General features: G+C 38.2%; 2 protein-coding genes and 1 non-coding gene across 3 annotated transcripts; 2 read left to right on the top strand and 1 right to left on the bottom strand.

Moving 5' to 3' along the window:
• Window positions 1-23,483: 23,483 nt before the first annotated feature.
• On the bottom strand, window positions 23,484-25,687 carry LOC114381585. Its single transcript, XM_028340851.1, has 3 exons — window positions 24,216-25,687; window positions 23,600-23,826; window positions 23,484-23,521 (listed from the first exon to the last, which is right to left on the bottom strand). Exons 1-3 carry the CDS (start codon window positions 25,685-25,687, stop codon window positions 23,484-23,486), a joined length of 1,737 nt encoding a protein of 578 aa, XP_028196652.1.
• Window positions 25,688-45,929: 20,242 nt separating this feature from the next.
• Window positions 45,930-48,016, top strand: LOC114382149 (transcription factor MYB41-like). The gene is made up of 3 exons (XM_028341384.1): window positions 45,930-46,114; window positions 46,240-46,369; window positions 46,841-48,016. The coding sequence occupies exons 1-3, from the start codon at window positions 45,982-45,984 to the stop codon at window positions 47,556-47,558; spliced, it is 981 nt and encodes a 326-aa protein (XP_028197185.1). The 5' UTR covers window positions 45,930-45,981; the 3' UTR covers window positions 47,559-48,016.
• A 12,675-nt stretch (window positions 48,017-60,691) lies between these two features.
• On the top strand, window positions 60,692-60,798 carry LOC114382861. The gene has a single exon (XR_003660320.1). It is a non-coding gene; the product is annotated as a small nucleolar RNA R71 (small nucleolar RNA).
• Window positions 60,799-72,089: the final 11,291 nt, after the last annotated feature.

Raw genomic sequence — 72,089 nt, 5'->3', positions numbered from 1 at the left:
GAGATTCACGGGCTTCTCGGCTATTGTCAGCATATGATAGACTTAATGGCCCACATAATTAGAAATCGTTAGGAAACTTGTATGGTCTCTCAGACCTTGACTAGATATGACTTCCTTTTTGAAATAAAATGAGTTGGTCCCATGTTTCTACTCCAAAAACTTGTGCAAATCAAATCACTCCTACGTTTCATCTCTAGCATGCATTTTCTTTCTTTACCCACTCCTCACGTTTGGTTTTTTAGGGAAAAACACCATAACTAAACGCGCCGCAAGGGATCCCTATCGCACCAGATCCAAATCTAGAACGATGGGTGATCAAGAGGAGACGCAGGAACAGATGAAAGCCGACATGTCGGCTCTGAAAGAACAAATGGCCTCCATGATGGAGGCCATGTTAAGTATGAAGCAGCTCATAGAGAAGAACGCGGCCACCGCCGCCGCTGTCAGTTCGGCTGCCGAAGCAGACCCGACTCTCTTGGCAACTACGCACCATCCTCCCTCAAACATAGTAGGACGGGGAAGGGACACACTGGGGCACGATGGCAGCCCTCACCTGGGATACAACCGAGCGGCTTACCCTTATGGATTGCCGCCCAACTATTCACCACCCGTCTTGCAAGAAGATGCGGGCCACATTGCTTCTCCCGTCCATGAAAGAGAGCCTCCTCAGCAGCCCGACGAAGTCCACAAAGACCCTCAAGATTATGCTCGAAGGGATGTCGAGTTCTATCCCCCGATCCCCGAAGGGCCGGCACCAGGCACGTTGCCTCAACCCAACATCGCAGCATCACCAATAGTTTTGTCCACGGAAGGGCCGCCCCCAGCAACTGAAGAAAGGAGGAAGCTCGATCTCCTTGAGGAAAGATTGAGGGCTGTGGAAGGATTTGGGGACTATCCGTTCGCAGACATGACGGATCTTTGCTTAGTACCCGATGTTGTTATTCCCCCGAAGTTCAAAGTGCCGGACTTCGACAAGTATAAAGGGACGACTTGTCCCAAAAACCATCTCAAAATGTACTGCCGTAAGATGGGCGCCCACTCTAAAGATGAAAAGCTGTTGATACACTTCTTTCAGATAGCTTGGCCGGAGCTGCGGTAGTGTGGTACACTAATTTGGAAGCTTCCCGTATCCGTACTTGGAAGGATCTGATTACCGCCTTCCTAAGGCAGTATCAGTACAATTCTGATATGGCTCCTGACCGTACTCAACTGCAGAATATGTTCAAGAAAGAGGGTGAAACCTTTAAAGAATATGCGCAGCGATGGAGGGATTTGGCGGCACAAGTAGCTCCTCCCATGGTTGAGAGAGAGATGATCACCATGATGGTAGACACTCTGCCAGTGTTCTACTATGAGAAGCTAGTAGGTTACATGCCGTCCAGCTTTGCGGATCTGGTGTTTGCCGGGGAAAGAATCGAGGTAGGATTGAAAAGAGGAAAGTTTGATTACGTTTCCTCCACAAACGCGAATGCCAAAAGAATCGGGGCAACAGGGGCAAAAAGGAAGGAGGGAGATGCCCATGCCGTCTCTTCAACACCCGCGTGGGTCAAACCCCAGCAAACACCTCATGGTACCCATCAGTACGCGCAACATCACCCAAGCTTCTCGGCTCATACTGGGAATGCCTCTAGTTCAACACCCGTGCAGCCTAAGGCACCCACCCAGAGGGAAGCTCCCCAAGTTCCAACTCCGAACACGACTCGACCGGCCGGTAATTCCAACACGACAAGGAACTTCCCTCCGAGGCCATTTCCGGAATTCACCCCACTCCCAATGACGTACGAAGATCTTCTCCATCCCTCATCGCCAATCATTTGGCCGTGGTAACTCCCGAAGGGTCCTCGAACCCCCTTTCCCGAAGTGGTATGACCCTAACGCAACTTGCAAGTACCATGGGGGTGTCCCGGGGCATTCCGTCGAAAAATGCTTGGCCCTTAAATACAAGGTCCAACATTTAATGGATGCTGGATGGCTGACTTTCCAAGAGGATCGGCCCAATGTGAGAACCAACCCGCTCGCCAATCATGGAGGGGGAGCGGTTAATGCAGTTGAATCCGATAGGCCGCACAGGTCTAAACCTTTAAGGGATGTGGCAACCCCTAGGAGGTTTATCTTTGAGGCCCTACAAAAAGGAGGTGTGATTCCCCATAGTGGGTGTAAGGAGGATTCCTGTCTGCTACACTCCGGCGAGATGCATGACATGGAGACGTGTTTGGAAGTAGAGGAATTGTTACAGCGGATGATAGATCAAGGTCGACTGGAGTCGGCATTGAAGGAAAAGAAGAGCAGCATATATGCATGCAATCTACGGAGGGGAGCGGTTTGTGAAGCCCAAACCCTTGGTGATATACTTCACTAAAAGCGCAGCTTCGCAAAAGCCCGGACACCCCTTAATAGCCAAACCTGTTCCTTTCCCGTACCAAAATAGTCACGCGGTCCCGTGGAGATATACACCTCCGGGGAGAAGGAAGAAGAAGCCACTGACGTCAGCTCGCTGTCAGCTAAAGTAACAAATATCACGGGACTGAGTGGTGTGACCCGTAGTGGTCGTGTGTTCGCACCTCCGGACCTACCAGTCCAACCGCGACGTCAAGGGAAAAGGAAAAGTGGTGGAGGAACAAGATGGCGAAGCACCCCACGCTTCGAATAAAGATATTCCAGCAAAGGGCCCCCGGAGAAAAAGGATGGTAGAAAGGAGGTGTCGCTAGAGGAAGCCAGCGAGTTCCTTCGGATAATTCAGCAGAGCGAATTCAAGGTTATCGAACAGCTCAACAAAACCCCGGCTAGGGTCTCGCTGTTGGAGTTACTTATGAGCTCCGAGCCTCATCGGGCTCTGCTAGTAAAAGTGCTGAACGAGGCTCACGTGGCCCAAGATATCTCGGTAGAAGGTTTCGGAGGGCTGGTCAACAATATTACTGCCAACAACTATCTTGCCTTCGCCGAAGAAGAAATCCCCGCCGAGGGGAGAGGGCATAATAAGGCTTTACACGTATCAGTCAAGTGTATGGACCATATCGTAGCCAAGGTGCTCATCGATAATGGTTCCAGTTTAAACGTGATGCCTAAGAGCACTTTGGAGAAGTTACCATTCATGCTTCCCACTTAAAACCAAGTTCAATGGTGGTTCGGGCCTTCGACGGCACTCGCCGAGAGGTTAGGGGAGAGATCGATCTCCCAGTACAAATAGGCCCTCACACCTGTCAAGTCACCTTCCAAATAATGGATATTAACCCCCCTTACAGCTGCTGTTGGGGCGCCCGTGGATCCACTCAGTGGGAGTTGTGCCTTCTACACTCCACCAAAAGCTGAAATTCGTAGTGGAGGGGCACTTGGTCATCGTGTCAGGCGAGGAAGATATCTTGGTAAGCTGCCCATCCTCCATGCCTTATGTGGAAGCCGCAGAAGAATCGTTAGAAACTGCTTTCCAGTCTTTTGAGGTGGTCAGCATTTCCTCCGTGGACTCCCTCTTTGGGCAGCCTTGTCTGTCCGATGCAGCGGTAATGATGGCCCGAGTTATGTTGGGGAACGGTTATGAACCCGGGATGGGTTTAGGCAAAGACAACGGCGGCATAACTAGCCTGATAAATACCCAAGGAAATCGTGGGAAGTATGGTTTAGGCTATAAGCCCACTCAGGCGGACATGAAAAGAAGCATCGCGGGAAGGAAGAACAGTGGTCAAAGCTCGCGTTGGAGACAAGAAAGTGAAGGAAGCCCGCCCTGCCACATAAGTAGAAGCTTTATAAGTGCGGGTCTGGGAGACAAAGGTCAAGTGTTCGCGATATGCGAAGATGATGTTCCGAGTACTTTGGATTTAGTACGACCATGCCCTCCTGATTTCCAGCTGGGAAATTGGCGAGTGGAGGAACGCCCCGGCATTTACGCAACGAGCATAATGTAAACCTTTACGGTTTTAAAAGCTCTATTGTTGGGCCTAGGCTTTAGAGTTTTTCCTTTTGTTAAGGCTTTGTGTCTTTTGTTTTTGAATTTATAATACAAGGATATTTCTTCATCTGTTCCTGGTCTCTACCCATTCTCATTCATTTGCATGTTTACTTCTTTTTCTGAAACGGCAGATCCGATGACGAGTCCCCCGAAGGTACTAATACCTGGGACCCGCCTATCGACTTCGAGCAAGAAATGAATCAAACGGAAGATGAAGGAAATGAGGATGTGGGACTTCCCCCAGAACTAGAAAGAATGGTCGCCCATGAGGACCAAGAAACGGGGCCTCATCAAGAAGAAACAGAGCTAGTAGACTTAGGAATTGGCAGTGGAAAGAGGGAAGTAAAGATAGGTATAGGTATTACCGCACCTATCCGTGAAGAATTAATAATCCTGCTAAAAGACTACCAAGACATCTTTGCTTGGTCATACCAAGATATGCCCGGTTTGAGTTCTGACATTGTACAGCACCGATTACCTCTAAATCCCGAGTGTTCCCCGGTAAAACAGAAACTGAGGAGGATGAAGCCCGAAACATCCTTGAAGATAAAAGAAGAAGTGAAGAAGCAATTTGACGCTGGATTTCTGGCCGTCGCTCGGTATCCAGAATGGGTTGCCAACATCGTACCAGTTCCTAAAAAAGATGGGAAAGTACGAATGTGTGTAGATTATTGGGACCTGAATCGGGCCAGTCCCAAGGACAATTTTCCTTTACCACACATCGATATCCTCGTAGATAACACGGCCAATTTCGCTTTATTTTCCTTCATGGACGGTTTCTCTGGTTACAATCAGATAAAGATGGTGCCCGAGGATATGGAAAAGACTACCTTCGTCACCCTGTGGGGAACGTTCTGTTACAAGGTGATGTCCTTTGGACTCAAGAATGCCGGGGCAACTTATCAACGGGCCATGGTAGCTTTGTTCCATGATATGATGCATCAAGAGATCGAGGTCTACGTGGACGACATAATTGCTAAATCTAAATCCGAGGAAGAACACCTTGTCAACCTGCGGAAATTGTTCGAAAGGCTTAAGAAATATCAATTAAGGTTGAACCCCGCTAAGTGTACCTTCGGGGTCAAATCAGGGAAATTGCTTGGTTTCATTGTAAGCCAGAAAGGGATAGAGGTAGACCCCGAAAAAGTGAAGACTATCCTTGAGATGCCAGAACCCCGTACAGAGAGGCAAGTCCGAGGGTTCCTGGGGCGCTTGAATTATATTGCCAGATTCATATCGCAGCTCACCGCCATTTGTGAGCCGTTGTTTAAACTCTTGCGCAAAAACCAAACTGATCGATGGAATGAGGATTGCCAAGAGGCTTTTGGAAGGATCAAAAAGTGCCTAATGAATCCTCCCGTGCTTATGCCACCAGTACCTGGAAGGCCTCTCATTTTGTACATGACAATCTTGGACGAGTCAATGGGGTGTATGTTGGGGCAACATGACGAATCCGGGAAGAAAGAGCGCGCTGTTTACTACCTAAGTAAGAAGTTCACGACCTGTGAGATGAATTACTCCTTGCTCGAAAGAACGTGTTGTGCTTTAGTATGGGCATCCCATCGCCTAAGGCAATACATGCTGAGCCATACTACCTGGTTGATATCCAAAATGGACCCGGTTAAGTACATCTTTGAAAAGCCAGCTCTCACAGGACGAATCGCCCGGTGGCAAGTCTTGCTATCTGAGTTTGATATAGTCTACGTCACCCAAAAGGCGATAAAAGGAAGCGCTTTGGCAGATTATTTGGCTCAACAGCCTCTTAACGACTACCAGCCCATGCATCCGGAATTCCCGGATGAGGACATCATGGCCTTGTTCGAGGAAAAGTTGGACGAAGATCGGGACAAATGGACTGTATGGTTTGACGGAGCGTCAAACATTCTAGGTCATGGCGTTGGGGCAGTGTTGGTCTCTCCGGACAATCAATGTGTACCTTTCACAGCCAGGCTAGGATTCGACTGCACCAATAACATGGCCGAATATGAAGCATGTGCCCTAGCCGTCCAGGCAGCAATTGACTCCAATGTCAAACTACTCAAGGTGTACGGCGACTCAGCGTTGGTAATCCATCAGCTGAAAGGGGAATGGGAAACTAGAGATCCCAAGCTGATACCCTACAAAGCCTATATCAAGGAGTTGGCTAAGACTTTCGATGAGATCTCCTTCCATCATGTTCCCCGCGAGGAAAATCAAATGGCGGATGCACTTGCTACGTTGGCGTCTATGTTCCAGCTAACACCGCACGGGGATCTACCCTACATTGAATTTTGGTGTCGTGGCAAACCCGCACATTGTTGCCAAGTGGAAGAGGAACGGGACAGAAAGCCTTGGTATTTCGACATCAAGCGATATGTCGTAAGCAAAGAATACCCGCCAGAGATTGTCGACAACGATAAAAGGACATTGAGGAGGTTGGCAGCCGGTTTCTTCATGAGCGGAAGCATACTGTATAAAAGAAATCACGACATGACACTCCTGCGGTGTGTGGATGCCAAGGAGGCAAATCACATGATCGAAGAAGTCCATGAGGGCTCGTTTGGAACGCACGCCAACGGACATGCTATGGCCAGGAAGATCCTAAGAGCAGGTTATTACTGGCTTACCATGGAAAGTGATTGTTGTGTCCATGTGAGGAAATGCCACAAATGTCAAGCATTCTCAGATAATGTCAATGCCCCACCACACCCTCTGAATGTCATGTCCGCCCCTTGGCCTTTCTCCATGTGGGGAATAGATGTCATCGGGGCCATCGAGCCCAAGGCCTCGAATGGTCACCGCTTCATCCTCGTAGCGATAGATTATTTCACCAAGTGGGTCGAGGCGGCTTCATATACCAATGTCACGAGGAATGTGGTGGTCAGGTTCATTAAGAAAGAGATCATCTGCCGATATGGTTTGCCAAGGAAGATTATCACGGACAACGGCACCAACCTGAATAATAAGATGATGGCGGAAATGTGCGAGGAGTTTAAAATCCAGCATCACAATTCCACGCCCTACCGGCCAAAGATGAATGGAGCCGTGGAAGCGGCCAATAAGAATATCAAAAAGATTATCCAAAAGATGACCGTGTCATACAAGGATTGGCACGAGATGCTCCCCTTCGCGTTGCACGGTTACCGGACTTCAGTGCGAACGTCAACTGGGGCAACGCCGTTCTCATTGGTATATGGGATGGAGGCTGTGTTACCGTTTGAGGTAGAAGTCCCGTCATTAAGGATCTTGGCAGAATCCGGATTAAAGGAATCAGAGTGGGCTCAAACACGCTATGATCAGCTCAACCTCATTGAGGGTAAGCGCTTAACGGCCATGAGTCATGGGCGCTTATACCAGCAAAGAATGAAGAGTGTATTCGACAAGAAAGTACGCTTACGCAAGTTCCATGAGGGAGACCTTGTGCTAAAGAAAATGTCCCATGCTGTCAAGGACCATCGAGGGAAATGGGCCCCGAAATACGAAGGGCCTTTTGTTGTGAAGAGGGCTTTTTCCGGAGGAGCCCTGGTGCTTACCAACATGGATGGCGAAGAGCTACCTTCACCCGTGAACTCTGATGTCGTCAAACAATATTATGCTTAGAAGCTGGGGCAATTAAGGATGTCGCTGCATGTTCTTTATCTTTATGCGTTTTCTGGATTTCCCCCAGGGATTTCCTGTCTGTTGTATCTCTCGTTACAATCTTTCAAAGAAATGAACGTGGATTCGAGGCTTTTAGTCCTCACGTTAGTTTCAAACCTTGCGTTAATCTGTGATCACCTGAGCCCTTCCGCTCAGTTCATGGGATCCCCCAAGCGCTTAATTAGAATTGAACCTGAACCAACTTTCCCTAAATTTGCTGTGTTTGAAAACATTCATGCATACGCATACGCATACGCATGTATATTGTTGTGGTAAAACAGGGGCAGGATCATCTTGGGCTACCTTCTGGGGTAGAGACAAAACATGAACGGCAGAAACCAATCAAGGTAAGGTAATGACGCGGTCAAGATTGGCCATACCTGGATGTTTATTACTTGCAGGTACTTAAGGACGGATGCAAGTGGGGATGGGGTCACGACCGACCGATCGTTGCCCCTTCTCTGCGCGAAACAAGCAGAGAATGTCGCTGCAAGGCAGCCCCGTATCCTTTGTATTTTGCAGCTTTCTTTTACTATTTGTTTGTTTTAAAAAGTAAAAAAATAAGTAATCAACGCCTAATTCTAACCTAAGTAAGTTCAAGTTAGGCAAGATGCTAATCCATGAGAAGGGAGGGGACATGGTTAATGTTCCCCTCAAAAAAAAAATGTGCAGGTTAGCTCGCCTGGGCGAGCTGGGCTCGCCTGGGCGAGCCACCCCTGCACCAAATTATAAGAATGACGAAAGGGGGGGCGTTTTTGCATTCAAAAACTTCTTTTCCCCCCTTTCAAAAGCCATACCCACGGGATTGACGAGTTTGCAGCCCTAGGGTCATCCTTTTTTGCATTTTTTGATTCCGTTTTGCGCTTTTGTTCATCACCAACAAGTAAGTGTTCCATCCCTAAGCTTTCTAGCTTTTCATTGGTGTATTTTGATCTCCTTTTGGTGCTCTAAATTGTGGGAGTGTGCTCAAATATATGGGGCAATTTTGGTTTGTTTTCTTGCTTGATTAGGTTGAATTAGGGGTGTGTATGGGATGGCCCTAGGCCTATAATGCATTTTGGAACAATGGGACATGCCACATTGTCCCCGTTCTCTTGCTATTGACGCCTAAACACGCGCCCACCAAGTTTTCGGTGAAATGCCTCAATGGCATTAGCACGTGACTTTTGTAAGGAAACAACCCATGGGGCATTTTGGTTTGTACACATTTTCTATTTTTGGAATATGTATTCATTCCCAAAAAAGGCTAGAGTAATTGTCCCGCATATATCCTAGGCCTAGGAACTAAAATTTTATGCAAAAAAGAACACAAGAGGAGGTGCATATTGGGTAAAGTTACCCTTTTTGGCCAGCAATCAGCTATGGGCCACGCTACAATAATTTCCCTACGCCTAGATGTTTAGGAATTTTGCTCGTCATGAATGTGTTGGTTTAGAATAGGTAGCAAAATACCTTTGGCAATTTACACTTTGGGTATGATAGCAAAATACTTGGATGTATGTACATATAATTTTTGGTAGTCAAAATGTCTCACAAAAAAATATATATAAATATGTTGCATGATATGTAAAGAAAATACATTACAAAAAGAATATATACCTTTTAATACAATTTTAGTCAGCAAAGGAAAATATACTTGAATTTGCATGCGGCTTTAGGAAGCAAAAACTTGAAAAGAGTATGAAATGTAGCACTTTATTGTGTAGATAGTCAATATTCATCATGAAGTTTGTGTATGTATAGGTATTAGAAATACCAAGATGTGCACATGTGCAATTTTTGGTACCCCAAAATGCTTTGAGTATGCATGTATGTAAATTTAGCCAAGGAGATGTGTGTGATGTAAGTAACAAATACACCTTGGAAGTACATGTAAATAATCTAGGTAATGAAGCTGCCTTGATTGTATATGGGAGCATTTTTTCTTAGTTAAAAGAATGTCTTGTGCAAGCGAACATTCGTAAGGAAATATGCGCATAAGCTTGCTCTAAATTTACATTGATGTTTATGGGAGGAGGTTGTATGCCATTCTTGTTTTAAGAGTAGTGTCCCACTGGAAAAACTAACTTTCCAAATGTTTGCCTTCGCAGGAAATGGCCCCAAGGAAGATTGCCTCAAAGAGGTCCAGGAAGGACAAGGCAGCCGAAGGAATTAGTTCCGCTCCGGAGTATGACAGTCACCGCTTTAGGAGCGCTGTACACCAGCAGCGCTTCGAGGCCATCAAGGGATGGTCGTTTCTCCGGGAGCGACGCGTCCAGCTCAGGGACGACGAATATACTGATTTCCAGGAGGAAATAGGGCGCCGGCGGTGGGCATCACTGGTTACTCCCATGGCCAAGTTTGACCCAGAAATAGTCCTTGAGTTTTATGCCAATGCTTGGCCAACAGAGGAGGGCGTGCGTGACATGAGATCCTGGGTAAGGGGTCAGTGGATCCCGTTTGATGCCGACGCTATCGGCCAACTCCTAGGATATCCGTTGGTGTTGGAAGAGGGCCAGGAATGTGAGTATGGCCAGAGGAGGAACCGGTCTGATGGGTTCGATGAGGAGGCCATCGCCCAGCTGCTATGTATACCGGGGCAGGATTTTGCCCGGACTGCTGCAGGGAGGCGAGTGCGAATCATGCGCACCAACATGACCACCCTGACCCAGATATGGATGACGTTCCTCCTCAGCAACATCCTGCCCACCGATCATAATTCCGACCTTCCCATGCCGAAGTGTCAGCTGGTGTACGCCATCCTGACACGGATGAGCATCCATGTGGCTCAGTTGATCGCTAATGCCATCTATATTTTTGCAGGTATGGCGCCTACTAGGCACCCTTTGGACCCAGACAAGTCCAACAGGGCCCTGGGATTCCCCGCACTGATCACAGGACTCTGCCAGTCGTTCGGAGTCCCCGTTGCACCTACCAAGGTGATTCGGCCGCCCATCACCCGGGCTTTTATTGAGAAGTACTGTACCCAGAGACAGGCTCAGGGTGATGCTCCACAGGCCGCAGGCGTGCCACCACCACCTCATCAGGCTGGCCAGGCTGGGGCATTTGACATGGAGCAGTATTTACGGCATTTGGTTCGCCAGCAGGCGGCCAACCACCGAGCACATGTACGGACCCATGATTGTCTGTACCAGATGAGCCTTAGCATGCAGAGCCAGGGCTTCGCTTCTTTTTCATGCCCTACTCCAGACCAGTTCAGGGCAGAGGTTGCATGGCCCGGAGATTGGCCCGAGGCCCAAGCAGGAGAGGCACCCTCAGAAGCTCCCGGCGATGGAGAAGAGGCCCACGAGGATGAGGAGATGGCCGATTTGCTTGACTTCTTGGGAGGGAGTGGAGATACGTGACTGGGAGATCCCCAGATTCATGTTTTCTTTCATATTTCTTTTTTCATTTTTATTCTATGTTATTGTTTTGACTTGAGAGACTAATGTTTGTTTTTGTTGTTTCGATTGTCATTTGTACAGCGCATACATTTTTGTTTAGATTGTTGCGTTAGTGTTTATATATCATTACTATTGATGATGTTTGAAATTCTGGAACCGTGTAGAGTTCTTCGTTTAGGAACATCGTCCAAAAAATATATGTGTAAAATAAACAAAAAAAATCATGATAAAAATAAAAATAGAAAAGAAAAAATGAAATGAATGAAATGGAAAAGAGAACAAAAAGGAAAAGAAGAAAGCAAGTAAGGAAAAAGGTGGAAAAAGAGAAAATAAGTTGTCTAGCTAAAAACCGACATGCTTTTGAAAAGAGACGATTTCCAACTTTTCTTTGAAAAAAATTCATTCATTGATCATAACCGATTTTTGAAGAAAAAACGTGTCTACACCTGAAGGGTGAATGCTGTGAAAATTTCCCCGGACGCCCAAAATGACTTGGAGGAATGCACAAATTGATAAAAGAACATATTTTGGAAACATTGGGTTGACTAAAATAGAGGAAATGAATCCTGAGCCCTAGCATCACATGACCATAAAAATTTGACACTTGAGTGTCCGCATAGGTGCATGCATGACCAGTTTTGCATAAAATTTCCAAATCATCATTTTTGCATTTGTGTCATGGAAATAATGTGGGGCATCCCTTTTATCCTTGAACCAAACCAAGCCCTGACATGTATCATGTCTAGCCATTCTACGAGCTTTGAGCCAAAATCCCGACTCACCATAAACCTTGACCCAGGGTGAGAATGTCAATCCTTACCCTCGGAAGCAAAAAAGAATAGAAGGGAAATTTCCAATCAAAGAAAAAGAGAAGGAAAATTTCCAATGAAAGCAAAAAAAAAAAAAAAAGAAAAGAAGAAGAAGAAGAAGAAGAAGAGAAAAGAAGGAAAATTCCCCAATCAAAGAGTGGGAGAAAGCAAAAAGAAAAGAAAGGAAATTCCCAATCAAAGAATGGGAGAAAGTAAAAAAGGAAGAAGAAGAAGGAAAGAAAGCCCCTGATCGGGGGTCGAAGGAAAAACAGAAGAAATGTGCAGAGAGGTCTTTGGACCGGACAATATCTGAACAATACAGAATTGTCACCAAATGAACAAAAAAAGAAGGAAAGGAAACCACGACCTAAAATGGTCTTCTCCCTTTGATTACCAACCAAAATCCCGTGCGCTAGCGACTTTTTTTTTTTCGCCCCGCACTAAACAAAAAAAAACAGAAAAAGAAAAAGCCAGAAAAATCAAAAGCCAAAAACACACAAAAGCCGAAAAAAAAAACCACCAAAAGAACCCATTCCCAAGGGAAGCCCTATTGATCCATGATCACGCATGTAATTTTTGATTTTATAGGAAATAATTTGCAAAGTCAAGTCATGACATATCTATGGTCCGGAATTAGGATGAAACACTTACCTGTGCGAGATTGATACACTTTGAGTGATTTTCTTCTATTTTTTTCGAACCCAGTGTTTCCTCTAAATGGTCATTTAGAAACGAAATGCTAACATCCAAGATCTCATTTATGGTTATGGGGGATCCCATCAGCAGACTCTCCTTCCCTGGTAGGCGCATTGTTTGTCACTCAAAAAAGCATATGCTGCTCTAAACAGTTGGAATATTTGTCTCTTTGCTAAAGCATGTTTGCATTTTTTTTTAGTGGAGAAAACACCGAGACTTTTTCAAGTCTCACAAGTTATCCAGAACTACATAGGTCTGAGTTCCTCATTGGAGGATACGTAGGAGCAAAAGCCTCGCTTTTGTCGACCGCGCCGCTTTCTGTTACCATGACCCAAGAGCTGGTAGCCCGCGGAGACACCTTACGGTTATCCGCACCTCGTCATTCAGTGACCCCAAGTGTGATTGATGAGCAGAGGCCAATGTGATCATCTGCGCCTTTTCCGGAGATGTCAGCATTTTCCGATGGAGACTTTTCAAGTCTCACAAGTTATCCAGAACTACGTAGGTCTGAGTTCCTCATTGGAGGATACGTAGGAGCAAGAGCCTTGCTTTTGTCGGCCGCCCCATAATCTTTGTCATACTGACCCTGAGGTCATGTGACGTGCACCCTTGTATCATCCAGAGGCGGCGGGCCCGATGATACGCGGAGATACCTTACGGTTATCCGCACCCTTTTGTCATCCAGAGGCGGCGGGCCCGATGACAAGCAGAGACCAAGTTTGGTCATTCTGCACCCTTGTATCATCCAGAGGCGGCGGGCCCGATGATACGCGGAGATACCTTACGGTTATCCGCACCCTTTTGTCATCCAGAGGCGGCGGGCCCGATGACAAGCAGAGACCAAGTTTGGTCATTCTGCACCCTTGTATCATCCAGAGGCGGCGGGCCCGATGATACGCGGAGATACCTTACGGTTATCCGCACCCTTTTGTCATCCAGAGGCGGCGGGCCCGATGACAAGCAGAGACCAAGTTTGGTCATTCTGCACCCTTGTATCATCCAGAGGCGGCGGGCTTGATGATACGCGGAGATACCTTACGGTTATCCGCACCCTTTTGTCATCCAGAGGCGGCGGGCCCGATGACAAGCAGAGACCAAGTTTGGTCATTCTGCACCCTTGTATCATCCAGAGGCGGCGGGCCCGATGATACGCGGAGATACCTTACAGTTATCCGCACCCTTGTGTCATCCAGAGGCGGCGGGCCCGATGATACGCGGAAATACCCGAGTGGTTATCCGTATAAACATTCTTTTGCTATCTGTAAGACAGAACGCTTGATAGCATGCAGAGGCTGACATAGTCTTCTGCACCTTTTGTTCCTCCGGGAACAACAAGTCATTTACATGCGGAAATTTCATGGTCACCCGCGACTCTCGTCAACCGAGAGGAGCGAAATTAGTGTCATCCCTAATTTTCGTCCGGGGACCTTTGCTTGATGACATGCGACCTTTCTTTGGTCCTTGTGAGGTGCTTGGCACCCATCATTAGGCAATTTGTGAAATTCTGGGAACAACAAGTCATTTGCATGTGGAGATTTTATGGTCACCCGCGACTCTCGTCAAATCGAGAGGAACGAAATTAGTGTCTTATCTTTACTTTCCTTTTATCTCCAATAAAAGACAAGTAAAGAGGGGCAACTGTCATACCCTAATTTCGTCCGGGGACCTTTGCTTGATGACATGCGACCTTTCTTTGGTCCTTGTGAGGTGCTTGGCATCCATCATTAGGCAATTTGTGAAATTCCAGGACATGCCGAAAAACCAAAAAAAAATATATGATGCACAATCCGTAAGTTTCCGTGACACACCGAAAATCAAATGGAAGCATCATTGCATAATTAAGTGAGGTTCCGTAACATTCCGTAAGTCAAAAGGGGGATGATTATGTAATCCACAAGGTTCCGTAACCTTACGGAAAGAAAACAAGTATCGTTACGAAATTCGTAAGTTTTCGTAACTTTACGAAAAAAAGAATCACCAAAAAAAGGCAGAGGGGGGTGTACTTAGTAAAAATGGGGGTGCAAATAGCACCCAGGCCCACTTGGGCCCTCCAGAATATTCCTCCAGAAGGCTGTTGCTTCTGGAGGAAGCAACCTGGCTCGCCTGGGCGAGCTGGGCGGCAACCACCTCCCCTATTTTGCTATAAATAGGGGAGGAAGTGAAGAAGAAAAGGGTTCAGCCCCTTAGGCACTTCTCTCTCTTTCGAATTTGCTTGGAAAAATTGTTTCCGTGAAGAAAATCTAAGCCGAGGCGCTTCCGAAACGTTTCCGTAACGTTTTCCGTGAGGAATTTCGCAAAGGTTTCAACCGTTCTTCGACGTTCTTCATTCGTTCTTCATCGTTCTTCGATCTTCAACGGGTAAGTACCTCGAACCAAGCTTTTCCGATTCATTCTATGCACCCATGGTGGTCCACATTGTGTTTCGTGCATTTTTTCCCATTTCATTTACTTTTCGTACCCCCTTTTGACGTGCTTAAGCCATTTTACTTAAGTCATTTCTCGCTTAACTTAAAAATAAAATAAATTTCCACCGAACGTTTGAATTGTATTATCCATTAACTTCGGTTAAAATGAATTCCGACCGTTCGGTCGTGCCGTAACCACGTTGGAAATAAAAAAAAGAGGTAAAATAATAATATAATAATCATAAAACATCTTTTAGTAAAATAAAGCGGAAAATCAATCGGACGTTTTCTCTTTGGGATTTCTCATTCTTAATCGAATTGACTAATAACTAAAGTGAAACTAAGGCTAAAATCAACTCGCCTAGTCAAGCTCGTCCACAAAAATAGGTTTTTGAAGTTTGTCATTCCAATTTCTTACTAAGTAAAATGGATCATTTTTAAGGTCCAACGCCTTAAAATGATCATCACTAAAGTAAAAAGAATCACTTGATAAGAAAGAACTACGTAGGTCTGATTTCCTCATCGCAAATTGAGGAATACGTAGGAGCAAAGGGAAACACCCTTGTCGACCACAAAAAGAGAAAAATATAAAAAGGGTATAAAGGACATAGAAATGTAAAAAGGAACATAAAAAAAAAGTCATGTTTGCACATTCGATTAAAGGCTACCGTCCCTTGGGACGGACGTGTGGGGTGCTAATACCTTCCCCGTGCGTAAATACAACTCCCGAACCTTTTCACTAAAAAGTTCGTAGATCGCGTCTTTTCCGGTTTTTCCGACGTTTTCCTCAAATAAACGTTGGTGGCGACTCCGCGCGTATTCCTTTCGTGGAACACGCATCCCGCGAGTCACACGTCGCCCTCCCGCCGAAGGGTAGGTTGCGACAATAACCAATCACATATGATTGGTTTGTGTACACTCAATTTTGTTTCAATGTTTTATTCTAAATAGAAATGTAGTATTGATTTGCTCCATTTTATGGACTAATATTAAATGTCCATTAAATATTAATGAATTTGAATTATGTGTATGAGTTACGTAAATGAATCTAGCAAAATCAAATATATAAAAAGAAAATTACATTAGATGATGTTAATTAATTCTCCTTCATCATGATCATTACGATTAGCATGAACGTTGTCAGCTTCTTCTTCTCCGACAACGTTAGGAGTGATTTGTGCGGTCAAAGGACTAACATAGGTGTCCATGTATGAATCATCATCTTCTACATTAACACCAATTGTTTTTCCCTGGAGAACCACGCACCACCTTTCATCACAAGGGTCTTGCACGTAAAATACTTGTCTAGCTTGTTCTGCCATGATGAAAGGGTCATTATGGTAACCAAGTTTCTTTAGGTCTACCAACATAAATCCTATATCATCGGTGCACACACCGGAGTTGCTGTCAACCCATTTACATTTGAAAACACATACAATAAATTTCACATAGTTAAGCTCCCAAATTTCATCAATGAACCCAAAGTAAGGGATGGAAGCTACACTGGGATTGACATCATTCACACTTGTGAAGTGTTGAGATTCAGCCCTTAGGGTAACCCCGCTGTTCTGCATTGTACTTTTGTCATCTTGTGCTTTTGTGTAAAATGAATACTTGTTTATGTCTTATCCTTGCCAAGTTATAACATTTCTTTTAGGCTCATCTGCTAGCTTTCTTAATGTTTCTAAAGCATTCTCATCTGCAAAGATTGTATCTTTAAACCAATCACAGAAAGTCTTGTTATGCTTTTTCAACACCCAATTCTTTGACATTTTTGGATTATTCTGTTTGACTAAAGCTTCATGCTTAAGTATGTATGAAAAAACTTCATTATTGTTATTCAAGACATACAAGTGAGCTTGTAACAAATCTTCTACACTTGGAGTGATCACATGCAGTCCTCTTGAACCCTTACCACCCACTCTATCATCATGCCGAGACTCAGGAAGGCCAACAGGTTTAGCCTTCTGAATGTATTCTGAACAAAATTCAATGGCTTCTTCTGCAATGTACCTCTCAACAATAGATGCTTCTGGACGATATAGATTCTTTGTATACCCTTTTAAGATCTTCATGTATCGCTCAACTGGGTACATCCACCTCAGATAAATAGGACGACAACATTTGATTTCTCTGACCAGATACACAATCAAGTGAATCATGATGTCAAAGAAAGTAGGGGGAAAATACATCTCCAACTAGCATAGTATAATTGCGGCCTCATTTTCCAGCTCATCAAACTTGACAGGATCAATGACTTTGCTACATATGGCATGGAAGAAAAAGTATAGGCGAGTTATGGCTAACCTGACTTTGTTTGGCAAGATGTCTTGTATAGCCACGGCTAACAATTGTTGCATGAGCACATGACAATCGTGAGACTTTAACCCTACAAGCTTAAGCTCTTTCAACTGCACAAGGCTATTAATATTTGAAGAGTATCCATATGGAACCTTCACCCGACGAAGACACTGACAAAAACTTATCTTCTCCTTTTTGGACAAAGCATGGCAAGCTAGGGGCAAGTAAATTTTCTTCCCATCAGACCTTGGATGCAACTGTGATCGTATCCCCATATAAGCTAGATCTTGATGGGTATTCAAGCCATCCTTCGTCTTTCCTTGAATGTTAAGGAGCATCCCAATCACACTGTCACAAACATTTTTCTCCACATGCATAACATCAATACAATGTCTAACGTCTAGATCAGACCAGTACGGAAGATCAAAGAAAATGGACCTCTTCTTCCATATGCAACTCTTACTTTTATCCTTCTTTTGGGTTTTTCCAAATATAATATTCAGGTGTTGAACTCGCTGATATACCTGCTCACCAGTCAACGATATCGACACAATATCGTGCTCTTGACTTCCATTAAAAACTTTTTTCAGTCGTCTGTAAGGATGATTGGGTGTTAGAAAACGGCGATGCCTACTATAGACTATTTTTCTTCCATGTTTTAGTTGTATGTAGCTTGTGTTTTCTTCATAGATGGGACGTGCATGATGACCCTTAACACTGTAACCGCTGCGATTCCCATATGCTGGAAAGTCATTAATGGTACAAAAAAGCATTTCACGCATTTCAAACGTCTCCTTGCGAAATGCATCAAACACTACAACCCCCTCGTCCTATAACTTTCTCAGGTCTTTAACCAACGGACTTAGATAAACATCAATGTCATTTCCTGGCTGTCTTGGGCCTGATATCATCATAGACAACATCATGTATTTTTGCTTCATGCACAACCAAGGAGGCAAATTGTAAATTACTAGCAGAACTGGCCATGAACTGTGTTGAGTGCTTAAGGTGCGATATGGATTCATTCCATCACTGGCTAGTCCAAGTCTAAGATTTCGTGGCTCTTTCCTGAAATTCAAATACAAACAATCAATCTTCTTCCACTGCGAGCAATCAGCCGGATGACGGACCATTCCATCAGAAATCCTTCCATTTGCATGCCATGTAAGGTCTTTTGTGTCGTCCTCGTTAGCGAAAAGACGCTTAAACCTTGGAATGATTGGAAGATACCACAAAACCTTCACTGGAGGACCCTTCTTTGAGTTTTCATCAGAACTGCTTTCCCCTTCATCCTTCAGTTTGTACCGTGAAGTCCCACAGATAGAGCATTTGGACATTTCTTGGAATTCATGCCTGTATAGTATGCAATCATTGGGGCAAGCATGAATCTTCTGATACTCCATACCCATCGAACACAGTATCTTTTTCGCCTTATAGTAAGTTTTAGGCAGCGTGTTGTCCTCTGGAAGTAGATTGTGCATTACCTCAAGCAGTGAGGTGAAACTTTTGTCACTCCACCCATACCTGGCCTTCATATTAACCAGACTTAACACCACAGACAACAGGGTTAAGGAATTCTTGCACCCCGTATACAAAGGCTTCTTTGAATCACTCTACAATCCTTCATACACATGGGCGTGTGCTTGCTGGAAAGACTCTTGTCCAAGGTCACGAATCATGTCCTCTAAGAGATCTCCCATTTCTACATCAAACGTTTTAGATTGGGACCCACTCTACATGTCTGTCACTGCACCATGCCATATCCACGTTGTGTAATTCTTCTTAATCCCATCACACAATAGATGGTCTCGTATGTCATCCAGTAGTTGTCGTCTTCCATTCAAACAGTTGATGCAAGGACAATAATATTTTCCTTCTTCATTTTGTCGACCTTTTTCTGAAGCAAATTGCAAGAACTGCTCGACGCCATCCTCATATTCTGGGCTCATTCGACTTTCATTCATCCAACTTCGATCCATCTAAGCAATTCCATGCATGAAAATCTCACTTTTTTTATTTATAGGTGTGGCCCTATCCCATTTAGGAAGATTGTCTTTTATGTTAGCTTCAAACGTCAGGGTTAGCATTATTTTGAAAATTTTGACTAAATTTTGGCAGCATTTCGCATTGGTCTCCAAGTACACGACATGACATCGGTGAAATGAATTTCCCGATAATCAAGTATGCACTCAGAGAACAACTTGAAATGCATTGAACCGAAATTTCATCAAATTAATCAAAATAATAATAACCTTAACGAATGAATCTAACATAAAAATACCAGTCTCCCCAAATTGTCCAAACGGACAATTCAAGACTAAATACAATGACTAATGCAAACTGTCCGCAAGAATCATTGCATTCAGTCTCAAACGGGAATCTAAGGTTCACTCAGCATGAACAACGGTTGTTTATATAGAAAATTACATTGATGACGTACAAGAACATACAAAATCTAAATTTCAATTACAGACAAATATCGACATCAACAGTTCTTTATGTAACTAATTTCAAATTATGGGTTTGGAGGGTGCTTATGCTTTATTATTGTAGTTGGGTATGTGTCTTCTTTTGTGAATATGTTAGAGGTATGACAGAGGTGGATGGAATGTGTGACAACCAAGAAGGATTTGGTTGTGAGTACACCAGCCAACCCACTGATTGGGAGAAAGGAACATTTTGTCATTTATAACAAAATTAGTGTGTTATCAGGGTGTGTGTGTGTGTATCATGAGGGTGTGTGTATGTTTGTGTGTGTGTGATGAAGGTGTATGTGTGTGTATCAGGAGGGTGTGTCTGTCTGTGATGAGGGTGTGTGTGTGTGTGATGAGGGAGTGTGTGTGTGTATCATCAGTGCGTGTGTGTGTGTGTGTCTTTGTGTGTGATGAGGGTGTGTGTGTGTGTGTATCATGACAGTATGTGTGTGTGCCGTTGTGTGTGATGAGGGTGAGTGTGTGTTTGTCATGAGGGGGTCTGTATGTGTGTGTGATGAGGGTGCGTGTGTGTGTCTTTGTGTGTGATGAGGGTGTGTGTGTGTGTGTGATGAGGGTGTGTGTGTGTGTCTTTGTGTGTGATGAGGGTGTGTGTGTGTTTGTCATGAGGGTGTTTGTGTGTGTGTGTCATGAGGGTGTGCGTGTGTGTGCCAACTTAACCAGAGATTAATTAAATATAAAACAAGGGATAAATTTTATAGAGGCTGGCAATATGGTTTATAAATATGATTGCCTTCATCGACAACTGAGAAGTAATCAATCACACTCATATTCATAGCCGTATTTGGTTATTCTTCCTTTGAGTCAGTCAATATTCACTACTATAGCTTGTTAAATTTTCATATGATATGTGACACTAAGGGATTTTAATTGCCATGACTATATGCAGTTGGGCGATTATTGCCACCATACAACTTTATTTGTGGCTAAGAGATTTTAATCGTTGAATTTTGACTCCTGAACCATACAACTTTATTGTGGTTGTTATATTCATGAAGTAATCTTTCTATTCCTTACCTAGTTTTTGACTGGGTTTTTGGTTTTCATATAAAACCATCGAATCAATTTCACCATATGACAATTGCAATTCTCACCAACAAAATCATCAGCAGACCAAAGCATACAAAGCATACATATGAATCACAGACCAAAAAGTGTAGCAAACAAACCTCAGTATATGCAAGATTACGTCAAGGAAGTCCAACCAAGACAATGATTACTTGGCAAGAGGATATTGGCTCTAGAAGATTATCCTATATGCTATTTTGTAATTCTGTTACAATCAAATCCAACGACAATCAGTTAATTTATTAACTACCTATAGATTAACTTCATTTTGGATTCATGTTACACAGTTATATGAAGTATGTAAGAAATTACAGTGGCCAGTGCCTACATTTGATTCCACAAAATATAAAGATAGGTGAGTCCATCAACTAATTTGTACTTTCAATTGCTTGAGCAAGTTGAATCTGAAAACAACTTTTGTTATGTAGTTCTACATAAAGGATTTGTGTGTGTAATATGTGGAGAACATAATTGATCCTTAAACTTTAGGGATTGAAATAAGCTAACAAAGGTGTCATACCCTAATTTTTGTTATGTGTATGACATGTACCGAATTATTGTTTCTATGTAATTATGCATATTCACTTAAGTAATGGCGTGTTGTTGGATGAATTTATGTTGTGACAAAATCACTTCTATTCTCATAAGCAAAAATTAAGGGAGTTCTTTTTATAAAAATTGAAATTATCGAATATTAGAGTGTGGATACCGTAGCGACGAGGCGGGTCGTTACACTCTCAGCTTCTTTAGCGTTCACGCAGTGGAGCAAAACCATGTCATGGTTTCTCTTGTATAATATGCTTCCACTCAAGAAGAAACCAGTCGCCAATCTCCTTAACGTCCTCTTGTCGTTGTCGGAAGCCTCCGGTGGGTACTCTTTTCTTTCAACGTATCGCCTGATGTCGAAATACCAATGCTTATTGTCCTGCTCTTCTTCCACCAAACAGCAATATGCGGGTTTGCCGCGACACCTAAACTCAATGTATGGTAGGTCTCCGTGCAGTGTCAGCTGGAACATGGACGCTAAAGTGGCAAGCAGATCAGCCATTTAATTTTCCTCTCGGGGAACGTGATGGAAGGAGATCTCATCAAAGAACTCAGCCAATTCCTTGATATAGGCCTGGTAGGGTATCATTTTGTGATCCCTAGTCTCCCATTCTCTTCTCAACTAGTGAATTACCAACGCCGAGTCTCCATACACCTTGAGTAGCTTGACGTTGAAGTCAATTGCTGCCTGGACGCCCAGAGCGCATGATTCATATTCAGCCATGTTATTGGTGCAGTTGAACCCCAACCTGGCCGTGAAAGGTATACATTGATTGTCCGGAGAAACCAATGCTGCCCCAACACCATGGCCTAGAACGTTTGACGTCCCATCAAACCACATGATCCACTTGTCCCTGTCCTTGTCTAGCTTCTCTTCAAATGAGGCCATGATGTCCTCATCCGGGAACTCAAGATGCATGGGTTGATAATCATTGAGAGGCTGCTGACCCAAATAGTCCGCCAAGGCGCTCCCCTTTATCGCCTTTTGGGTGACATAGAATATATCGAACTCGGATAGCAAAACCTGCCATCGAGCGATCCGCCCCGTGAGAGCAGGCTTCTCAAAGATGTACTTGACCGGGTCCATCTTGGATATCAGCCAGGTGGTATGGCTCAGCATGTACTGCCTTAAACGGTGGGACGCCCAGACCAAAACACAACATGTCCTTTCCAGCAGGGAGTAGTTCATCTCACAGGCCGTGAACTTCTTACTCAAGTAGTAGACGACTCGCTCTCTTTTCCCGGACTCGTCATGTTGCCCCAACATGCACCACATTGACTCGTCCAAAATCGTCATGTACAAGATGAGAGGTCTCCCGAGCACCGGCGGCATAAGCACGGGAGGGTTCATGAGGCACTGTTTGATCTTTCCAAACGCCTCTTGACAGTCCTCGTTCCAGTGGATGGATTGGTTCTTGCGAAAGAGCTTGAACAGTGGTTCACAGATAGCGGTGAGCTGTGATATGAATTTGGCAATGTAGTTCAAACACCCCAGGAAACCTCAGACCTGCTTCTCGGTACATGGTTTTGGAATCTCAAGGATGGCTTTTACCTTTTCGGGGTCCACCTCTATTCCTTTCTGACTTACAATGAAACCCAGTAATTTTCCTGACTTGACCCCGAAGGTGCACTTAGCGGGGTTCAACCTCAATCGATACTTCCTAAGCCTTTCGAACAACTTCCGCAGATTGACAAGGTGTTCCTCCTCAGTTTTATACTTGGCGATCATGTCGTCTACATAGACTTCGATTTCTCGGTGCATCATGTCGTGGAACAAAGCCACCATAGCCCGTTGATAGGTTACCCCGGTGTTCTTGAGCCCAAAGGACATCACTTTATAGCAAAATGTCCCCCACAGGGTGACGAAAGTGGTCTTTTCCATATCATCTGGCGCCATCTTTATCTGATTGTAGCCGGAGAAACCGTCCATGAAGGAAAACAAAGCGAAATTGGCCGTATTATCCATGAGGACATCGATGTGCAACAGAGGGAAATTGTCTTTGGGACTAGCTCGATTTAGGTCCCGATAATCCACACACATTCGTACCTTCCCATCCTTCTTAGGGACTGGCACAATGTTGGCAACCCATTCCGGGTACCGAGCAACAGCCAAGAAGCCAGCGTCAAATTGTTTCTTTACTTCTTTTATTTTTCAGGGACGTCTCGAGCTTCATCCTCCTCAGTTTTTGCTTTACCGGGGAACACTCAGGATTCAGAGGTAGTCAGTGTTGTATGATATCAGAACTCAAACCGGGCATATCTTGGTACAACCAGGCAAAGATGTCTTGGTAGTCTTTCAGCAGGGCCATTAATTCTTTACAGATGGGTGTAGTCATACCCGTGCCTACTTTTACTTCCCTTCTTCGATTATCGGTTCCTAAGTCTACGAGTTCTGTCTCTTCTTGATGCAGCCTCATCTCTCGATCCTCCTGAGCGATTATCCTCTCCAGCTCTAGGGGAAGCCCTACATCCTCGTCCTCTTCATCCTCCGTCGGACTTGCTTCTTGCTCGAAATCGACGACCAAGTCCCCGGTATTAGTACCTTCGTGGGACTCGTCGTCGGATCTGTATCGTTTTAAGCGTAACAAGGAAATAAACATGCAAATGAATGAGAATGGGTAGAGGCGCAAGAATAGATGAAGAAAGATCTTTATTATAACTTCAAGAACAAAAGGCATAATGCCTTAACAAAAGGAAACCCTAAAGTCTAGGCCCAACCGTAGAGTTTTAAAGCTACAAAAGGTTACATTATGCTTGTCGCGTAAACGTCTGGGCGTTCCTCCACCCACCAATTTCCTAGTTGGAAACCGGGAGGGCATGGTCATACCAAATCCGATCTCCTCGGGGAGTCATCATCGCATATCGCGGCGACTTGACCTTTGCGTCTTAAACCCGCACTTATGAAGCTCCTACTAATGTGGCACGACGGGGCCTCTTTGGCTCGCTATCCCAACCGCGAGCCTTGGCCTTTGTTCTTCCTTTTCGAGATATTTTTCCTTATGTCAGCCTGCATAGGTTTATAGCCTAACCCAAACTTCCCGCGGTTTCCTCTGGTGCTTACCAAGCTAGTCCTGCCGTCGTTGTTCTTGCCCAAACCCATTCTGGGCTCATAACCGTGCCCCAGCATCACCCGGGCCACCATCATTGCCGCATCGGACAGGCGGGGCTGCCTAGAGAGGGAATCTACGGAGGCAATGCTTACTACCTCAAAAGATTGGAAAGTCATTTCCAATGACTCCTCCACGGCTTCCACGTATGGCATAGAGGAAGGACAACTTACCAGGATGTCTTCCTCACCTGATACTATGACCAAATGTCCTTCCACTACAAACTTCAACTTTTGGTGGAGTGTGGAGGGGATGACTCCCACTGAGTGGATCCATGGACGCCCTAAAAGACAGCTATAGGCCGGGTTGATATCCATCACTTGGAATGTAACCTGGTAGGTATGAGGCTCTATCTGTACTGGGAGGTCGATCTCTCCCCTTACCTTTTGGCGGCTGCCGTCGAAGGCACGGACCACCATGGAACTTGGCCTTAGATGGGAAACATTAAATAGCAATTTCTCCAACATTCTTTTAGGCATCACGTTCAGGCTTGAGTCATTGTCGATGAGTACTTTGGCCATAACGTGTTCCATGCATTTGACTGACACATGTAAAGCCATGTTATGTCCTCTCCCCTCGGCGGGGATTTCCTCTTCAGCGAAGGTGAGGTAGTTGTTGGCTGTGATGTTATTGACGATTCCCCCAAAGCCTTCTACGGAAATGTCTTGGGCTACGTGAGCTTCATTCAAGACCTTTACCAGCAAAGCTCGATGAGGCTCAGAGCTCATGAGCAGTTCCAGAAGGGAGACTCTAGCTGGGATCTTGTTGAGTTGTTCAATGACTTTGAACTCGCTTTGTTGGATAATGCGGAGGAACTCATCAGCCTCCTCGAGTGATACCTCCTTCTTGCCACAGCCCTCTCGTCCCTCAGAAAGATCCTTCATCGGAACATCCTCGTCCGGCACGGGGATCACTTTGACATTTTGTCCTTCGGTCATCCTTGCTTTCCCTTTAGTGTTTGCGAGCTGTATCGACAGGCTAGGGGGTGCGAACACGCGACCGCTGCGGGTTATGCCGCTTAGCCCGGTGATATTGGTCACTTTGTCCGATAGTGAGCTGATGTCGGTAGCTTCTTCCTTCCTACTGCTCGGAGGAGCATACCTCCACGGAACTGCGCAGTTGTTCTTGTAAGGAAACGGAATAGATCTACCGCCCGACACTGTCAAGGGGTGTTGAGGTCTTTGGGGAGCCGTGTCCCTGGTGAAATGTATTACCAAGGGTTTAGGCTTTTTAGGTCCTTCTTCATCTGCCGACTGCATGTATACATGTTGTTCCTCTTCCCTCTCACTGCTGACCTCAAGTCGGCCTTGGTCTATCATCCATTGTAATAGATCTCTTACTGTCGAACATGTTTCCATGTCATGGAGTACACCTGGATGCATTAAGCAAGAATCTTCTCTGTGCCCGCCGCAGGGAATTATGCCCGCCGCAGGGAATTATGCTCGCCTTTTGCAAGGCTTTGTAGATAAACTTTCTGGGGGTCGTTACGTCCTTCAAAAGCTTGGGCCCGTGTGACCTACTCACCTCGATGGCATTAACCGCCCCACCCCCCCCCCCCTCCATGATTGGCAAGTGGGTTTGTTTTTATGTTGGGCCCATCCTCTTGAAAAGTCAACCACCCAGCCTCTATCAAGCTTTTGACCTTGCTTTTCAAGGCCAAGCACTATTCGATCGAGTGGCCTGGGGTCCCCCCATGGTATGCGCAGGTCGCGCTAGGGTTATACCATTTTGGGAACGGAGACTGGAAGATCTTTCCTGGGACCGCCACGACCAATTGGTTGGCGATGAGAGATGGCAAGAGTTCCCCATATGTCATTGGGATCGGGGCGAAAATCTGTGCCTGCCTTGGCAAAAAGTTCCTTGCCGTGTTTGTGCCAAAGTGAGTGTTGTTGGTTGGGTGAGGCCGAGGTGGAGCCGGAGCCCGAAGAGCTCCCCCCTGTGGGGGTGTGGGCACCCTTGGTTGGGTGAGTGTTGTATCGGAAGAGGCCTCGGCGTGAACCGAAAAACTCGGGTGATGTTGTGCATATTGGTGGGTACCGTGAGGGGTTTGCGGTGGCTTGGGCCATGCAGGTGTTGAAGTGACGGTATGGGCATCTCCCTCTTTCTTCTTTGCCCCAACTATTCCGGTCCTCCTACTATTGGCACCTATTAGGGAGATGTAATCAAACTTTCCCCTCTTCAAACCCACCTCGATCCTTTCTCCGGCGAAGACCAAGTCCGCGAAGCTAGAAGGCATGTAGCCCACTAATTTCTCATAGTAAAATACAGGCAAGGTATCCACCATCATAGTAACCATTTCCCTCTCGACCATGGGAGGGGCTACTTACGCTGCCAGGTCCCTCCAACGCTGAGTGTATTCTTTAAAGGACTCGTTTTCCCATTTAATCATGTTTTGCAGCTGAGTCCGGTCGGGAGCCATGTCAGAGTTGTACTGGTACTGCCTAAGGAAGGCGGTAATCAGATCCTTCCAGGTGCGGATGTGGGAAGCTTCTAGATTAGTGTACCAGATGACCGCTGCCCCGGCCAAGCTATCTTGAAAGAAATGCATCAATAACTTCTCGTCCCTGGAATATGCACCCATCTTACGACAGTATATTTTTAGGTGATTCTTAGGACAAGTCGTCCCTTTGTACCTATCGAAGTCAGGTACTTTGAACTTTGGAGGGATGACGACATCCAGTACCAGGCATAGGTCGGTCATGTCTATGAACGGATAATCTCTGAACCCTTCAACAGCCCTCAATCTTTCTTCAATGAGATCAAGTTTCCCCTTTCCTTTCGCTGCCCGAGGTGGCCCTCCCGTGGACAAAAACATTGGCTGCGTTGGGTGGTTTCGAGGTTCTCCCGTGATGTTAGGTTGAGGTAGTGCGTTGGGTGCCTGTCCCTTGGCAGGAAACGGGGAGTAGGAGTCGACGTCTCCTTGAGCTTGCTCTCGATGATCCTCGTCAGGATGTCGAGGAGGCTCCCCTTCGAGGATGACTGGTGGTGTGTAATTAGGTGGTAAACCGTAGGGGTAAGTTCCTCGGTTGTACCCCGGATGAGGGTTGCTGATGTGCCCCGATGTGTTTCTCTCTCGTCCCACCATGTTTGGAATAGCGTGGTGCGTGGTAGTTGGGAAAGTCGGGTCTGCTTCGGCAGCCGAACTAACAGCGGCGGCGGTGGCCGCGTTACTCTCCATTAGTTGTTTTATTCCCATCATGGAAGTCATTTGTTCTTTCAAAGCCGACATGTCGGCTTTCATCTGTTCCTGTACTTCCTCTAGGTCACCCATCGTCCTAGATTTGGATCTGATGCCTTGGGGCGCGTTTAGTTATGGCGTCTTTCCAAAAAAGACAAAATGTGAGGAGTACGTAATGAGAAATGAATGTATGCTAGAGATGGAATGTGGGAGTGATCTGATTCGCACTGTTTTTTGGAGTAAAATCACGGGATAAACTCATTTTATTCAGAAAGTTATAACTAGCCAAGATCTGAGTGACAATATAAACTCCCTAATGACTCCTAATTATATGGGTCATCAAGTCTATCATGTGTTGACAATAGCGGAGGAGCCTGTGGATCTCCTTGGGGGCGGAGTAGGTGTTTGCCATAGCTTTGGCCTTTGCTAGTAATCGGTGAAGTTCTTGACTCTTGTTTAAAGTAAGAGCAAACTGGTCCATCCACATCATTGCTTCTTGATGTAACGAGTCAATCACCCTTCCTCTAGTCTCCTTTTCCGCGTACACTCGGGCGTATTCGTCCGCCACTTTGTGCTCGTGGGTCGTGGCTAGATTTAATTCTTCTTGGTACTTGCCGATGATGGCTAACATGTTTGTTTCGGTCTCGCATAACCGCTAAGACAAACTCCTCTTGGACCTTAGGCAAACCCTCAATTCATCCTTCAGAATCAAACCGTCTACTCGCGATTGGTCCATTTCCTCTCTTCGGAGCTTAAGCTCGCTGTTACTGCCCCCACAGAGCCCCTCAAAATTTGTTCCGGCCATGTTCTTCCTTATGGGCCCTCTTGGTCTCTTGCTCCAAGGCCTTGGTGGTGGCTATATTGACGTCTCTCAGTTCGGCGTTCTCCTTTCGTATCCTAACAGCTGCTGACTTAAACTTTTCTTTGACTGTTTGGGCTTTCTCAAGTTCTGTCTTGAGGGCCTATACCTCTTCATCTTCTTCTGGAGTTTCAACCTCCATCCCTTTAGTGGTCCTCAAACTCGGGAGCCAATCCAGATCTTGTGCATAGGCTTTCAACCACCTATGGTAACCGCCGATGGGCCCGTTGCTACTCCCCTTAAGTTCCTTGTCCTTCCTTTGCGACATTTCCCATGCCTTGTGGACCCTCTGAAGCACCCCCGCGTTGGTGCTATTAAAACCTCATGTAATAAAAGGTATGAGGTCTTCCTCTGATGGCGCCCCCTTATAGGGTAACCAAGTTGTCTTATAACAAGGACGGGATTGTAATTGATGCAACCCCTCGTCCCCATCAAGGGAACATTTGGAAATTTCCCACACGAAATAAGAATCCCGATTCTTCCTTCCTTCCATCAGGGGAACCAATTGACAGATGCCCTTTCTTTGCTTGCTAAAAGTCGATCCCAGTTTGCCTCTTTTTTCTCAGTGCATGAGCGGTGGCCTTCTAGTGGGCAAACATGTCTCATCTCTTGGAAAAATAAGTGTGAAACCAACCATACGTAGAGAGCCAGTGTATAGCAAACAATCCTTGCATTGTTCTTCTCACATCTTTGGTCAAATGTGTCATATAGATCGGCTAAGATAGCGATAACCAGGCTTTCCTTGTGGTCGTAAAAGGAGAGAAAAGCATCAATCGCTGCCCGGTCCACCAACCCATCCACATTTGGAAAGAGGACCACCCCAAAGATCAAAAGTGTCAGGATGTCCATGAACGGGGCCCATTCGTCTTGACTTGCCAAGACTCTCGCCTTTGCTTCCAAACATTTCCTTGGTACCCCAACCACCCCATTTTCGACTTGCTTCCCGCGGTCCAATTCCTGTGTTGAGATTTTGACTATTTTAGAAATTCTAGCTAAGGAGGGATAGAATCCCGAGAAGAGATATGGTTTCCTTCCTCCTAGAGGGCATCCCAGGATCTCTTCAAACTCTTTCACCGTGGGTGTTAGCTGGAAGTCCACAAAGGTGAAGCACCTCAAAGGTTGGTCATAATATTGGGCGAGGGAGGCAATGGCCTCTGTGGAAACCTCTACGATGATTAGGTCCCAGATCTTACCATAAGCTTTGCGAAAGGCTTGTCGCTGGAGCTGACCCATCAGCTGTCTTAACTTTTTCAGACTGGCGACTCCTACGCTCTTGATCTTGACTTGATAGAACCTATTTTTAAGCGAAGGCGCCTGACTCGATCCCATGTTTTACTAAAGTGGAATAAAAACCAGTGCGAATCAAGACTCCGACATCTATCACAGGTGAAATGGATGAATGCATTTTACGGATACGAGAGCCCGGGAGATTATCTCTTTCTTAAATACAACATTCGGGTAGCATAGCGCCCGATGCATGCATTTAAGAAGGTGACACAGACCTTCTGTCTTCTCGTGACAAAGTGAGGGGGTCAAGACGTAACTCGTGCATGATGACATGATGCAGATGCGAAAAAGTAAGGGTAACAAGGAGATGCACACAGCATGGCAATATCCTCAAATAATCACACAGCGAAGGCATACATAACATTTAGGTTATATGCATGGCAGTGTTTAAAAGGCACACAGCGTGTTCGCTTCGTGCCCCTATTTTAGGGACCTGGGAGGAACTAAAAGGCTTTTAGTGATAATCCCCAAGGTGGTCATATCTCTCTTGATGGTTTCCAGAGGTATCATCCCCTTCAAAAAAACATATTGCGGCAATAGGGACTACCAGCAACAATATGTTTATCAAAGAGGAAAACTCTAGATGAGGGTTCACTATTATCAAGCAAGTCGGAGACCCAGCATGACCACAGATTCACCTCCACTCCTTATGTTCCCATGAACCCGAGTATAGGGCCCCTTTTCAACTCACCATGTGTACAAAAAGGTGTTGGTGTTTGTGTGCATCAAATGAATAAATATCTATCTCATGCATACATTAAAAAGCACACTAAAAGCATAAAAGAGTTATATACAAGGACATAAGAAAAAATAAAGGAAAACGAACAAAGGAGAAGTCATGGTAAGGAATGCACACTGAGTGATTGGCCTAACTCTCCGAAAACAATCGCCAACTGTCGTAACCTACCCTTCGGCGGGAGGGCGACGCGGGGCTCACGGGTGCGTCTTCCAAGAAAGGAAAATGCGTGGAGTCGCCACCAACGTTTATTTGAGGAAAACGTCGGAAAAACCGGAAAGGCGTGGTCTACGAACTTTAATCGTGAAAGGTTAGGGAGTTGTTTTTACGCACGGGGAAGGTATTAGCACCCCACGCGTCCGTCGCAAGGGGCGGCAGCCTTTAACCAAGTGTGCAATATCATGTCTTCGATTTGTTTTCCCCTTTTTTTTTACGTTTTTATGTCTTTTTATGCCTTTTGTATTTTTTATCTTTTTGTGGTCGACAAAGGGTGTTTTCCTCGCTCCTACGTATCCTCAATTGCGATAAGGAAATCAGACCTACGTAGTTCTTTGAGAACTGAACGTTGGTTAAGTTGTTTTTATCTTATTTTGCAAGATATATTTTGACCGAACAAAAGTTGTTTAAGGCATTGGACCATTAAACGATCTCTTGGTTTTTTTGGAAATGAGAGAAACGTTAAGGCGTTGGACCATTAACGATCTCTTGGGGTGGTCGACAAAAGCAGGGCTTTTGCTCCTACGTATCCTCAATTGCGATGAGGAAATCAAACCTACGTAGTTCTTGCAAAAGCGGTAAAGTTACATGTTGATTTTATGCTTTTGCATGGTCCATGTTAACCGATAAAAGCAAAGAGGACCGTTTAAGGCGTTGGACCTTAAAACGGTTTTGAGTGACTTTTGCGAACGAAGCTTGATTTGTGAGTTGATTTTAGCTTTAGTTTCACTTTGGTTATTAGTCAATTCATTCAAGGAAACTTCCAAAGAAAAACGTCCGATTGATTTTTATTATTATTTTATTCAAAGATATTTTGATTATTTTATTATCATTTTACCTTGTTTTGGTTTAACCGAGATTACAGCGTGAATGATCGGTTAGATTTTGCTTTAACAGTGATTAAACGAGATTACAACACAAATGATCGGTTGAAATTCATTTTATTATTTATTAGGTGACAAAACGACTTAAATAAATGGTTAAAGCACGTTAAAAGGGGGTACGGAAAGCAAACGAAATGAAAATAAAAGTACGCAAAACAAGTAGAGACCACTAAGGGTGCATAGAATGAATTGAAAGATTCGATTTCGGGAACTTATCGATTGAAGACCGAAGAACGACGAAGAACGAACGAAGAAAGATGAAGAACGGTGAAGAATCTTCACAAAATCGCTCACAGAAATGTTTCGGAAGTGTTACAGAAGCACCTCGGCTTGGATTTTTTCCACAGAAACAATTTTCCTCACTAATTTCGAGAGAATCCTAAAATACCAAAAGGGCTGAACAATTTACTCTACCCTCTTTCCCCTATTTATAGGAGAAAAGAGGGAGGTGGTTGCCACCCAGGTCGCCCAGCCGAGCTGGGTTGCTTCCACTAGAAGGCACCGCCTTCTGTTGGAACCCCCTGGAAGGCCCAAGGAGGGCCTGGTTGCTATTTGCACCCCCTTTTTACTAAATACACCCCCTTGTGTTTTTTTGTTGATTCCTTTCCAAAATGTTATGGAACTTTACAGATTACGTAACGACACCCATTTTCTTTCCGGAATGTTGCGAAACTTTACGAATTATGCAACAATGCTCTTTTTGACTTCCGGAATGTCGCAAAACTTTACGGATTGCACAACAATGCTTCTTTTTGACTTCCAGAATGTCGCGGAACTTTACGGATTACCTAACGATGGGTGTTAAGTACCTCGAGGCGGCCAAGCGAAGGTTGCATGCCACCAAACAATGGTCCCCGGACAAAATTAGGGTATGACAGGACGCATGGGCTAAGTATGAGCCCACTTATCTTTGTACATATTAGATTATGATTTCATTATTTTTGGGCCTTGTATTTAGGACTCCATAATGTAGGTAGGGTACCTTAGAAATGTACGATTTTTCAGCCCTTGTATTTTTTAGGGCACCTAAACTAGTTTTTGTATTAGGGGTAATTTTGTAATTTCACATACATTAAGTGAATATTTGATGTGTGTGTTGAGAAATAAATTTAATTGAATTGGGAGATGCCCAATCCAATTAAATTTTAGAGGGGGAGTTGAGCATTTCCTTGCTACACCTCATTGCCACATCATATAGTCACACTTTGTGCATGTCATTCATGCTTTACATGCCTCATGACACCTAAACACACTTAGTGGAAAATCTTGGACTTGATCTTGGATTGGTGGACTGAAACCATAGTTAAAATTCACTAATCATAATTAGTGAAATTTTGACTCCAAAATTTGGCTTCACAAATTCAATTTCAAATTCAAGTGAAATTTGAATAGAAATTCAAATTTCCCTCCAATTTTGTGTGACACTTAGGCTATAAATAGAGGTCATGTGTGTGCATTTTTTAAACTTTGATCATTTGAGAATTACACTTCAAAGTTCAGACCTCATTTGAGGCACAAAAATTTGTGCTCCTTCTCTCATTCTCCCTTTACTCATCTTCTCCTACCTTCAAGCTCTTATCCATGGCTTCCTATGGTGGTGAGCTTGTTCTTGACTCATCTTCTCCTTGAAGTGTTGTCTCCAATCATCTTTCTTCCTTATTCATTCCGCTGCCATTAATCTCAAGAAGAAAAGGACTCCATTGATGAAGAAGATCCAAGGCCTACAAGCTCCACATGGAGCTATATCAATAACTCTCAAACAGAAGCACTTCACTTAATCAAGGTAAACAAGCATCATAAGCAATCATGAAAAATAACTATCAACCACAATCATTTCACTCAACCAAAGTAAACAATCATCATAATCAAGCATGAAAAATAACTATCAAACACAATCATTTTACTCAACCAAAGTAAACGATAATCATATTCAATCATGATAAACAACCAAAGTTAAACATTCATCATAATCAAGCATGATAATTAATCAGTACAAACATCCAAAGTGGCTAGGATTATAAGTTATTTAGGTCTATGAGTCCTAATTCTCTTCTAATAACAAGGAAGTTTTCTTTGGGGAGAGGTTTTGTAAAGATATCGGCTAATTGATTCTTTGTGTCAACAAATTCTAATATGCAATCCCCTTTTTGAACATGGTCTCAAAGGAAGTGATGCCTTATTTCAATATACTTTGTTCTAGAATGCAGAATAGGATTTTTGGACAGATTAATTGCACTTGTATTGTCACAGCGGATAGGTATATAATCAAATTTTAAACCATAATCAGAAAGTTGTTGTCTCATCCAAAGGATTTGTGCACAACAACTTCTAGCAGAAATATATTCCGCTTTTGCAGTTGATAAGGCAACACTATTTTGATTTTTACCATGCCATGATACTAGAGCAGAACCAATAAAATGATAAGTGCCACTAGTACTTTTTCTATCAATTTTGCATCTAGCAAAATCAAAGTCAGAGTATCCTACTAAGTTATAAGTTATAAGAGGAATTCTTAGGATACCATAACCCTAGATTTATAGTGCCTAACAAATATCTCATTATTTTTTTAATGGCACTTAGGTGAGATTCATTGGGATTTGCTTGATATCTTGCACACATACAAACATTAAACATTATATCAGGTCTACTTGCTGATAAATAAATAAGAGATCCGATCATACCTCTATATTTCTTTATGTCTATTGACTTACCAGTTTCATCTTTATCCAGATAACAAGCAGTGCTCATAGGAGTGGCCATGTGTTTAGCATTTTCCATCCCAAACTTGTTAATTAGATCTTTGCAATATTTTGACTAACTAATAAATATTCTATTCTTTGTTTGCTTTATTTGTAGTCCAAGGAAGAAATTTAACTCACCCATCATGGACATTTCAAATTCATTTTGCATATCTTGAGAGAATTCTTTACATAGAGAATCATTAGTTGACCCAAAGATTATATCATCAATATATATTTGTACTAAGAGAATATGGACATTTCAAATTCATTTTGCATATCTTGAGAGAATTCTTTGCATAGAGAATCATTAATTGACCCAAAGATTATATCATCAACATATATTTGTACTAAGAGAATATCATAAAATTTTCTTTTGATAAAGAGTGTAGTATCAACCTTTCCTCTTGTAAAGTCCTTTTCTAAAATAAATTTGCTCAATCGTTCATACCAAGCCCTAGGGGCTTGTTTTAAACCATATAGAGCCTTTTTCAATTTAAAGACATGATTGGGCTTATCTGAGTTTTCAAAACCAGGAGGTTGATCAACATAAACTTCTTATTGGATGAAACCATTTAAAAAGGCACTTTTAACATCCATTTGATAGAGTTTAAAATCCATGATGGATGCAAAGGCCAATAACATTCTAATGGCTTCTAATCTGGCTACTGGAGCATAGGTTTCCTCAAAATCTATTCATTCTTCTTGATTATATCCTTTGGCCACTAGCCTAGCCTTATTTCTAATTATTATTTTCCATGTTCATCCAATTTGTTTCTGAATACCCATTTAGTTTCTATAACTGGATAATTATTAGGTTTGTCAACTAATTTCCAGACTTTATTTCTTTCAAATTGATTTAACTCTTCTTGCATAGCAATAATCCAATGTTCATGAATTATGGCTTCATTTAAATTTTTAGGTTCAATTAAAGAAACAAAAGCCATATTATTGCATGCATCTTTGAGAGAGTGTCGAGTTGTTACCTCTTTTGAGATGTCACCGATGATATTATCACCGATGAAATCATAGTTCGTTTGTTATAAATTCTAAAAGCTTTACTATTCAAGGAATAGCCAGGGAATATACCTTAATCAGATTTTGCATCATCTTTCTCATTGTTTAGCACAAAACACTTATATCCAAAAACATGAAGATGAGAAATGTTCGGTTTTCTTCCTTTGTACAATTCATATGGAGTTTTCTTTAAGATTAGTCTAATTAAAGCTCTATTCATTATATAGCATGTAGTATTAACAGCTTCAACTCATAAATATTTAGGAAGATTTGTATCATTAAGCAAAGTTTTGCCTATTTCTTCTAAAGATCTATTTTTCCTCTCAACTACTTCATTTTGTTGAGAGGTTCTAGGTGCAAAAAAATTGTGTTCAATGCCATTTTCATTGCAAAATGATTCAAAATCCTTATTTTCAAACTCTCCTCCATGATCACTCCTAATAGATGCAATATTGAGATTTTTCTTGTTTTGAATGATTTTAGCAAGTTTCTTGAAAGCATGTATGAAAATCATCTCTTTTGTAAGTGAGAAATAATGTCCATGTGAATCTTGAATAATCATCAACTATAACAAGAGCATAATAATTTCCTCCAAAACTCATAGTTCTAGAGGGACCAAAAAGATCCATATGCAAAAGTTGTAAGGGTTGAGTTGTAGAAAAATATTCTTTGATTTGAAAGAAACCCTTACTTGTTTTCCTTTTTGACATGCATCACACTATCTATCTTTTTCAAATTTGAGTTTTGGTAAACCAATTACTAAATCCTTAGAAATTAGTTTATTTAAATGTTCCATGTTTATATGAGCAATTTTTGTATGTCATAACCAAGAATCATCATCTTTACTAAAAAAACATTGAGCATGATTTGATGTTTTATCTAAATTTATCATGTATACATTATTAGTTCTATAGCTTATACGTTTTATATTTCTATCATGTTTATTTTAAATAACACAATTATGAGAATCAAATGATACTAGAAAGCCTTTATCAGATAATTGACTAACACTTAGTAGACTATGATTAAGACCATCAACAAGTAAAATATTTTCAATGGAGGTAGATGGATTCATACCTATTTTTTTGATTCCAAGAATTTTATCTTTGTTGTTGTCTCCATAAGTCACATATCCACTTTTCTTGGGAGATATATGAGTAAATTTTGATGCATCTCCCGTCATGTATTTAGAGCATCTGCTATCAATGTATCGGCTTTTCTTCAAGAAATCCTTCATTCACGTAATTATGTTTTTGACTTAGGTACCCAAATTTTCTTGGGTCCTTGATTGTTAGTTTTGATCAAGGATTCTTTTGGAACCCATATCATTTTAATGTTACTACTATTTTTCCTAAAACAACATGTTGATGCACTATGTCCTTTATTTCCACAATAAAAACATGTTAAGAAAGGAGAACTATTCTTTTGAGAAGATGCAAAGAAGTTTGTATACATTCTCTGTTGTTTTTCAGGTCTATATCCTAGTCCAGCCTTATCAAACACACATCTTTACTAGCATAATGTCTAAATTATTTTTTTCTAGAGTAAATTTGGCAAGAGAATTTTTTAGATCTTTAATTTCTACTTTAAATTTATAACAACATTTACATTAGTGAGATACTTTATTAATATCTTGTATGGTAGAAGATTGATTTGTATCAATTGGTTTTAATGTTTTTACTTCAGTTTTAAGATTTTCTAGTTCTATATTTAATTTCATAACTTCTTTTTTTTAAATTTGAAATTGTTTTCTTAGAAAATGAAACTAGTTTGGCAAGTTTGACTGATTCTTTATGCAAGTCATTAAATGCATCTTGAAGTTCATCAAAGGAAATAGATAGGTTATTGTTAGAAGATGTTACCTCTTCTTTGCTATCATAGTTTTTGGCCATGAGACTCATATTCACGACTTCATTTTCTGAATCCCCTGATGAATCTATATCATTATCTTCCCAAGTGATGTAAGCTTTCTTTGCTATCTTGTCTTTGAAAATTTTCTAATCAGACTTCTCCATTCTTTTCTTGAAACTGGGACAATCAACTCGTAGATGTCTAGGTTGATTACATTCATAGCACTTTGGAACAAAAGGAGAGTCTTCTCCTTTTCTCTTTGGATTGAAATTTGTTCTTCTTTGATTTCCTTTGTTCCTTAGAAACTTGTTGAATCTCTTTATGAAGAAACTAAAATCATCATCTTCTTCTATTTCATTCAAGTTTTCTCTGCCACTTTCTTCTTGAATACAAAATGAGGCTTTAAGTGCAATTCCTTTCTTTTTCTTGTCATTTTCTTCATGTTGATTTAGTCTTATAAGTTCCATTTCATGTTCCTGAAGCTTTCCAAAAAGAGTTGCAAGAGACATGTTAGTGAGATCTCTTGATTCTGCAATTGCAGTTACCTTTGGTTGTCATTCCCTGCTTAAACATCTTAGAACTTTGTTAATGAGATCCTCATTAGGAAATATCTTTCCTAATGATGCAAGATGATTAACTATATGTGTAAATCTCTTTTGCATATCTTGTATGGTCTCATTTTGATTCATTCTGAAAAGTTCATATTCATGTGTTAAGGTGTTTATTCTAGATCTCTTAACATCTGTTGTTCCTTCATGCATTACTTCTAATGTATCCCACATTTCTTTTGAATTATTACAATTTGAGACTCTAGAGTATTCATCCATTCCTAATGCAAAGGTAATAATATTTTTAGCTTTTAAGTTATATTGTACTCTTCTTCTTTCCTCTTTATCCCATTGTTCCCTATATTTTTCCATAGTTGCATTTCCTACTACCATTGTAGGGATGTAAGGACCGATTTCAATGCCTTCCCAGATGTTTAAATCTATAACCTCTATGAAGATTTGCATGTGGGTTTTCCATTAATGATAACCCACACCATTAAATATGGGAGGCCTATTAATGGAGTTTCCTATGGGAAATATGAAGTTTGATGAGGCCATAATTATTCTTGAAGTTTCTAAATTTATACAAGAATCAAGCTCTGATACCACTTGTTGGACAAGTGGCCTCAATAACTTAAGAGGGAGGGGGGTGAATTAAGTTAAAAAAATTCTCATTTAATTGACTTCTAAATCCCTTTTTAAATCTATTTGTTAAGAATATTGAAGATGAAGATGAAAATTATATCAACAAAATACTTCAAGTGTGCAAGATAAATAAAATATGAAAGATAAAGTAATCAAGATAGGGAAGAGAAAAATGCAAACTCAGTTTATCCTGGTTCGGCCACTTCATGTGCCTACGTTCAGTCCTCAAGCAACCCACTTGAGATTTTCACTAACTTTGTAAAAATCCTTTTTACAACTTCTGAACACCTGAGGGATCCCTTTCCCTTGTGTTTAGGAAACTCACAATTCAAGAGACAAACAACCTCTTGAAACTCACAATTCAATGATTTGTTTTTGAGAGGATAAGACAATAAGGTTCTGAAAAACTTTAAAATCTTTCATAAATAAGTCACATATTTATAGGCCCTTGGTGGCTTTTCAAAAACATATGAAGAGACGTGACTTGTCAGAGTAATTTTTAAAATTTCCCACTAGTAATTGATTACACAGTTATGCAATGAGAGGTCATGACTTTTCAATTTGAATTTCAGGAATTTCGTCACTGGTAATCGATTATAGACAAGTGGTAATCGATTATAGCTTTCAAAATTCAAATTTCAAACTTCCTGAAAAAGCTTTTTAAAATAATTTTGCTTATGGTGATCAATTACAATGTCTGGTAATCGATTACCAGTGAAAAAATGCCTTTTTCAAAAATGTTAAAAATATTTTAAAACTTTTTTATAATTAATTTAAAAACTATGTTGTGAGGTCAAACCTTTGCAATCACTAAGAGACTCTTTTAACAAGGATTAAACTAAGACTTAATTTTCTTCTTGATCTTTGTTTTCATGGTCCTTATTTGGATTTGATTTGAACTTGAAATAAAACTTGTGTTGCTTCTATTTTGACATCATTAAAACCTTCATACGCATACATTCACATTTATACAAGAATAACTTGGATGTACACATATCTCACTTGCATGACTATGAAACATGATAAAAACCAAATCTTCTATTTAAAACTAATCATATGTGTGTGTGTGTGTATATATATATATATATATATATATATATATATATATATAAAGACGATTTTTAAATTGAATAAAAAGGTAATACAATTGAGAACAAAAAAAATCTAGTAGCTTTTAAATTAACTTATTTTTCATAAGCTATCTCAAGTAGTTTATCAAAATAAGTTACTTGAGGTAGCTTATGAAAACTAAGTTACTGAAATAAGCTTGTGTAACAAACAAGTTTAGCTTTACTCAAAGTTGTTTATAAACCAGTCAAATGAGTTTATAAGCTTCTCAAAAGCCTTATCAAACATAAACTTAGGTTATGTTTGAAAGAGACTATGTTTGGTAAAAATAGCTTATAAGTTAGCTAAAAGCTTATAAGCTAATTAATTTAATTGCAAGTATTTGGTAAGACTAACTGATATGTTGACAGATAAATGTCAAAAGACATAAAACAAGATAGTCAATTGTGCATAGGTTTAGTTTACAAAAAGTGAAATTTTTTATTTTATGAATTGAATCGATAATATAAAAATCATGCAAGGAAACAAATTAGAAATTAGGTCACATAATTTTAGAAAAAACATAGAATGGTTCATCAAATAATTGTAAAGTTGATATGATTTAAAGAATTTTTAACCTTAAAGAATGGTGTAGTAATAACAATTGATGAGTTGATTGTCTTGTGTATCGTGTGTGTGTAAGAAAGTAAAGTTAAATAAATATCAACTTTTTTTAGACAATGAATAAATAAGAGCTGATAAAACATAGCCAAACTAGCTGATAAGCTAGTTGAAGCGACCAGTTGAACAACTATAAGTTAGCTAAAAGCTTATAAATTAATTTATTTAATTGAAAGTATTTGGTAAGACTAATCGATAAGTTAACTTATAAATGTCAAATGACATAAAATGACTGATCGAGGCCGTACCCGAATCAAATAAACACGAAAATGCAGTAACTAGGAAGTGATCCTAGGTCGTTTCCCAACGAGCAGTGACAAGCCAAATGTTCATAATATACTTGCAGTAACAGTAACGATGAGGGGGGGGGGGTTGGTTGTTTGGTAATTAAAGAGCAGAACAAATAAAATGGAATACGAAACTACTAATATTAAAAACCAGTTGTTTCCTCTGATTCAGAAGCCACTCTCTTATCCTGGGTGATGGAGAATTCGTCCCTAACAGTCAACCACTTAATCCAACCCTATTTCAATTTACTAAGCGAAAATCAACTTAGGGTTTTCAATACGTGATTAGGCACCACATACACCAGTTAGCCCTTCGTCCATTAAGCATGAACGCAAGTTAGGCTCAGAGGTAATTAATCGAACACGAAGCGTGCACTGATTAATATTCACGAAATTGGGATAATTGGTGAAGGGAAAACTGCCAGGAAACCACATTACAAACGAAACCTCAAAGAGAGTTGGGCTTCGTCCTCAAAAGGAAACAACACCAGAAAATCTAGCCTTCCATGGATTCAAACAGAAAACGCAAATGAAACATGAAGCAGAATCGTAAATGAACAAGCAGAAACGTAAATGAACAAGAACGTAAATGAACAGAAACGTAAATGAACAGAAACGTAAATCAAAGTAGTAGAAGAAGCAAGAATGAACTCATAATTAGAAGCAGAAAACGAAAATTTGCATTAAGAACGAAAACTGTAACAAGGGAACAGAAAAACGTGAAAACCTAAAACCAAAGCTCTGAATAATGAAAATAGCATAGCAGAATAGAATCCCCTGCACGAATCCCAAGGCAGCTATTTAAAAAGAGTCACTCAAAGTCACTGGGCCCTATTACAATACTCTGGCCCAAAACGAAATAAACACTGAACAACATAAAATAAAATTGCGAAATTTCCTAATTAGAAATTAACTAAGGTAAGCGCTGCTTTATTTGCCCTCTTCAAGTCCACAACCAAAATCCGGATTAAGCCCAATGTTTCATTAATTCCTGAAATTAGATTAAAAACATCAAATTAGCTAAATGAGCCCAAATAATAAAACTGCCTAATTAATTGACAATTAAGACCAATCAATAATTAAAATGGTGCAAAAAAGGTTTAGAAAATAGAAGAAAATGATGGCACATCAATGACATATTTAATATTTCTAATATTTGAATTTTATTTCTAATAACTTGTCATCTTAAAAGTAAGATAATAATTTTTTTGGAATTTTGTATTATAAAAAATGATAAAATTAAATTTTTCGTTTGTTTTTGGTAAAATAAAACTAAATTAAATAAACCTTATTAGAATTATATTGTTTAAAATCATTTTTTAACATTTAAATACTTTATTAATAATATTATTTTAAAACTAAAAATAAAAAAGTATTTTTCTTATAATTTTTCTTAAACATTTTTTTTGTTTGTACTAGAAGAACATGAATGTGTACGCCTCTCACTTGTGTGACGAAACATTATACAAATCATATTTTCTAATTATGATCGGTAAAACATTTGATTTTTGTCTTTTATTTACTAGTTTATTTCTTATGTTTTGTTCATTTTATGCTTTATTTGGTTAAACATTTGATTCTATCCTAGAGTTTAAATTGTTTTTTTTTTTTGCTCCTTTAAAATTTTCAAACATTGGTTTTAGTCCCTCTAAATTGTATTGTCTGTTTTTTGTCATCCCTCTAATTTTGAAACGTCCACTTTTACTCTTTAAAATGATTTAAATAGTGCTTTGTAGAGAAACAAAAAGTGGTTCAATTTACATTTTGAGGGGGACTAAATGATGCATTTCAAAATTATAGGAAGAAAAAATGAACAAAAGGTAAAATTGAATTTGAAAATTTTAAAAGAACAAAAAATATATTTTACTTTTTTTTTTTACTTTTTAAAAAAAGATTATTTGCCCTTGATGACCACGGGTCCTAGATCCGCCATTGTCGTGACCCATCTTCTTGAAGATAGCAAATAAATATATTTATTATTAATATGTTGAGCACAATATGTTGAGCACAAAAAAAAAATATATCTATACTTAATTATTATGGTATCAATGTGTTTGTGTCAATCCTTATATTTATTTTCGGGTATGAGTTTAGGAATTGCCATTTTCATATTTGTTACAAGATATAAAAAAATAGTTCTAATCTCTATACTTTATAAAAAAAAAATTAGTTTAGTCCTTGTAAAATTCTTAGTTTTACTCTCTATTTTTCATTTATCAGGAATACACTATTAACATCATTTTCTACCTGAAATCTTATAGACTAAAATTATTGATTTTTAAAAGTTCAAAACCAGAATTTTCGATTCTGAAGTACTATAACTAAAACAATGAATTTTACAAAATATAGACTAGAATCATATTTTTTTCAAAAAAATAAATCATACATCATTTATTGTCAAGAAACTAAACTACTCATATGTTCTCTCCATTTCTTTGTTCATGTAAAATGGTCAGAATCTTATATTTTCATATCTTTGTTTATGTAAAATGGTCGGAATCTTATATTTTCATAGGAATGTAAAATAACTTCCAACTTTTTAAAGCTTATTTTATCACTTATTCATTATTTATTAATTTATTTTTGAATTCAAATAAATTTAAAATTATTTTAAAAAATGATAAGTATTTATCAAATATTTATTTTATGAGAATAATATTCTTAATTAGTAAAACAAACACGCCCTTAAATATATTCCATATTGGCATTTATAATGACCACTAAAATTATTTTTTAAATGTTTTTCTCCGTCCATCTACCAACTTCTCATTATTGTCATTAAAAACGCCATTACTATTGCTGGGAAAATTAGTTATGTTTCTTTCACTAATAATATCAATTTTTTGCAAACAATATTATTTTCTAATAGAGAAATCAAATAATAAAAAAATAAGTATGTTCTAACACCATCCAAAAACTTTCTAAAATTATATATATATATATATATATATATATATATATATATAATAATAATAATAATAAAGAAAGAACTATTAACTATTATATTTATATGTTCATGAGTGTGAAAACGTAAACTATTCAAATCTAATACTTACTGTCAGTTTGAATCCAACAATAGATCCGATCACAATCACATAGTCACTATAAAAAAACGTGTCTATAAATAAATTCTTCCGGTCTTAATCCTATTGAAGTCTTCTACGGTTAAATTTCAAAAAATCAAAGTGATGTATATGAGACTAAAAAAAACACACACACACACCAATGTCTGATAATAAAAAAGAAAAATAAATTTAATTCTTTTTGTATGATGATAACATTAACAACAACAAAAAAAATGCTTTACATGAAGAAAAAAAAGCATGCATTTTACAATTAAGATCTCTTTATTTTAATTTAAATGGAGTGTATGATATTATGTATGGATTTCAGATTAGGAGGCAGCATGTTAGAATAAGCAGCGATTATTAGGCATTTACTCTTACCACCAATGATGCTGGAAAGTACATTTATTTGTTAGAATAAGCAGCTATTATACATTAGACAACTTTAACCTTAAAAATTAATTTTGTGAGACCGAATTAGGTCTTGAATCCATATTAAAATTTATCTTAATCATTATTATACATTAGCCCTATTAAGTTATATATAAATAGGATATGATAATATTCATATTACAAACCGATTTAACCCAAATGTATGCATAAAATACCTGAGTTTTCAAAAAAAATAAGGACCTAAGAATTTTTCTTGAAAAGATTGTTCTTCTTCTTGACTTTTTTATTTTATTTGTACAGAATAAATATATGTAATATATTGAAAAAGTTCCTTTTGGCTATATCACTGATCGATGTGATCTTCAACTTCACAAATAGTGGTAATAATAATACGTACCCACACATTAAACGTGAAAAGAATGATATCAAATTTTAATGTTTCTCCATCTATGCTTACATACTTTTTACCTTTCCTGTGATTGACAAAGTAAACACGCAAGTTAAGTTTCCTTACAAAGTTTCAGAAGAAAGAGACAAGGCATTTAGATTTAGTAATCATCCCGTGGTATAGATAGGGAGCAAGCTACCACTTTGATCCTGACCTCATCTTCTTAAAGATGACAAATAAATATATTTCTATAAATATGCCAAGCATAAGATTTGCATATGGTAAATATATATACTTATAAGGTATCAAATGACGTACCACTCTACCAGTCGAGTTCATATATATACAAGACTCCTATATAGGCCGAGAAAGATACAAGGGTTTTAGTGTTATACTTCTGATAGGCATTTATAATGGCCACCGAAATTATGTCTTAAATGTTTTTCTCCGTCCATTCACCAACTTTTTCATCATCATTAAAAATTTAGAGAAAATGTCCCTGGCCATTAATAACTATTGCTCGGAAATATTAGTTATGTTTCTTTCTTTAATAATATGTAAATGTGACTATCGGTTTTTTTGCAAACAATAATATTTGCTCATAGAAAAATTAAATAGTAATATGTCGTAATACCATCCAAAATCTTTCTAAAACATATTATGTTTCATTAAATCTACAACAAAGAAAGAAATAACTATTCATATTAAAAAAATGACTATTAACTATTATATTAGGTTCATGAGTGTCAAAACACTAGTATAAGTGCTATTCAAATCTATTTGTCAATTTCAATCTAATAAGAGATCCAATCACATATATATTCACTGTACAAAAATGTGTCTATAAACAAATTTTTTCCCTCCTAATCTTAATGAAGTCTTCTACGATTAAATTTCGAAAAATCAAAAGTGTATGACCTAAATAATAAAATAAAACGAATCTGTCATTTAAAACACACAAGGCAATTACTCGCAAAAATGCATTGAAAAACTATGATTATCCTATTTAGGCATGACTTGATCCATTTAAAAGTCTAATTTGACATGTTAGTGTACTTAAAAACCTATTTTATTTTAAAGCTTTTATATATGTTTAACTTTTTTCAACATATGCTAATATATAATGAGCTAATAGACCAATGAGAAAAAATTCTATATAAACAAACTATAATCCATAAAAATAAAAAATCATTCACTCAAAGCATGAGATAAAGCCTAAAATATGCATGATATAATTTATTATCTTTATGATAACTTAGTTAAAAAAATCAGTTTTACAATAAGCCATCTAAATAGAATATAGATTTATCACTCAATAAGTTTATATGCTTGACCTTTTATGTAGGATAACATGCTTAATATTTTAAAAAATATACACATGTTGATTTTCTCCTTCTATTATTGCTTATTCACTTTTTACCTTAATTTCCCTAGGATTGACAAAGTAAGCACACAAAATACATGATCACTTTCCTAACAAAATTATCAGAGGTCAAAGGACAAAATTCATGTAGTAATTATCCTGTGGTACAGGGACCTAGCTACCACTTTGATCCAGACCCCATCTTCTTAAAGGTGACAGATAAATACGTTACGATAAATATGTTAAGCACTTAAGCATAAGATTTTCAAATGGTTAATATTTATACTTATTACGGTATCAATGACCTACCTTTGTACCAGGTGAGTTCATATATATATATATATATATCACCAAATGTTGGTCTGCTACATGCATAAGAACAAGCACAAGGTCTGATTCGTGTTTCCTTACATCAACTTGTGGTCTAAAAATGGGAAGGATGCCATGCTGTGAGAAGGTAGGGTTGAACAAAGGACCATGGAAAACCGAAGAAGATGAGAAGCTCGTGGCTTATGTTGAAAGGCATGGCCCTGGAAACTGGCGTTCAGTGCCTGCCAAAGCGGGTAATTAATAAGTTAATACAACTTCTGTATACCGTTTCCTCAATCTGAGTCTGAATGTAAATGGAGGAATATTCAAAGTTTGATCAATTCCTAATTTTATTTATGTTGCATTTATGTATGTATAGGTCTTCAAAGATGTGGCAAGAGTTGTAGACTGAGGTGGATCAACTACCTAAACCCTAATATCAAACGAGGAAGCTTCAGCTTGGAGGAACATCGCACCATTGTTCAACTCCACTCTCTTCTCGGAAACAAGTGAACTTCAGTTTCTTTTTGGTTTTGAAATTATTTTATTTTTAGCATGGTTTTAAATTACAGTCCGTAACTGTAACAGTGTCATGACTGCAATTGCAGTTGAATTAGTCACATTTTCCAGCAATTATCTATAATGTAAAGATTTTTTCACTGATCGGTCATAACCGTAATTTAAAACCATGATTCTTAGATCAAATGGTTAATCATATATTTTTTAGTTTCTTTTGGCTTTGAAATTTTTTATTGTTAGCATGATTTTAAATTAGGGTTCGTAACATAAGTATTTCTTCGTCTTACCGCAACTGCATCACGATTTCAATTGCGGCCGAATTAGTCACATTTTCTGATGACAGATCGTAACCGTAATTTAAAACCGTGATTGTTAGATCCAATGGTTAATCTTATATATTTCTTTGTATCAAGGGTGTCATTGTATTTACATGTCTGTTTATGTTTGTATTGCGCGCACAGATGGTCAATCATAGCCGCGCACCTGCCCAAGAGAACTGACAACGACATCAAGAACTACTGGAACACCAACATCAAGAAAGGACTCATCGGAAAGGGCTTAGATCCCCTTACCTACAAACCAATAAAATCCAACACTTTTCAAGCCTATGGTGGTAATTTCCTTGACCCTTCCATTGACACCACCAATATGAACCATGTGGCTCAATCGGAGAGTGCTCAAATCGAAGCCGAAGCAAGAGAATCTATGTTGCAATTTGGATCTCTCCCTTCACATCTCCCTGGGCTAATCTTAAGCAAAATCCCAACTCAACCTTTTCCTTCATCAGCTTCTCTATTAACCCAACGCATTAATACAACATATGACATGTATGCCCTCGTGCTTGCGACGAATCATCTTGACCTTCATCCACCACCATTCACTGACCCTGAAAGCTTCCCTAGTAGGAAGCTTCTTCCTTCAGTCTCTACCAGTGTTGGACAATCCACTGATCCTGAAAGCTCACTCTCTTATGATGGTATTGGTTATAATATGATAGACAATAGTAGTAGTCAAATGCAAATGACGATGGAATGTTATGCGACAAACTTTGAAGATGATGATGTTATGATAGCTCTAGAAGCATTTGGAATAGCAAGGTTTGAGGGCATTCAAGAATTGTTTGACGGGCCCACTACCATGGAAGATCTAATCAATGAATCTTTTGAAAGAGATGTGTAGAAGAGTATGGAAATGGAAAGTGCAATTTCCATGCTTTCCTTTGTTGGTTCCAATAAAAGTAATGTGTGGTTTTGTAACTTTTCTTTTGAGGGATTTTCTATTTCATGTTGAGTTGGGTGCCTCATTACATGTGTTTCAGGTTCAGGGTGTCTTGTGTCCTGGACTACATGATAGGTGTTGAGGGTTGTTCTGTTATCGGAATACACAACACTTGTACTGTAGTTTTCTCATGTTTTGGTGCTATAGTCTCGAGCATTTCTTGCGTTTATTTTCCTTTATTTTTAATGAGTTATTTGCCTTACTAAAAAAATTACAGTGAAGCCAAAGTCGTGAGGTTGCAAGTGTTGTCATGGTTCTAAATTGTGTTTGGGATTGTGGTTGTGATCTCATTGCAATTATGATCAGTTGTAATGAGTTAAAAAAAACTTTTATGTTACAGTCACAGTTATGAATATGAACTGCAATGGGTGTCACCTGTTCTGCTATTGCACCTCTTGTTCACGGTCTTTATTCCAATATAATCCATAATTAGCAACTTCCATGGAAAGCCATGTTATGAAACTGATGTATCCATTGTTTTCAATCTATCTATGTATTCCATATTTGCTTGGTGCAGATTTAGAGGCACTTTGAGAAAAACACTTAGGTTCATTAATATTTTTGGTTTCTTAGTTTTTCAAATTCATAATTTTAATTTCATTATAATATTTGATTTCCTAACTAGTTTTATAAATGAGTAATTTTAGTTTATCTGATAGACTATTAACTAATAATTATAATTAATAAAGTCAATACACTAATTATAAATTAACTAAAAGTCATTAATTATTAAAAAATTAATGAACTAAAATTATTAATTGAAAACACTAACTAGAGGGAATCAAATGTTACAACTAATAATCATGGGAACCAAAATTTTGGATCTAAAAAACAAGAAAAATCAAAATTACACTTTAGCTAAAAAAAAGTTAGGTACCTGATAAATTATGTTAACTTGCTTGTGATTTCTTCAGATGATTTACTAGAGAGGCCCAAGAAAAATGCATATATAATTTCATGCGGTGGAACATGGTTTAATATTTTCAAGCAAATTAATATTTACACTACTAGAAATAATGGTTTTAACATCAATTTTTTTTATAAAATCGATGTTAACAAGATCATGTTAACATCGATTTTTTGAAAAACTAATGTTAACATGTTCTTGTTAACATTGGTTTTTAAAAAAACCGATGTTAACATAAGCTGGTTAATATCAACATTTAAGAAATCGATGTTAACATTTAGCTGGTTAACATCATTTTTTTAAAAAAACCGATGTTGTGTTTTAAATTAAACAAAAACCCCAAACCCTTTTCACCCGTGCTCAGTGTGTTAGTTCCACAAACCCTTTTCCTCTGTCTCAACTCCACTCTCACTCCCACCCACGACCATCTCGCTCTTGGTGGCCACTCCTAAAAGGTTAGTGTTCATTTTTGATCTGGATGCGTGTTTTGTTTGTCGTTTATGCCTATTTTTTGTGTTTTATTGTTAAAGAAATAGAGATTATTAGAGAAAGGCACAATGCTAGTGTTTACGCCTATTGATTTTGTTCTTTAATTGAGATTATTAGAGAAAGGCACAATGCTAGGGTTTCCAGTTATTGTTCTTAGTGAGGCTATGTTTAAGTACCGTTTTGACAGGTTTATAAAAGTATACAAGTAAAAAATTGCTTCAATTGGGGCAACAGACCTAAGAAATTGTACATGCCCCTACGGTGTTTGTAAAAATGTTTCAAACACTTTTTTGGTCATTTGGTATCTACAATGTTCTCATTTACAAAATGAGACATTTTTTAGTCATTTGGTACCATTAGCCAAGCCAAGCATATCAACGATCAATTATAATACTAATATTGTGATTTGAACTTAATTTTTTTTTAGCAATTTTATCCCGTGAGGTGTGATTTATCAGCTACTACTATAAGAAAAAGAATACAAGAAACCATAATTGTTCTTAGTGTGGCTATGTTTGAGTAAGGAAGTTTGCCTTGTGAAGCCATTGGAACTAGAGGTGTGTATAACTATAGGCCAAATTAATAATTTGTGAGCTGGAAAAATATGGATGGTAATGCCTTAATTGTTTGTTAATATTCAAGGGATTACTAGGTCTTGTGTAGTAGTATTTTTTTTATGATGTCCCTTCGATATGTTTAATTGGTAGCTATATATCAATTCCTGCATTTTCTGCCCAGTTCCATGTGCTAAAATAATTAAGTTGGACGTAGTCTTTCTACAAGATCGATGAGGATGGAACACTTACCATAGTTTCCCCCTCTCATGCACCAATGTAGTACCAACTAGCTAGTGCTTTTCCAAACTGAAAATGTGTGCTATGTGGTATATAATGCTCTATGCTATATTCACAAAAATAAAAAATAGAAACAATTAACCCGATCAAGTGAAAGCATATATATGTGTGTGTGTGTGTGTGTGTGTGTGTGTGTGTGTGTGTGTGTTTTATATAAAAATTGTCATGTATGTATTAATGAATAAAAATATTAGACAGCAGAATTTTCCATTGCATATAACATGGTTTTCCATTGCATACCCAAATGTGGATTTGATTTGATCTGGTCGTTGTTCCCATAGTTATAATTATTTTTTCTTTATACATGCAATTACTAGGTTGGTGTTGGTGGGAACAAGAGTAGTACTATATATTTAATTAATTTGATGTTTAAAGTTAAAGAAAATAAATAACAACCTCAAAAATAACTAGGTTGGTGTTGTATTGAATCTTGAATTGTCTGTTTGGATAGTTTGGGAAGAGTCATTCTTTTATAGTAGATTCATATGTATAGGTTAACTTTATTTTCTTAAATCTGATGAAATTACGGTATACTACATTTTACTTTGTTTTTTGAGTGCTTACTTGATTGTGGTGGAATTCATGTTACTGCTTTCATGTCGTGTACTTGGAGATTAATGAGAAATGCTACCAAAATTTCGTCAAGTCTAAGAAAAGAAAGTTAAGCTTTATGTATGAATCTACTATAAAAAATGTCTTCTTGAATCAGATAGGGTCACACCTTTAATGAAAAAAGTAAGGTTTTCATGCATGGAATAACTTTGTGAGTATCACAGAGTTATTAGTTAGATGGATCGAAGTTGGATGAATGTAAGTCGCATGAGCCTTGCATATATACGAGGAAGGCGTTGAAGAGTTCTTGCAATTTGCCTCTGGAAAAAGTCAACTGGATGAGGATGAAACATATTTATGTCCTTGTGTAAACTATTTGAATGGGAGACAACAAGTACTAGACGACATACGGGAACATCTTCTGTGTGAAGGGATTAAGAAGAATTATATGACATGGATATGGCATGCTGAATTGACAGACATGCAGAAAGGGTCCCAAATTGAACCAATTGATGTAGAAATAGGAAATTTATTAGAGGATATGATTCATGATCTTGGACAATTGTCATTTCAGCAAGCACATGCCCTTGTGTATAATACATTGGAAAGTGATTCGAAGAAGCCTTTGTATCCGGTATGTAAGAAATCTTTGTCCATGTTGTCAACGGTGTTAAGTCTAGTTAATGTCAAGACCAGATATGGGTGGAGTGACAAAAGCTTCACTTCACTGCTTTAGGTAGTGCAGGATATGCTTCAGAGGAAAACATGTTGCCAAAAAGTTATTATCAGGTGAAGAAGATACTGCGTTAGATGGGTATGGAGTATCATAAAATACATGCATGCCCTAATGATTGTATATTGTACAGACAAGAGTACAAGAAATGCATAAATGCCCTAATTGTGGGGTATCACGATACAAAGTGAAGGATGATGAAAAGTGTAGTAGTTATGAAAGCACAACAAAAGGCCCCATGGCTAATGCAAATGACACAAAAGACCTTACATGGGATGCAGATGGGAGAAATTGTGATGGAATACTTCGTCATCCAGCTGATTCCTCCCAGTGGAAGAATATTGATGTTTGTATCCAAATTTTGGCAAAGAGACAAGAAATATTAGGCTTGGACTAGCCACTAATGGAATGAATCCCTATGGCAACTTTTCATATTTCTCCCAAAGATAGTGAATATGTGATCTATGGAGACAACAAACAAAGGCCACTTAATCAACAAGCCTAACAAGTGATATCAAATGATACCAAGAGGTCACTTGTCATTGATTGATTACTTTTGATTATTTTTTTCCTATGATTGTTAACTTTTGATTGAGTTTTTTATGATTGTTCTTGATTGAGTTTTGATTGTCTTTGATGATTGTTTTTTATGATTATTTCTGCTTGAGTTTTTTATTGTCTTTGAAAAGGTAATGTCTTCTAACTATGAGATGCTTATCTATTTCATTTGATGAACTTCAAGATGCATTCAATGATTTGCATAAAGAATCTATTAAAATTTTCAAATTAGTTTCATATTTTAAGAAAACTATTTCAAATTTAGAAAAGGAAATTTTGAAATTGAAATTTGAAAATTGAAATTTGAAAAGTTAAATTTGAAAATTGAAATTTGAAATTAACAATTGGAAGTTGGAAGTGGAAGTTGGAAGTTGGAAGTTGGAAGTGGAAGTTAGTGGAAGTTGAAAGTTGAAAATGGAAGTTGGAAGTGGAAGTTACTGGAAGTTGAAGTTGGAAGTTCAAATTTCAAATTTGAAAATTGAAAATTGAAAATTGAAATTTGAATATATTTTTTTTTTGGAATAGAAATTATTGTGCATAGTTAGTTGATTGTTAATTTAATTGATTTGATTTGAAATGTTTGATGATTGATTGTATTTGATTATGTTTGATTGATGTGTTATTATGATTGACTTTACTTGATTGATATTCAATGTTTGTTAGTATGATTGATTGATAGCATTAGATGATGTTTATAGGAATAGAAATAAGTCATTTTTAGGAGAAAAGGCTATTTTAGTGTTCTGGTAATCATAAATTTGATCGAGGCCATAAATTAAAATGCATAACAAATAGTACTTTAGTTCAACCACTTAATCTAACCCTAAATTAAATTACTAAGTGAAATTTAACATAAGGCATTCATTATGTGATTAAGCAACACATACACCAATTACTCATAAACGATCATTAAGCATGAACGTAAATTAAGGGTAGAGACAATTAATCAAGCACTAAGTATGCATGAATTAATAGCAACAAATTCAGAGTAATTAGTGAAGAGGAAAAACTGAACAGAATTTAATAGTAATAATAGAACCTCAAAGAGAACTGTGCTTGATCCTCAAGAGAAAACAACGTTGGGGACTTAGCCTTCCATTAATCAATAGAGAACAAAATTATGGATTGAAGAACGAAATTTTATTGCTAAAACTAAAAGTCAGAACTGGAATTGCCAAAAACGAAAAAAAGGAGAAAGAGAAGAGAGAGGGCCTAAACTAGAACATTGGTGCTGTTATATAGTTTTCCAGCCCCAAAGCTTACAAATCTGTTTTAAATCCAAGCCCATAAATAAAATAAAATCAAATCTAGATAAGATAAGATCTAGATGAAATAATATCTAGATGAGATCAAATCTAAATAATATCTAGATAAGATAAAGTCTAGATAAGATAAAATTTTGTAGAATAAAATAGTCTGCCCTCTTCAAGTCCAAGCCCAATTCTGGATTCAAGCCTAATGCTTCATTAATTCCTGAAATTAGATTAAAAACATCAAATTAGTTGAATGGGCCCAAATAATAAAACTGTCTAATTAATTTGACAATTAAGATTAATCAGTACTTAACATGGTGCAAAAAGGGTTAAGAAATAGGAGAAAATAATGGCACATCAAAACCCCCCATACTTAGTCTTTTTCACTCCTAGGCAAAATGAAACAAAGAACAAAATCCAAGGATATCAAAGAGAGACAAACAAAAATATTTACATATTTCTCAATGAACATCAAGGAATGAAAGGAATGGGTAACATCTAACATTAAGAGATCCAAAGAGTCAACACATTCGTGGAAATCATCCAAGCAACCCAATCATGGAAAAATAGTAAATCAGCTCAAGAATGAAAACTGATAAAGCCTCACAAGATATACACTCTATCTCTCAAGTGTCTAGGCTATTGTTTACTCTCGAAGCACCCATGAAAACAAACACCACATAGACTTGGCAAAATTCTAAAATTGACAAACAACTTGACAAACACATGCATATGAGGATCAAAAGGTCTTTAAAGGTTGTAATGGGGCCAAGGACAAGGTAGGGAAAAAATATGGAATAAGTAGCTAAATCCCAAAGGAATAAGGAGCAATGGGGAATAAGTGGAAATTAAGCACAAGTAGTAAACCCAAACCCTCTAATATAAAAAAAATCAACCAAGGCTCCCAAATCAAGTCCTGATAACAAGACCTTATTTATTCAACTTCACTTCTTTTCTTCTTCTCTTTTTTTTTTAACAGTACAAATTTGTAGCAATTGAATTTTTTTTTTCATTTTTTTAAACAGTATGAATTTGAAGATTAAAGCAAGAACTAGGCAATGTATATATATATATATATATATATACAACATAAAACATTAAGCATGGCCAAAAATCACATCTTCCAATGAAACATACCCCCCACACTTATTCCCAAAACAATTCCAAAGCTCCAAAATTCCTTAAGGTAAGGTGATATCATGGTTTTTCACTTAAGGCTTGTAATGAGCTTCAAAACAAAGAAAGGGGAACATAGGCTCAAAGGGGCTATCAAAGGAATTAATTCAAGGTAAGTCCATTTGGCTAGAAGCTTATTATAACAGAATTGGCTAAATCATTTCCAAATATACATGTGAATTAGGAAGCATCAACAAGAATCAAGCCAAGGCTATTGTGCAAGCAATCAATGGGGCAAAACACACCAAAAAATTATGATGATGGATGGCTCAAATTCTCACAAAGGTAAACTTATCACTTTCAAATTGAGCTTTCAAAACTATCATGACATGTAGAGGAAAAACAAGGATTTCAAATCACAAAATGTCAAGAGACTTTTATTTTCAGAACAATTACCCATTTCTTGAACATATCCTATAATTCAACGAAAAATATGCAAAGTTGTACATGCAAACAAAATTGACCTAAAATATTAAACTAGAAACCCAACAAAACTAACAAAACTAACAAATTTAACACACAACAAAACTAGCAAAACCAAAACCAAAGAACACCCCCCCCCATACTTAAACAACACATTGTCCTCAATGTAACACAATTAAAAGATTAAAAGCAATTAAACCATCAAATAGAATCGGACAAATGTAATAAAAGTAAAGAAGGAGATAGGAAAATAAAAACTCCCTAAGTCATGGTGGAGGAAGAGTAAGGTGGAGTAAGGAAGTCTCTTCCACCACTACATCCACTAAAGAAGGGTTTGTGAGGAATGGCTTAAGTCGGTGTCCATTGACCTTGAAGCTCTTGTTTGTGGAGTCACTTTTGATCTCAACTATACCATAAGGAAAAAAATTAGTAACAACAAAAGGACCAATCCACTTAGACCTCAACTTACCACTCATGAGTCCAAGCTTAGAATTATACAATAACACTTTTTTCCCAACCATGAAGTCCTTCTTAATTATCATGCTATCATGGAACTTCTTGGTCTTTTCTTTGTAGAACTTGGCATTCTCATACGCTTCTAGGCGGATCTCATCTAACTCACTCAGTTGTAACTTTCTTTCCTCACCAGCTTGATCCATAGAGAAGTTGCAGGTCTTCACTGCCCAGTATGCTTTGTGCTCAATCTCAACTGGAAGATGACATGCCTTTCCAAAGACAACCCGATAAGGAGACATTCCTATGGGTGCTTTGTAGGCAGTCCGATGTGCCGAAAAAGCATCATCTAGCCTGGTACTCCAATCTTTCCTGCTTGGCTGCACAATCTTTTCTAAAATTCTCTTGATCTCCCTGTTAGAAATTTATACCTGTTCATTGGTTTGGGGTGGTATGGTGTGGATACCCTGTGTACAACCCCGTACTTTTTAAGCAAGGCATGCATTGATTTGTTGCAAAAATGGGTTCCTTGATCACTAACGATTGCTTTAGGTACTCCAAACCTGCAAAACAGATTAGATCTGACAAAATCTACAACAACCTTAGCATCATTAGTTCTAGTGGGCTTGGCTTCCACCCATTTTGAAACATAATCAACTGCAAGGAGAATGTAAACATAACCAAAAGATACAGGAAAAGGGCCCATGAAATCTATACCCCATACATCAAACACCTCACAAAATAGCATAGGTTGCTGAGGCATTTGTTATCGCCATGTAAGTGCACTTCCTGCTCTTTGACACTGCTCACAAGTGCTACAAATCTTCCACGCATCTTTAAAGATGGTGGGCCAATAAAAGTCACAGTCAAGCACTTTGCGAGCTGTCCTTTGAACACCCAGATGACCTCCCGGTGCAGAAGAATGACAGAACCGCAGAACTAAGTCAGTCTCATGATCTGGAATGCATCGTCTAATGACTATACTGCACAATTTCCACAAGTAGGGGTCATCCCAAATAAAATGCTTAGCATCACTTTTAATTTTATCTTTTTGAGCCTTAAATGCTAAGGGAGGAAAAACATAAGCAACTAAATAATTGACAATGTTAGCAAACCAGGGAGTAGAAAAAGAATCAGAAATACTATACAATATATATAAATGATCATCAGACACATGTTCGATCCGACTCAAATGATTAGCAACTAAATTTTGTGCTCCGCTCCTATCACGGATCTCCAAGTCAAATTCTTGGAGCCAGAGCATCCATCGGATCAACCTAGGCTTTGAATAAGCCTTCTTCAACAAGTACTTTAAAGCTGCATGGTTAGTATAAACAATAATGCGAGTACCAAGCAAATAAGAACGAAATTTTTCAAGAGCAAAAATTATGGCTAGTAGCTCTTTCTCAGTAGTAGTATAATTCACTTGGGCAGCATCTAAAGTCCTAGAAGCATAATATATCACCCTAGGCAATTTATCAATTTTTTAAGCGAGGACAGCCCCCAATGCATAATTGGATGCATCACACATAAGCTCAAAAGGGACTGTCCAGTCGGGTGCCTGGATGATGAGGGTGGTAGTCAGTGCTCTTTTGAGGCAATCAAAAACCTCTTTGCATTTATCATTAAAGTCAAACTCCACCTCCTTTTGCAACAAGTTGGATAGTGGAAGGGCTACTTTGCTAAAATCTCTTATAAAGCGCCTGTAGAATCCTGCATGACCAAGAAAAGATTGCACCTCTCGCACACAAGAGGGGTAAGGCAATTGTGAAATAATAGAAATTTTTGTACCTCATAAAGAAAGTCAGAGGTATGTGTACTTCTTGAAACATGGTTAGTTCTATCTGACTTTATAAAATCAATCTCAAGAGGTAAAACATCAGACATGTAATCAATATCAAATTCAGATTCACTCTCAGCATCAAATTTAGACATATGATCAAGTACAAATTCAGATTCAATGCATGAAGAGTGACAGGCATGCAGATTAGAATGAAGATCAGTCATGTATTCATCAACAATATGGTCAATTATTTCAACACGAAATACAGAAAGATCTTCAGATAGGTGTTTCATAGCATCAAGAATATTAAAATGAATAGTTATATCACCAAACTCCATAGATAGTGTGCCTGTATATACATCTATCTTAGTTCTAGTATTTTCATAAAAGGTCTGTCTAGAATGATGGGAACTGATCCTTTAGAAAATCCCTCCTCCATGTTCAAAATATAAAAATCAACAGGGAAAATTAGTTCACCAACTCTAACTAAGGCATCCTCTATGAAACCAACAGGATAGGCAACACTTCTATTAGCTAAATGAATTACCACATCAGTTGACTGCAAGGGACCAAGAGATAGAGAATTAAAAATAGACAGAGGCATCACACTAACAGAAGCTCCTAAATCTAGCATGTCATTGTCAAAGTTACTGTTTCAAAATATAAAAATCAACAGGGAAAATCAGTTCACCAACTCTAGCTAAGGCATCCTCTATGAAACCAACAGGATAGGCAACACTTCTATTAGCTAAATGAATTACCACATCAGTTGACTGCAAGGGACCAAGAGATAGAGAATTAAAAATAGACAGAGGCATCGGACTAACAGAAGCTCCTAAATCTAGCATGGCATTGTCAAACTTGTTGTTCCCTATAATACAAGGAATGTTGAATGTACCTGGATCTTTACATTTTTCATGGATTTGGGGAACAGATTTACCGATCAATGCGGAGACATTTCTGCCCATCCTAATTCTTTCACTTCCTTTAAGCTTCCGCTTATTAGTGCACAACTCCTTCAAGAATTTAGCATATCTTGGAATTTGCTTTATTGCATCCAGCAGAGGTATGTTTACCTCTACTTTTCTAAATGTTTCCAAGATCTCTTTCTCTACCTCTTCCATTTTTTTGTTGGAAATTGCTCTTGGAGGGAATGGAAGAGGGATATGCTGCTTCTGTAAATTAGAATTACCAGTGGAAGATTCACCTGCATAGAAATTGTTAGGTAACTTACTCTTTAAATTTTTGTTATCATCTTTTTCTGGAGTAGAGTGAGGTTGGGCAGGTTCATTTGTGGACGAGGAAGGTGCTACTGGTTGAGGTCCTTGACACTGCTTTCCCGACCTCAATGTAATGGCACTCACATTTTTGGGATTCTAGACAGATTGAGAAGGTAATTTGTCAGAATTCTGGGACTGTTATTGATTTAACTGTGTAGCCAATTGTCCCATTTGATTAGTTAAGCTCTGAATGGAGGCTCTGGTCTTTTGTTGAAACTGCATGTTTTGCATAGTCATTTTCCTCACAAGTTCTTCAAGGGAAGGTTGCGGAGGCGCCTGAACTGTTTGTTGTTTCTGGGGCTGTTGCTGTTGTTGGATTGGTGGAGGAATGTATGGTCTGCTTGGGCCAACAACATTTTGGTGTTGGATCGAGTGGCCTCAGAATAATTAAGAAGGGGGGGGGGGTTGAATTAATTATTCCTAAAACTTTACCAATTAAAAATTACTCTTTTAAGGCTTTTACTTTTGTTGTTAAGAGAATATAGAGTAGAAGAGAAACTTAACAGAAAGTAAAAGCCAAAATTAAATGCACAGTGGAAAGTAAAAGAGTAGGGAAGAAGGAAACAAACACACAAGAGTTTTTATACTGGTTCGACAACAACCTGTGCCTACCTCCAGTCCCCAAGCGACCTGCGGTCCTTGAGATTTCTTTCAACCTTGTAAAAATCCTTTTACAAGCAAATATCCACAAGGGATGTACCCTCCCTTGTTCTCTTTGAAACCCTAGTGGATGTACCCTCCACTAGAACTGATCCACAAGAGATGTACCCTCTCTTGTTCTCAGTCAAACCCAAGTAGATGTACCCTCTACTTGTATCACAAAGGATGTACCCTCCAATGTGTTAAGACAAAGATCTCAGGCTGTTAAACCTTTGATACTTTGTGAATGGGGATACAAAAGAATTCTCAAGCGGTTAAACCTTTGAACGCTTTTGTATTAGGGAATGGGAAGAATCAAAAGAATTCTCAGACTGTATCGTTTTGAATTCTTTGACAAGGGAGAAGGGAGACACGAAAGAATTCAGGCGATTAGTCCTTGGCGAATTCTTTTTGGCAAAGGGAGAAGAGAATGAAAAGATGAATAGCACAAGTTTTCAAGGTTTAGAAAATCAGAAAACTTCAGAAAGCTTTTGGTACAAAAGAAGAAGAAGAACTTCAAAGAGATTTCAAGGCTTGTAAAGGATTGATTGGAAAAGCAAAAGTATTCGAGATTGTTGTTAGAAAGATTGATTGGAAAATGCAAAACAAAGCCTTGCTTTTATAGACTCTTCATGTCTGGTCAAAAAGGCCATTCAGAAGAGTTATAAGTTTTAGAAAAACTTAAAACCCATTTGAAAAAGTCAAAACCTTTTTGAAGAGTTACATCTTTAGATTTTTCATAAACAAACACTGGTAATCGATTACCAAATATGTGTAATCGATTACACAAAGCTTTTGAGTGAAACAATGTGACTCTTCACTTTTAAATTTGAATTTCAACGTTCAAGGACACTAGCAATCGATTACCAAAACATTGTAATCGATTACAGCCTTTTGAAAATATTTGGAACGTTGTAAATTCAGTTTGAAAACTTTTTCAAACTCATTTTGCTACTAGTAATCGATTACAACAATATGGTAATCGATTACCAGAGAGTAAAAACTCTTTAGTAAAGGTTTTGTCAAAAACTCATGTGCTATTCAAAGTTTTGAAAAAACTTTTTAATACTTATCTTGATTGAGTCTTTTCTTCATTCTTGAATCTTGATCTTGATTCTTGAGATCTTGAATCTTGATTCTTGATTGTAGAATTTCTTCTTGAGTCTTGAATTCTTCTTGATTCTTGAACTCTTGACTTGTTCTTGATTCACTTGAGATGTTCTTTGATTCACTTGAGTTGTTCTTTGATCTTTTGAGCTTTTTGTTCATCACCTTTGTCATCATCTTTTGTTGTCATCATTGTTATCATCAAAACACCTTTGAATCATTGTTGATTCATCATGAAACTTTGCTTCCACATTTGGAAGGAAGGAGCAGGCTGTTGTTGTTGTTGTTGAGGGCTAGACCATCTGAGATTAGGGTGATTCCTCCATCCAGGATTGTATCTGTTGCTGGAGAGGTCATAATCGTTCTGTTGTGGTTGATTTTGCTGCTGAGGTTGAGGAGGTCTATTGTAAATGTTTGCAGCATAAGCTTCAGGCTGCTCAATTGCTCCAAGTTGCTGCATAGAAGGGCAAAGGTCTGTATGGTGGTCAGAAGAGGAGCATAAACCACAGAGTCTGGTGACAGGTGCAGATTTTTTATTCATGGCCAGTTGGGTTACCAGGTTAACCAAGGCATCTAGTTTACCTTCAAGCTTCTTAGTCTTGGCTGATGAAGATGAATTCGTGGCTACTTCATGCACTCCTCTAATGACAATAGCATCATCACTTCTAGCACTAAATTGATGGGAGTTTGAAGCCATCTTCTCAATTAAACTTCTGGCTTAAGTAGGGGTCATGTCTCCAAGGGCTCCACCACTGGCAGCATCTATCATACTTCTCTCCATGTTACTGAGTCCTTCATAAAAATATTGGAGGAGAAGCTGCTCAGAAATCTGGTGGTGAGGGCAACTGGCACATAGTTTCTTAAATCTCTCCCAGTATTCATATAAGCTATCTCCACTGAGTTGTCTAATGCCTGAAATATCCTTTCTAAAGGTTGTGGTCCTGGAAACAGGAAAATATTTTCTAAAAAGAATACTCTCTTGAGGTCGTCCCATCTCGTGATGGACCGTGGATCTAAGTAATAAAGCCAGTCCTTTGCCACTCCCTCTAAAGAATGAGGAAAGGCCTTCAGAAATATGTGATCATCCTAGACATCTGGGGGTTTCATGGTGGAGCAGACAATATGGAATTCTTTCAGATGTTTGTGTGGGTCTTCACCTACAAGGCCATGAAACTTTGGAAGCAAATGAATCAGTCCAGTTTTAAGAACATATGGGACATCCTCATCAGGGTATTGGATGCACAAGCTTTCGTAGGTGAAATCAGGTGCAACCATTTCCCTTAAAGTCCTCTCACGGGGTGGAGGTTGTGCCATGTTCTCAGAATGTTCAAAATCAGAATGTTCAAAACAATAATGCTCAAAATCACCAATAACAGAATACTCAGGATGCTCAAAAGGTATTAAATGATGTCTAACTAATCTATAAAATGTCCTATCTATCTTAGGATCAAAGGGTTGTAAGTCAGATGGATTGCCTCTAGTCATACACTATACTCAACATGCACAACTAGTTGCCTTCTTATTCAAGTAACAGTGTAGGTTTGAAATACAGCAACCCTCAAATGATATCCAAATGACTTGAAATTTTGTGAGCAAACTTATAAAATGATGATAAGATAGCACAAAAATTTCAAACGAAAATTCAAAGTCTAACTATAGAAGCTAAAAATGATAAGTTAAGAAAAATAAGAGAATAATACTTGGAAAATATAAAAATTTTGATAGAATCGCAATTTTTGGAAGGAGACCTCAGGCTGGCTGCCACTGCATGGGAAATTTTTTTCTACCCCAAATACATATATAATAATAGCGATTCTGATAACCGAAGCAAAAGTTATGGCCATTTGAAGTTTTAACAAAAATCAAATTTGCTACTTTTTTGGAACTTTCAAATCTGACCAAACTAAGGGCTCCAGCTATTTTTCCCACAAAATATGGATCAAAAGAAGTGACCACAAAAAACTTCAGCCAAAAATAACAACTATGGCTACCAAAACAAAAAATCCGAATTAATTCAGCAAGGGTGGTCTCTAAAATCTGTCGCTAAGGGATTTCCACTACTACCCTGTTTTCCAGTTCAACAAAAGTGGTCACTAAATCCATCGCAAATCACTATTCACAGCAAAACACAAAAACTGAAACAGGGGAAGCGCTGAATAGAAAAACTAAAACAAAACACCACACTAAACAAAATAGCAAGACACTAAACAACACTTAACGCAACACGAACACAACACTAACACAACACACGAAAGCATAAAAAAACTAAACATAAAACATGAATTACTAGTTATTATGAACCTTTGGACACTGCTCCCCGGCAACGGCGCCAAATTTGATCGAGGCCGCACCCGAATCAAATAAACATTAGAATGCAGTAACTAGGAAGTGATCCTAGGTCGTTTCCCAACGAGCAATGATACACCAAATGTTCATAACAAATAGTAGGAAAAATAGTAACGAATGGGGGAGTTGTTTGCTTTTGTAAATTAAACAACGAATAGATGTGAATTAGAAAATATCAGAATTAAGAACACGTTGCTTCCCCTTGATTCACAAGCAAGTCTCTTATCCTAGGTTATGAGAGTTTATCCTTATTCAGTTCAACCACTTAATCCAACCCTAAATTAAATTACTAAGTGAAATTTAACATAAGGCATTCATTATGTGATTAAGCAACACATACACCAATTACTCATAAACGATCATTAAGCATGAACGTAAATTAAGCGTAGAGACAATTAATCAAGCACTAAGCATGCATGAATTAATAGCAACAAATTCAGAGTAATTAGTGAAGAGGAAAAACTAAACAGAATTTAACAGTAATAATAGAACCTCAAAGAGAACTGTGCTTGATCCTCAAGAGAAAACAACGTTGGGGACTTAGCCTTCCATTAATCAATAGAGAACGAAATTATAGATTGAAGAACAAAATTTTATTGCTAAAACTAAAAGTCAGAACTGGAATTGCCAAAAACGAAAAAAAAAAGGAGAAAGAGAAGAGAGAGGGCCTATACTAGAACCTTGGTGCTGTATTATAATTTTCCAGCCCCAAAGCTTACAAATTTGTTTTAAATCCAAGCCCATAAATAAAATAAAATCAAATCTAGATAAGATAAGATCTAGATGAAATAATATCTAGATGAGATCAAATCTAAATAATATCTAGATAAGATAAAGTCTAGATAAGATAAAATTTTGTAGAATAAAATAGTCAGCTCTCTTCAAGTCCAAGCCCAATTCTGGATTCAAGCCAAATGCTTCATTAATTCTTGAAATTAGATTAAAAACATCAAATTAGCTTAATGGGCCCAAATAATAAAACTGCCTAATTAATTTGACAATTAAGATTAATCAGTACTTAAAATGATGCAAAAAAGGGTTAAGAAATAGGAGAAAATAATGGGAAATCAATTACCAACATATGTAATCGATTACACTAGAACAGGTGGCCTGTAATCGATTACCAATAGGCTGACTCATCCTGTAATCGATTACCAATCCTTGTAATCGACTACAGGGCATCCTGGAATATAAAAATCGCGTTTTTTGGGCACTTGTGCAGACCCTATCTTATCCCCTTCATAGTGACGATGCACCACCATTCCCAAACCTTCATATCTCCTTCGTTTCATCACCAAATCACATCCCACAAAGCCCAAACTTCATCTTTTTCATTCCTCTTTTGATTCCACCGATTGAAATCTGCAAAAACTTCATCAAATGGCTGAATCAATGAAAAAGAGAAAGGGTTCTTCCTCCACCACCGTCGTTGTTGGCCATCGCCGCCATAGACCATCTGAAGCACCCATAGCACTGGTTCCTCCTTCTGTGTCATCCCCACGATCATCTACTTTATTTTCTTCAGATGATCAACGTCTAAGGTACTTTTCCCAATTTTCTTCTAGGATCATTCTAGACCCTAAGTACCTTGATCTTGAATTCTTTGATGGAGAAACATTTGATTGTTATCAAGTGTTTCAAAATTTTGGTTTGATTGATTTTATGTCTCTGAAACTACCTTACTTTCCTGAACTAGTTTTTCTATTCAAATTTGAAAATTCATGATGGTATTCTTTACTCTGAGGTGCAAAATATACCCATTGTTATTAATCAGTCTTTATTCTTCTCATTGACTAAATTACCCAGTCAAGGTGTTCCTTTTGAGGGCACTATTGTTGATGACTGGAAGTTCGATTACTCAAGTCATGATGCTCGTCGTATGGTCTATGATGACCAGGCTAATATGACTGGTAGATTTCTTGCTGAGTCATTAACCTTTGACTGTCGCATCATGCACTAATCATTATTCGCATTTTCTTACCCCGTTCGTCTAATCTTGCTCAAGCCTCTGAGGAGGACTTGATTCTTATGTGGGCTTTTCTTATCGGTCGTCAGATCGACTGGGCCCACTTGGTTAGGAACCGTATGCATAAGGCATTATGGACCAATGCACCTCTTTTGTATTCTCATCTTGTCACCCTTTTTTTTTCTTCGTCATTTCCAAATTCCTTTGGATGATGAACCCTTTGTTCAAGTAAAATGATCTTTTTCTATTGGTGCTGGTGTGGTTACCTCCTTTGGTTACCGAAAGGATGTTGATGGTCAGTGAATTCATAAACAAGACTTGCCTCCGCCTATTCCTAACGAACGTACCTCATCTACTTCACCACAAAGGGTTGATTCCTCTTCTCTTCTGACCGAAGTCCTCACAGAACTTTGTGGTCTTTGAGCTTTTATAGGTGAACGATTTGATGCGATGGATACTCGCCTTGATGCAATGGATGCACACTTTAATTGGATGGATACACGAGGATCACTAGTCTCAAAGATGATATGAGCTTCATTAGGCGTTGCTTCGATCCCCCAGCTGACTCTTATCTTGATTATGCTTTATTTCCTTAGTTTTATGGTTATTTATTAGCCTTTTATTTTGGCTTTTAATCCTTAGTACTTTGGTTACTTTTTATTGTGTTCTTGCTTGTCTTGGATATGGTTGCTTTGTGTTTGGATCTTTTAGCCTTTGTTTTGCTTTTGTCTTGGTTTGATTAGACTTGCTTGAATTATGTTATGGATTAAATCAGTTGGATTATGCTATGATTATCTTTGTCTAGATGTGTTAAGATCCTAATTTAGTTCTTTTCTCTGACCGTTTTTGGTGTAGAAGCAAGCTCCATGATGAATCAAGATTGATTCAAGGAGTTTTGATGATAACAGAGATGATGACATTCAAGAATGAGTTCAAGATTAAGTTCAAGATTAAGTCAAGAACACTTCAAGGATCAAGAGGAAATTTGATTTCAAGAATCAAGATTCAAGATTCAAGAATAATCAAGATCAAGATTCAAGACTCAAAGATTCAAGAATCAAGAGAAGACTTAATCAAGATAAGTATTAAAAAGTTTTTCAAAACATTGAGTAGCACAAGAAGTTTTTTACAAAATCATTACCAAAGAGTTTTACTCTCTAGTAATCGATTACCAGATTATAGTAATCGATTACCAGTGGTTTTAAAATGTTAAGATTTTCAAAATTCAAAATGAAGAGTCACATCTGTTGATGTGTAATCGATTACACCTTTATGGTAATCAATTACCAGTGACTTTTTTCGAAAAATTCATTTCCAAAAGTCACATTTCTTCAAGTGACTTGTTTCTGGAGATTCTTTCAAAAGTCATATCTTTTTAAGTGATTAGTTTTAAAGGAATTGCCAAGAGTTACAAGTTTTGACTTGAGTCATCAAGAAACTATAAATATGTGACCTTGGCATGAAACATAAGAACAATCACATTCATATCCATCATCTCTTTCAATCATTCTATTTTTCAATCTATCTTTCAACATCTTCTTTCATTTCTTTCAGAACTTTCTTATTTCATCTTCTTTTCATCTTTCTAAAAGTTTTTGTTCAAAACATTTTCTTCCAAGAAAAGTTCTTTGTTCAAAAACTTGTGTTATTCATCTTTTTCATTCCCTTCTCCCTTTGCCAAAAAGAATTCGCCAAGGACTAACCGCCTGAATTCTTTTTGTGTCTCTCTTCTCCCTTTTCCAAAAGAAAGAAGGACTAACCGTCTGAATTCTTTTGTGTCTCCCTTCTCCCTTGTCAAAGAATTCAAAACGACACAGTCTGAGAATTCTTTTGATTCTTCCCTTTCCCATAAACAAAAGATTTCAAAAGACTAACCCCCTGAGAATTCTTTTGTTTCCTCATTCACAAAGTTTCAAAGGACTAACCGCTTGAGAACTTTTTCTTAACACATTGGAGGGTACATCCTTTGTGGTACAAGTACAGGGTACATCTACTTGGGTTGTTGACTGAGAACAAGAGAGGGTACATCTCTTGTGGATCAGTTCTAGTGGAGGGTACATCCACTAGGTTGTTCAAAGAGAACAAGGGAGGGTACATTCCTTGTGGATCTTTTCTTATAAAAGGATTTTTACAAGGTTGAAAAGAAATCTCAAGGACCGCAGGTCGCTTGGGGACTGGATGTAGGCACGGGTTGTTGTCGAACCAGTATAAAACTCTTGTGTTTGTCTTCTTCTTCCCTACACTCTTTATTTTTCGCTGTGCACTTTAATTATTGTTTTTACTTTTGGTAATATTAAGAAGGATAGATTTTTAATTAGTAAAGGTTCGTTAATAATTAATTCAACCTTCCTTTTTAATTATTCCGAGGCCACTTGATCCAACATTTGGCTTTTTGATATTGCCAAAGGGAGAGAGAACTTAAGGGTAGAGTTTATCATGAACTTGGGCATAAATTTAGGGGAGTAAGGGTTGTGAGAACACATTATCAATTGCATATTGTTTATCTTGATTTCAGATTATTGTCATCATCAAAAGGGGGAGAGATAGATAAAAGATAAGAGAGTAAGGGAAATTATCTATTCTTTATGAGACAACTTTTTATATATGAAATCTATGAAATCTTCAACTGTCTCATATAAGCAATCATTGCAAAACCAAGGGGGAGTAAACTATATACAAATAAATATTTTTTGTTGCTCCTAACCTACAGGTGGTTGTCATCATAAAAAAAAAGGAGAATATAAATCATGCAGGTTTTAATGATGTCAAAAAGAATTTGCTTGATATCATCAAAAAGGGGGAGAATATGAATCATGCATGTTTTGATGATGTCGAAAAGAAATCACTTGATAATGATTGTCATCATCAAAAAGGGGGAGAATGTGAATGTATGTATACATGATTATGATGATGCCAAAGAAGAACCAAACAAGGCTGCTTCAAAGGATAAGCATTGCTTCAAGATTAATACAAGATTGCTTCAACAAACAAAGTCTTGCTTCAAGATTTCTTTAAGATCAAGCCTTTGCCTCAAAACAAAGTGTTTCCAAGACATGCAAGGCTCTGGTAATCGATTACCAGGCAATGTAATTGATTACTAGAAGAAAAGTTTGAAAAATAGTTGTTAAAAAGGGTTTTGAATTTGAATTTTGAACCTGTAATCGATTACCAGATGTTTGCAATCGATTACCAGCAACGAAACTCTTGAAATTCAAATTCAAAAGTCATGACCCTTCAAAATATAACTGTGTAATCGATTACCAGAAACCTATAATCGATTACTAGTGAAGAATTTCAGAAAAAGTTTTTCGAAAAGACACATCTCTTCAAAAAATTTTGAAAAGGCATGAAGGGCCTATATATATCTGTGTGTCTAACTTCAAAAAGCAAGAGAGATTTTCCAAGAGAACTTCATTGCCAAATGCTCTCTCAACAACTCTTAGGCAAACACTTGAAAATCTATTAAGAGTTCATGGAACTTCAATTGTAATATCCTTCTCTTAAAGAGAGAATTCTTCTTCTTAACCAAAGAGGTTGATTAAGGGACCGAGGGTCTCTTAAGTTGTAAGGATTCCTGAACACAAGGGATGAGTTGTCCCTGTGTGGTTCAGACTTTGTAGAAGGATTTTACAAAGAGAATGGAAAATCTCAAGTGGGTTGCTTGAGGACTGGACGTAGGCACGGGGAGTGGCCGAACCAGTATAAATCGAGTTTGCATTTCTCTCTTCCCTTATCTCATTTATTATTGCAATCAATTTTGTCTTGCATGTTTAAAGAACATTATTGAATTGATTGTTGCTGCTTCTTCTGCATTTTGATCCTATCATTTAGAAGGGGGTTAAAAGTTTGTTAGTGAAAATTAATTTACCCCTTCTTAAGATAACTGAGGTCATTTGTCTAACAGGTTTGTTATTGATGATTGAAATTGTCAATGATGTTGTTGTTGTATTGATTTGAATTTTTGGGAAAAGTCTTAATTATAGAGGAGAATCTGCCCAAAATTTTATATTTGTTCTTTTGTTTACTTCTTTATTAAATTTTAAATGGGCATAAGAGTTTGTTTTGAATACTATAGTTTTCCTCTTTAATTTAGAATTTTTCTTAAAAATATGAGTCTCGTGGTATTATAGATTGTTGTTGTATGAGGTTTATGTTGCTTGAAGACCTAGGGAATGTGAATCTGAGCATGAATATATATGTATGTATGTGGAATGTGATTGCTTGTGATGTTGATGATGTATGTTGTGTATGTACATGGGAGGTGTGGAGACCATGTTCGATATCCCTAGAGGGGGAAATAGTGTTTTAAAGAGTTTTAAGCATACCTGGAGAGAGAAGGGGATGGCTTAGAATCTTTAATTATCCATGGTCAATGCATTGACGATGCTTATGTTTCATACTTCATATTGCATAGAAATAGTACAAACTTTGTCAGTAAGTACTCGTAGTTTTTCATGAGGAAAAATACTTGTACTTGGGGGCATGTCACTCGGTTTGGAACTTCCTTGAGACTCAGGTTGATCACCATGGGGGGGGGGGGAGTTTCCTATGCATGACAGGGTGACATCGACACTTGCTGCCTAGTTTTCCTAAGTGAGAGTGTCATGTGGACATGCTTAGGCTATTTCCAAATAAATGGTACCACATTGTATTTTAGAGTTAAGTTAGGTACATGCATCATTCTGAGCATATATGATTTGAATTATGGAAAAGTTGATGACTAGTTTGTTAAGTGTACGTTGAATCGATGGGTTATTAAGAACGATTGTGTTCATTGTTATTGTTTTCTTGTTAATCATTGTCTTTTGGAGTTTGCTGATCTTTTATAATAAACTCACCTTTGCAATTTTTATACCGTGTGATTGGTGCCTATGATGATCTTGAACTTTTATTCGTGGGAGCAGATGAGCAGCAGTAGGTGACTTAGAGGGAAGTCTTTTGTTGGAGCCGCAAAGCTGACATGATAACATTGGAATTTATTTTGGGGGAGATTTGTTTTTTGTTATGAACTCTTCCTTAGTTGGTTCCTTGAATCTTTTTGATTGGGCATGTAAGTCCCAAGTTTAGATATATGTAAAAAAAATATGAATTATGTTCTGACATTTGATAGATGTGTAGTGGTGTATAATATATATATATATATATATATATATAAGTACGTATTTGTTCACGTGTGTTTGTGAGTTGCTTGATGAATGTACATCACAAAAAATTTACCATCGTTTTCACTATCAAATTAATGGAGCTTTCACTTAAAAATTGAAATGTCACATTTTATAGTAAGTAATATCGTATTGACAAGGCGGGTCGTTACACCAATGGTCTAGTATCATTGAAATACTACATGATATAATAAAACATAAGTTAATAATACATAATATCGATTATAACAAAATGAAATACATTTGAATTAAGCAATTACCGTTTCTCAATTATTCTTGAAACTTTCTAAGATTGTAGTTGACATCCAGTGCATGACGTAATACCCACACTCAATGCTTCCTTTTTGTCTATTACACTAAATATATTATGAAATTTAGATATTCAATGTTAAGTACAAATTAGTCTACACAGTATTAAAATATAACTAGAAGCATTGTTTAAATGACTTCCTTTAACAACAATCCACCTAGCAGCAGCCTTGGATTTATTTTGTGGAGTATCATCATATCCTTTCAAAGCGTTATTCAATACAAACATATACAGATGTGTATTATACAATTAAAATATTGATATGTTCCCGACTAATGCTAATGTAAATGTATTAGAAAATATAACTGACTTGTTAATAATTCATTTCAAGTAGTTGTCTGGCCTATTATGCAACAAACAAAACCAGATGAAAATATTTTCCTTCACCTCCACTTCTTCAATCACCAGCGGCTTCCCAGCATCCCATGCAATCGCAGCTATACTCCATTACACAATCCAATCAGTAATAATATAACGTTCTTGTTAACTAGTGTACTTACAACACTGATTAAAGAATTAAAAGAAGATTTAAATGAAAATCATATGAAAGCATATTTTAAAATCATATAGGAGTATATTTCTACATATTCTAATAAACAACTTTTCATTGCCCTTAGGAAATTGATTAACATTTAACGTAATACTAATACATTATCGCAAAGAAAAAAAATGCAAAAAGAAAAAAAGAAAAGAGAATGATACCATCTTACTAATCAGAGTGTCCTTACAACACTGGTTAAAGAATTAGAAGAAGAAAAAATTAATTGAGAATCATAAGCATATTTTTTAAAATCATATGGGATCGTATTTTTAAGTATTCCAATAAAAAAAACTTTTCGTTGTCCTTACTAGGATATTGGTTAACATTTAAGGTAATATTAATAATACATTATCACACAGAAGAAAAATGCAAAAAGAAAAAAAGAAAAGAAAATGATGATGTTAATGAGAATGATGAAGTAAGAGATGGGTGACCTTTGCACTTGATGGTCTGGCCAACGGTACTAGACATGGTGATGTTTTTACTTAGAAACGAAGATGAATGAAATGAAACGAATGATTATGAGTGAGTTTTTTTTTTGTGAGGAAAGCGTGGGTTTGAGGAGGGTACTTGTGGGTAAGAGAGGGAAGAAGGAAAATGCGGAAAGGTGAGCCAGAAAACCACGTTGGTCGTGGTATTTATTGCACGTTACTCGCCAACCTTGAAACGAATGGTCGTTGCTCGCTTTTTCTGTGTTCTGTTTATAGGACCTTCTACGATTCTGCCTGTGGTTTTAGGTCTCTGCCTACCGTGCCGCGCTTTTGGATTCTCTGCCCCTCGCCCCGTAACTTTGACCGAGATAAAATGGAAATAGAGAAATTGTATTTGTAATCCTTTTTTATTCTTAATAATAAAAAAATAACCACTGCTTTTATAATTTTTCTTAAAAAAATTAAATATGTTTTCATATACGTAATATATTCATTTTTTTTAGTTAACTACTTAATTTTTATTTTATTTTACCATGTGATATTTTCAAAAAAAAATTCCATTTAATATCATTGTGTTAAGTAATGATCTAATAATACATAATAGAGTATTTCATCATGAATTAAGTGATGTGATGTGCTAGTTAAATAAAATGTCACATCATCACTTAATAGATTTAAACTAACAATAAATTCTAAATGAAATTTTAAAAAATGTGAGGGAGTAAAGTAAAATATAATATATATATATATATATATATATATATATAATATTAGGTAATAAATTAAAAAATATATATTACAGGTATGAAAATATATTTAAATAAAAAAATAATAAAAATATTTTTTTTACTCCATAGTTAACAAATTGATCATTTTAATTAGATATCTAAATTATTATTTTATAATTGAGACCTTTTAACTTGTATTTATTTTTAATTAGATAATTTCATTTAACTGATTTGTGTGAGGTTTTCATTAAGGTTGTTCTAAAGTGAAACCTAAAAAAACTTGTGATGAAATACTAAATGCTAAGTCTGGACGGTCTACTACCTATTGGACAATCAATCATTATTCTTTTATTTTGAAGGTTGTAAAGGTATAAATTATTGATGGACTAATGAACTATTCTTAAGTGAACATAACCTACTACATAAGGAACACACTTGCTATTATTTTTTATATTCAAGCTCTTATTTGTGCACGTCCAATCACAAGTGGAAACTGCTTTACTAAAGATTGTATCTAGCATCCAAATTCGCTATTAATTAGCTAGCACCCACTCTTGTGAAAACCTGTATTTATACACTGTTATTTTTATTTGCATCCAATGGACTTAAATCACTTAAATGTTTAAGTATAAGTCACATCCAACATTGTAATGAAAATCAATGTTAACTAAAAGGGAAGTGCACAAACTTAGCTTTCATAATTTTATTTTTGTCTCTCTTTATTTGAATTGTTAACATTTT

Source organism: Glycine soja, chromosome 13 (genome assembly GCF_004193775.1).
Source record: "Glycine soja cultivar W05 chromosome 13, ASM419377v2, whole genome shotgun sequence".
Lineage (NCBI taxonomy): Eukaryota > Viridiplantae > Streptophyta > Magnoliopsida > Fabales > Fabaceae > Glycine > Glycine soja.
This window is presented reverse-complemented; position numbering and strand designations above follow the sequence as displayed.

Excerpts from the sequence above, each read along its gene's own strand:
- LOC114381585 (XM_028340851.1), bottom strand. The coding sequence starts at position 25,687 with ATGATAGACCAAGGCCGACTTGAGGTCAGCAGTGAGAGGGAAGAGGAA. Across the intron at positions 23,827-24,215 it reads AACAAAGGCCAAGGCTCGCG|ATCCGACGACGAGTCCCACG; the intron begins GTTGGGATAGCG and ends AAAACGATACAG. Across the intron at positions 23,522-23,599 it reads GGAAGTAAAAGTAGGCACGG|ATATGCCCGGTTTGAGTTCT; the intron begins GTATGACTACAC and ends GGTTGTACCAAG.
- LOC114382149 (XM_028341384.1), top strand. The coding sequence starts at position 45,982 with ATGGGAAGGATGCCATGCTGTGAGAAGGTAGGGTTGAACAAAGGACCA. Across the intron at positions 46,115-46,239 it reads TTCAGTGCCTGCCAAAGCGG|GTCTTCAAAGATGTGGCAAG; the intron begins GTAATTAATAAG and ends ATGTATGTATAG. Across the intron at positions 46,370-46,840 it reads CACTCTCTTCTCGGAAACAA|ATGGTCAATCATAGCCGCGC; the intron begins GTGAACTTCAGT and ends TTGCGCGCACAG.